We start from the raw sequence: 71,851 nt of genomic DNA, 5'->3' as shown, positions 1-71,851 counted from the left end.
TTGATTGTTGGCTGTTGATGGAGTGGAGCAGAGAGCGAAACATCACAGCCTGGGAAGTGCCCATTGACCTTCCCACTCTTACTACACAAGGAGACTTTGAACCCTGCTGGTGGCTACTGGGCCACGTTTGTCAGCCCAGGAAAGATCAGCAACCCAGGGGCTGAGGAGTGATTCATGGTCAGGCTACCGAGAGCCACCTGAATTGTCCACTGGACTGTAGAGAAGGGAGCCTCAAGACCATCCCTCTCAGGGTGAAGGCCTTGTAAGAATCCCCAATGTTTGCTGGTTTTTTTCTTGTGAACTTTAAGCCAGCCAACAAGTACAGTGCAGTACCACCCCATAGAGACCTGATACCAGGGCTTTGGACCACAGCCCGGAGCTGGAGCGCAGAGCAGCTCTGGAGCAGTGCAGCTGCAGGTATTTGCCTAGAGCTGGAGCAGAGCCAGAGCACAGCTCCAAAGCCCTGCCTGACACCCAACTCCCATTCTGCCTAGGCAGGGGCTGGGGAGAGCTGAGGGAGTTGGTTCCATGTAGGAGACTGTTCCCCAGACTGGGAGTTTCCTGGGGGCTAGACCTTGGACGAGGTGATAACCCGCAACCCCCATTGAAATCAATGGGAACCCGGGCACTCCACTCCCCAGGACTGGGACCTTCTGAATCTGAGCCAGGGAAGTTTCCCAGGAGAAGTCTGGACTCTTGGGTTCTCTTCCTTCTCAGGCAGGGGAGGCAGTGTGGCCTAGGGCTGCAGGAGGGAGCTGTTTGTCCAAGCTAACTGCAGGTCTCAGTCCCTGACTGCACTGCTCTGAATGCGTGAGAATCCCTGGTGTCCCAGTACCAGAGATGGCAGTGGAGCTTTGGGAGCAGCCTGTCCTATGAGCTCCTGCCGGTCTGTGCAGATCCCAGTTCAGGGGCCACTTGGTGGGCATGGGGAGAAGGGAAGTCGCCCAGTTGGGAAACAGAGAAGTCCATTGCTGAAAGATTGCATTGCAATTCATGTTGCTCCCTGCTTGGTTCTAGGATAGACATACTGAGAAGGATTCTAAAGGGAAGTTCCACAGGTGGCCCTGGAGCCAGAGTGAGGTAGCTGTCAGTGGCCACAGTTAGACAGTGGCCCCTCAGTCCCTGCTGGGTGGAAGCAGCACCCAGCCAGTGCAGGAAGTAGACCAGCTCCCAGAGTAAGTGCTGAGGGGGGAGAGGCGGCATCCAGGCTGAGATGGAGGTGGCCCAAGACAAGTTGCAGCTGGCCAAGCAGGAACCAGTGCATGATGGGAGTCGGGTAATACATCTCTGAGGCTTCTCTTGCTGGAAGGACAGCTCCAGGAACCCCACTCTGTGGGCCAGCATTACTCTGCCTACTCCCTGGAGACCTCCCCAGGCAGGAGATGGGGGAATCCCTGCCCAAGCAGCGGCACCAGCAGCTCCGCTTGCTCCCAAGGGGATAGCAACAGCTCCCTGGAGCTTGGAGGCTGAGTGCTCCTCTGCTGCAGGTGAAGAGATCCCTGGGCATGGGGAGGAGTAAAGAGATGTTCACATGTGCCCCCTGGCACTGTTCGAATTCCTGGGGGGATCCCAGCCCAGAGGTCTCATGTGAGCCCAATGATGCCAGCAGGAATTGCACAGCTGTCCCATGCAGCAGATATAGGGGGGAGCTTCTGGGAAGTGGGCCCCTGATGCTCTGGGGGTGGGCACCTACCACAGAGGCTGGGTCAGTGCTGGCCCTCTCTGCCATGGAGCCCTGGGGCAGAGGGGCTCTGTTGGAGGGGCACTGTGGGGCTTTTTCTACCATGGGCCTTTATGTGGGAAGGGGGAACATTTTAACCCTTCTCTCTCTGCTGTGCCTCTGTCCTTCTCTTTTCTCCCCCAGCAGCAGCAGGCATCACCCTCTCCCCTTCTCTCCCGGATGCAGTGACTCCCAGTGACCAGTTGCAGGAGGAGGAGGAGACAGATCTGTCCACGGAGGAAGCTGCCTGGAAGGTTGTCATGGAGCATTTCCAGGGTGAAGGCAAGGTACAAATATTGCCCCTCTGCTGACCCTGAACATCCACCATCCATCGTACCATCACCTAGAGCAATTGAGTGGCATTAGGGTTCCTCGGTGGCTTCCTCTGTCTGTCTGGAAAGAGGCAGAAAGAGGGGGAGAGAACATCTCCAAAGGGGGATTTCATTTGCAAACAGCCCCCAAGAGCTTTCACTCTCAGACTGGGCAGGGGCTTTTCTGGAGCCATCTCCAGTGTGTTTGGAAAGGTCTCAGCAATGGGGCTCCCAGCCCTTCCCTTGTGGGACACTGTTCCCCAGGCTGGGAGTCTCTGAGCTGGGCCAGACCCTATGAGCCGCTGAGCATGAAAATCAATGGGGAGTGAGGAGGGCCCTGGGCTTCCTGTGCCTAGGGTCTTTGTGACTGTGACGTGAGGAATGGTTTCCCAGGAGAAGTCCAGACTCCTGGGTTCTGTTCCTTCCCTAGCCTTGGTGGGGGACTGTGGCCTGGGATGACAGGAAGGAACTGCTTGTCCAGAGTACCTGATGGTCTTTGGGACTGATTCCAGGATTCCAGGATGGCCAGGCTCCTGTGGATGTTCAGGAGGAAGGCTCTGCAGGCGGCCCCAGAGCCTTTGGAAAACAGCGGCCATCTTCCCAAGGGGCAGAGCCACCTCTCCGCCCCCGCTGGCGGGGAAGCAGCTTCCATCCAGGCCAGAAGGCGGAAGTTCCCAGCCTTCTGGAGAAGAAAGCCAGCTCCCGGCGCAGGCGCCGAGCTGGGAGAGGCCCCGACCAAGCCCAGGTGGAGCTGGCTCAGGAAGAGGTTTGGCAGACAGGCCACAGCCCAGGAGGGGCACCGGGCAGGGAGGCTCTCGGGCCTGTTATGTGAGCATCAGAGGCCCCAGGAGCCCAGCCCTCATTCCCAGCAGGGGGCATCGCCCTGCCCGGGCACTGAGGATCTTTCAGCTCCCTCAGACCAGGAGTTAGAAGATCCCAGCACCAGGACCAGCAGCTCAGCACTGGACAGCAGCAGTGCCTGGGGCTCTAGCAGCAGCGACGCCGATGGACGCTGCTGCTTTGTTCCAGGTGAGGAGCCAGGCTGGGCTCAGGAAGGGGTGAGGACGAAAATCTGCAGGCTGCAAAGCCATTGCACACACCTGCAGCTTCAGAGACATTGCCTTTCTTCCCGTGCACCTTCTAATGAGGGTAAGAATCTGCACCCTGGATAGGAGTTTCTCCTGGGGTAACAGATAACCCATCCTACATGTAACCCCTCTGAAACTGCTGGCTCCTGACATATTGCACTAAGCCTGGAGGGGACTCGCCCCTGGACTGCAGCAATGATGGCTGCAGAGCTCAGGATCCCGCTTCCCAGAAGGCCTGGAATGCCGTGGGGAAGAGAGAACACTCTGGAAGCTACCACCAGAGCCAGTCAGAAGCCAGGACTTGGAGACAAAGGGGTTGTTTTACATTTGATTGTTGGCTGTTGATGGAGTGGAGCAGAGAGCGAAACATCACAGCCTGGGAGGTGCCCATTGACCTTCCCACTCTTACTACACAAGGAGACTTTGAACCCTGCTGGTGGCTACTGGGCCACGTTTGTCAGCCCAGAAAAGATCAGCAACCCAGGGGCTGAGGAGTGATTCATGGTCAGGCTACCGAGAGCCACCTGAATTGTCCACTGGACTGTAGAGCAGGGAGTCTCAAGACCATCCCTCTCAGGGTGAAGGCCTTGTAAGAATCCCCATGTTTGCTGGTTTTTTTCTTGTGAACTTTAAGCCAGCCAACAAGTACAGTGCAGTACCACCCCATAGAGACCTGATACCAGGGCTTTGGACCACAGCCCGGAGCTGGAGCGCAGAGCAGCTCTGGAGCAGTGCAGCTGCAGGTATTTGCCTAGAGCTGGAGCAGAGCCAGAGCACAGCTCCAAATCCCTGCCTGACACCCAACTCTCATTCTGCCTAGGCAGGGGCTGGGGAGAGCTGAGGGAGTTGGTTCCATGTAGGAGACTGTTCCCCAGACTGGGAGTTTCTTGGGGGCTAGACCCTGGACGAGGTGATAACCCGCAACCCCCATTGAAATCAATGGGAACCCGGGCACTCCACTCCCCAGGACTGGGACCTTCTGAATCTGAGCCAGGGAAGTTTCCCAGGAAAAGTCTGGACTCCTGGGTTCTTTTCCTTCTCAGGCAGGGGAGGCAGTGTGGCCTAGGGCTGCAGGAGGGAGCTGTTTGTCCAAGCTAACTGCAGGTCTCAGTCCCTGACTGCACTGCTCTGAATGGGTGAGACTCCCTGGTGTCCCAGTACCAGAGATGGCAGTGGAGCTTTGGGAGCAGCCTGTCCTATGAGCTCCTGCCGGTCTGTGCAGATCCCAGTTCAGGGGCCACTTGGTGGGCATGGGGAGAAGGGAAGTCGCCCAGTTGGGAAACAGAGAAGTCCATTGCTGAAAGATTGCATTGCAATTCATGTTGCTCCCTGCTTGGTTCTAGGATAGACATACTGAGAAGGATTCTAAAGGGAAGTTCCACAGGTGGCCCTGGAGCCAGAGTGAGGTAGCTGTCAGTGGCCACAGTTAGACAGTGGCCCCTCAGTCCCTGCTGGGTGGAAGCAGCACCCAGCCAGTGCAGGAAGTAGACCAGCTCCCAGAGTAAGTGCTGAGGGGGGAGTGGCGGCATCCAGGCTGAGATGGAGGTGGCCCAAGACAAGTTGCAGCTGGCCAAGCAGGAACCAGTGCATGATGGGAGTCGGGTAATACATCTCTGAGGCTTCTCTTGCTGGAAGGACAGCTCCAGGAACCCCACTCTGTGGGCCAGCATTACTCTGCCTACTCCCTGGAGACCTCCCCAGGCAGGAGATGGGGGAATCCCTGCCCAAGCAGCGGCACCAGCAGCTCCGCTTGCTCCCAAGGGGATAGCAACAGCTCCCTGGAGCTTGGAGGCTGAGTGCTCCTCTGCTGCAGGTGAGGAGATCCCTGGGCATGGGGAGGAGTAAAGAAATGTTCACATGTGCCCCCTGGCACTGTTCGAATTCCTGGGGGGATCCCAGCCCAGAGGTCTCATGTGAGCCCAATGATGCCAGCAGGAATTGCACAGCTGTCCCATGCAGCAGATATAGGGGGGAGCTTCTGGGAAGTGGGCCCCTGATGCTCTGGGGGTGGGCACCTACCACAGAGGCTGGGACAGTGCTGGCCCTCTCTGCCATGGAGCCCTGTGGCAGAGGGGCTCTGTTGGAGGGGCACTGTGGGGCTTTTTCTGTCATGGGCCTTTATGTGGGAAGGGGGAACATTTTAACCCTTCTCTCTCTGCTGTGCCTCTGTCCTTCCCTTTTCTCCCCCAGCAGCAGCAGGCATCACCCTCTCCCCTTCTCTCCCGGATGCAGTGACTCCCAGTGACCAGTTGCAGGAGGAGGAGGAGACAGATCTGTCCACGGAGGAAGCTGCCTGGAAGGTTGTCATGGAGCATTTCCAGGGTGAAGGCAAGGTACAAATATTGCCCATCTGCTGACCCTGAACATCCACCATCCATCGTACCATCACCTAGAGCAATTGAGTGGCATTAGGGTTCCTCAGTGGCTTCCTCTGTCTGTCTGGAAAGAGGCAGAAAGAGGGGGAGAGAACATCTCCAAAGGAGGATTTCATTTGCAAACAGCCCCCAAGAGCTTTCACTCTCAGACTGGGCAGGGGCTTCTCTGGAGCCATCTCCAGTGTGTTTGGAAAGGTCTCAGCAATGGGGCTCCCAGCCCTTCTCTTGTGGGACACTGTTCCCAAGGCTGGGAGTCTCTGAGCTGGGCCAGACCCTATGAGCCGCTGAGCATGAAAATCAATGGGGAGTGAGGAGGGCCCTGGGCTTCCTGTGCCTAGGGTCTTTGTGACTGTGACGTGAGGAATGGTTTCCCAGGAGAAGTCCAGACTCCTGGGTTCTGTTCCTTCCCTAGCCTTGGTGGGGGACTGTGGCCTGGGATGACAGGAAGGAACTGCTTGTCCAGAGTACCTGATGGTCTTTGGGACTGATTCCAGGATTCCAGGATGGCCAGGCTCCTGTGGATGTTCAGGAGGAAGGCTCTGCAGGCGGCCCCAGAGCCTTCGGAAAACAGCGGCCATCTTCCCAAGGGGCAGAGCCACCTCTCCGCCCCCGCTGGCGGGGAAGCAGCTTCCATCCAGGCCAGAAGGCGGAAGTTCCCAGCCTTCTGGAGAAGAAAGCCAGCTCCCGGCGCAGGCGCCGAGCTGGGAGAGGCCCCGACCAAGCCCAGGTGGAGCTGGCTCAGGAAGAGGTTTGGCAGACAGGCCACAGCCCAGGAGGGGCACCGGGCAGGGAGGCTCTGGGGCCTGTTATGTGAGCATCAGAGGCCCCAGGAGCGCAGCCCTCATTCCCAGCAGGGGGCCATCACCCTGCCCGGGCACTGAGGATCTTTCAGCTCCCTCAGACCAGGAGTTAGAAGATCCCAGCACCAGGACCAGCAGCTCAGCATGGGACAGCAGCAGTGCCTGGGGCTCTAGCAGCAGCGACGCCGATGGACGCTGCTGCTTTGTTCCAGGTGAGGAGCCAGGCTGGGCTCAGGAAGGGGTGAGGACGAAAATCTGCAGGCTGCAAAGCCATTGCACGCACCTGCAGCTTCAGAGACGTTGCCTTTCTTCCCGTGCACCTTCTAATGTGGGTAAGAATCTGCACCCTGGATAGGAGTTTCTCCTGGGGTCACAGATAACCCATCCTACATGTAACCCCTCTGAAACTGCTGGCTCCTGACATATTGCACTAAGCCTGGAGGGGACTCGCCCCTGGACTACAGCAGTGATGGCTGCAGAGCTCAGGATCCCACTTCCCAGAAGGCCTGGAATGCCGTGGGGAAGAGAGAACACTCTGGAAGCTACCACCAGAGCCAGTCAGAAGCCAGGACTCGGAGACAAAGGGGTTGTTTTACATTTGGTTGTTGGCTGTTGATGGAGTGGAGCAGAGAGCGAAACATCACAGCCTGGGAGGTGCCCATTGACCTTCCCACTCTTACCACACAAGGAGACTTTGAACCCTGCTGGTGGCTACTGGGCCACGTTTGTCAGCCCAGGAAAGATCAGCAACCCAGGGACTGAGGAGTGATTCATGGTCAGGCTACCGAGAGTGTCATAAACAGATAGCTAAGGGTTAATGTCTCTTTCACCTGAAGCACCTGACCAGAGGACCAATCAGGAAACCGGATTTTTTCAACTCTGGGTGGAGGGAATTTAGTGTCTGAGTCTTTTGTCTGCCTGCCTGCTTTCTCTGAGCTTTGGAGAAGCAGTTTCTACTTTCTAGTCTTCTGTTTCTAAGTGTAAGGACAAAGAGATCAGATAGTAAGTTATATGGTTTCTTTTCTTTGGTATTTGCATAAATATAAGTGCTGGAGTGCTTTGATTTGTATTCTTTTTGAATAAGGCTGTTTATTCAATATTCTTTTAAGCAATTGACCCTGTATTATATCATCTAAATACAGAGAGAACATTTGTATGTATTTTTCTTTCTTTTTATATAAAGCTTTCTTTTAAGACCTGTTGGAGTTTTTCTTTACTTCAGGGAAATTGAGTCTGTACTCACCAGGGAATTGGTGGGAGGAAGAAATCAAGGGGAGATCTGTGTGTTGGATTGCTAGCCTGATTTTGCATTCCCTCTGGGGGAATAGGAAAGTACTTTTTGTTTCCAGGACTGGGAACAGAGAGGGGGGAAGGGAAAAAGGATTATTTCCCTTTGTTGTGAGACTCAAGGGATTTGGGTCTTGGGGTCCCAGGGAAGGTTTTTCAGGGGGACCAGAGTGCCCCAAAACACTCTAATTTTTTGGGTGGTGGCAGCAGGTACCAGGTCCAAGCTGGTAACTAAGCTTGGAGGTTTTCATGCTAACCCTCATATTTTGGACGCTAAGGTCCAAATGTGGGACTAAGGTTATGATATGGTGTAGCAGCGGGTGGGATATAGACAGAATCCAGAAGCCAGTAGGAATATTATATTTTCTTTTCTCTGCTAAGGGCTTTTTAGCAGAGAGAAACAGTTGGTTTTAAAAGGGAACCAGAGAGAATTTTTTTTCTGCTCTCTCTGGCAGTTTGTGGCTTGCATGTTAAGCAAGAAGCCATTACCAGACTGTTAAGGGTCTTTTGTCATGCAATAGCCCTCCCATTAGGAGGCAAGTTCCAGCACTATATATATGCAAATAAAGTGGTTTTTCTAGTTTACGCTAGAGAGAGAAAAGGAAAAAAGCACTGTTGCTAGACAGACTCCAGGAGGCAACAGAGCCTGCAGTTCAGAAGATAAACACCAGAGGGCACCCCAACACAAGAAAACAGGAATCATGACTTCTAAGGCAAAAATTGAGGCCGAAGAACAAATCAAAGAAGCTGAACACAGGCGACAACTGGAGCTGAAAGAAAAGGAAGAAAGCATCAAACTGGCAGCCTACCAAAGAGAACAGGCAGCCAAAGAGGCAGCACACAAAAGAAAACTAGAAGAAGAAGAGGTGGTCTACCGAAGGAAACAAGCAGAAGAAGAGTTGGCCCACAGGAGGAAGCAAGAAGAAGAGTTGGCCCACCGCCGAGAAATGGAAAAACAACAAAAAGAGAATGAAGAGAAGGAAAAACAGAGAAAACATGAACTGGAGTTGGCAAAAGCTGGGCTGCCTGTGCCAGCCAACCCTAACAACCCGGCGCCCATTATTGCTCCACAGCACAGGAAATTTCCCACCTACAAGGCAGGTGATGACACCGAGGCCTTCTTGGAAAATTTTGAAAGAGCCTGTCTTGGGTACAGCATTCCCGAAGACCAGTACATGGTAGAATTGAGGTCACAGCTCAGTGGACCTTTAGCAGAGGTGGCAGCTGAAATGCCTAAGCAGCAAATGAATGACTATAAACTTTTTCAAACCAAGGCCAGATACAGGATGGGGATAACCCCAGATCATGCCCGTCGGCGCTTCAGAACCCAAAAGTGGAAACCAGAGGTGTCATTTCCCAAACACGCCTACTACACTGCAAAAAACTATGAGGCCTGGATAACAGGAAACAACGTTCAAACCTTGGAAGAACTGCACCTCCTCATACAAATGGAGCAGTTCTTGGATGGTGTTCCTGAAGACATCACACGGTACATACAAGATGGAAATCCCAAAGATATCGCTGAGGCGGGGGAGATTGGAGCCAAATGGATGGAACTGGCAGAAAGCAAAAAAGCTACTGTCAAGGGGAACGATTACCCCAGGGGGCACACAGACCATAAACCCTACAACCAAGGACAGCCAAAGACCCCACATACCACCCAAGTAAAGCCACAGATACCCTACCCTTCCACCTCACCAGTCTCCAGTAACTCACCTCGGCCCAGTGACCCATCAGATGGAAGATGCTTTAAGTGTAATGAACTGGGACATATCAAGGCCAACTGTCCCAAGAACACCATGCGAGTGCAATTCATTACACCACCATCACACCAAAGATCCCCAGGCCCGGATGCCTCTCAAATACCCTTGGAGCGAAGGGAAAATTTGAGAGTGGGCGGAAAGAAGGTTACTGCGTGGAGAGACACGGGGGCACAAGTGTCAGCTATCCACCAATCCTTCGTTGACCCCAAATTCATCAACCCAAAGGCCAAAGTTACAATTTACCCCTTCATGTCACAAGCGTAGACTTGCCTACAGCTCAACTGCCTGTCCAGTACAAAGGCTGGTCAGGAATGTGGACTTTTGCAGTCTATGACAATTATCCTATCCCCATGCTACTGGGGGAAGACTTGGCCAACCAGGTGAGGCGGGCCAAGAGAGTGGGAATGGTTACACGTAGCCAAACCAGGCAAGCTTCCAGACCCATTCCTGATCCTAAGCCGTCCACAGAGGCCCCGTCTGTGTTACCAGAGACCCAGACAGAGGTAGTGGACCCGGATTCCATGCCTACCACTAAAACAGCCACAGCATCTCCAGTCCCAGGCCCGGAACTGGAACAGCAACCAGCACCAGCAAGTGCAACCACATCTTCAAACTCAACGCCAGAGGGCACCAGCGAGCCAGAACTGGCAGAAGCACAAGACAGCCATACCCAAAAGGCTCAGCCAGAGCCTGAAATAACCTCAGGTGCACCAGCGGAGAGCGGTTCACCAGCAACGGAAACAACCCCATCACCTACATCGCTTCCAGAGGGACCAAGCCCAAGTCCACAGTCTGAGGAAGAACTAGTGACCCCAGCCTCAAGGGAACAGTTCCAGGCTGAGCAGGAAGCGGATGACAGCCTTCAGAAAGCTTGGGCGGCGGCACGGAGCACCCCACCGCCTCTCAGCTCTTCTAATCGATCCCGGTTTGTTATAGACCAAGGACTTTTATACAAGGAAATTCTTTCTGGTGGACACCGGGAAGAATGGCAGCCGCAAAAACAGTTGGTGGTTCCAACTAAGTACCGGGGGAAGCTCTTAAGCTTAGCCCATGATCATCCCAGTGGCCATGCTGGGGTGAACAGAACCAAGGACCGGTTGGGGAAGTCCTTCCACTGGGAGGGGATGGGCAAGGACGTTGCCAAGTATGTCCGGTCTTGTGAGGTATGCCAAAGAGTGGGAAAGCCTCAAGACCAGGTCAAGGCCCCTCTCCAGCCACTCCCCATAATTGAGGTCCCATTTCAGCAAGTAGCTGTGGATATTCTGGGCCCTTTCCCAAAAAAGACGCCCAGAGGAAAGCAGTACGTACTGACTTTAGTGGACTTTGCTACTCGATGGCCAGAAGCAGTAGCTCTAGGCAACACCAGGGCTAACACTGTGTGCCTGGCCCTAACAGACATCTTTGCCAGGGTAGGTTGGCCCTCTGACATCCTTACAGATTCAGGGTCTAATTTCCTGGCAGGGACCATGGAAAAACTGTGGGAAACTCATGGGGTGAATCACTTGGTTGTCACCCCGTACCACCATCAAACCAATGGCCTGGTGAAAAGGTTCAATGGAACTTTGGGGGCCATGATACGAAAATTCATCAACGAATTCTCCAATAATTGGGACCTAGTGTTGCAGCAGTTGCTGTTTGCCTACAGGGCTGTACCACATCCCAGTTTAGGGTTTTCACCGTTTGAACTTGTGTATGGTCACGAGGTTAAGGGGCCATTACAGTTGGTGAAGCAGCAATGGGAGGGGTTTACGCCTTCTCCAGGAACTAACATTCTGGACTTTGTAAGCAACCTACAAAGCACCCTCCGACACTCTTTAGCCCTTCCACCTGAATTGTCCACTGGACTGTAGAGCAGGGAGCCTCAAGACCATCCCTCTCAGGGTGAAGGCCTTGTAAGAATCCCCATGTTTGCTGGTTTTTTTCTTGTGAACTTTAAGCCAGCCAACAAGTACAGTGCAGTACCACCCCATAGAGACCTGATACCAGGGCTTTGGACCACAGCCCGGAGCTGGAGCGCAGAGCAGCTCTGGAGCAGTGCAGCTGCAGGTATTTGCCTAGAGCTGGAGCAGAGCCAGAGCACAGCTCCAAAGCCCTGCCTGACACCCAACTCTCATTCTGCCTAGGCAGGGGCTGGGGAGAGCTGAGGGAGTTGGTTCCATGTAGGAGACTGTTCCCCAGACTGGGAGTTTCTTGGGGGCTAGACCCTGGACGAGGTGATAACCCGCAACCCCCATTGAAATCAATGGGAACCTGGGCACTCCACTCCCCAGGACTGGGACCTTCTGAATCGGGGTAGTAGCAGTTCAGGCTCAGGCCTCCAGCAGGCTGAGCAAACACAGTATATCATATGTCCACACAGAAGACCTCCTCAGGCCAGGGACAGGGGGAGTCTGCCCCCCTTGGGAGGGTGGCAGGGGGAACACAGGCCCTCCCACTCAACTGCGTTCCAGCCCGGGGCCCTAGCAGCAGCAAAGGCACGCTGCTGTCAGTGGGGATCCTGGCCGAAACACACTGACATGGGTTCAGGCTCTTCAGGAGCCACTTCGGGGCCACTTCTGACCTCCCCCTCTCTGGGTACCTGTCTCTCACCAGCTTCGTCTGGGGGGTCCCAGACCATGGGATCCTCCGGGTACCGGTTGTAGGGAGGCTCAGGCAGCTCCTCGGGATACCGGTCGTGGGGAAGCTCAGGCCGCTCCTCAGGATACCAGTCGTAGGGAGGCTCAGGCAGCTCCTTGGGATACCGGTCGTAGGGAGGCTCAGGCCGCTCCTTGGGGTACCGGGCACAAGGCAGGTCAGGCCGACGTTCCTCCAGGTACCGGGTATGAGGCAAGTCCGGCCAGCGTTCCTCCGGGTAGTGAGCGCAGGGCAGGTCAGGCCAGCGCTCCTCCGTATACCAAGCACAAAGCAGGTCAGGCCAGCATTCCTCCGGATCGTGAGCACAGGGTAGGCTGGGCCCGGCAGGAGCTCAGGCTCTAGCGTCTGTCCTCTCCAGCAGCCGGCCACCAACTGAGCGCTTGGGCCGGGCTTTTATACTGCCTGTCCCGCCCCTTGACTTCCGGGGGGTGGGGACAGGTGGCGGTGGCTCCGCCCACTGAGGCACCTGCTCTGGCTCATCCCTCTCAGGCACGGCGGGGAGCCAGGGCGCCTCCTTACAAGAACATGGACTGGTCCAGCTGGAGTTAAAGCTCCCAAGCTATAGGCTGTGATCGTTCATGTCCTCTGTGGCTCAGGCCCCAACCTGTAACATACACTTGCCAGTGGTTGCATCTGCCTTGTCATTGCCTGTGGTGAGCAGGTGGTGTGGCCTTTGCTTATTTTAAAATGACAATGTCTTTTGCATAATAATGAAGGAGGGAAGGGGGTAGCCATACAGAGGAGGGACTGTGTGACTCAGGGCACTGGGAATGGGGTGCAACCCTCTTCCCCTATCTGGTTCCCGTTGTGCTGGGCCTATGGAGAAGCACAGGACTCCATTCTCCGGGGACTGCCATCCAGCCTCTTTCACAACCACAGGCACCCTGAGCCACGCAGTGCAAACAGGGCCCTGCTGGGGTGATGGGAACCAAGGGACACATTCTCGGCTTGGAGCAGATTCTCTGAAATCAGTGGGGCTCCGCTGATTCACAGCCGCTGAGGAACTTGCTCTGTTGTGACTCACTTGCTCACATGCGACCTGTGTGTCCTTGCAGCAGTTAGAACATGGGCTTTTGTGCTATGAGCATGTGGGGCCCCGTCATCCTGAGACTGCTGCCAGCATGGTGTGTTTATAGGCTGCCCCACCACCAGAGCACCAGGCAATTCCATTGGTCCAAGCTAATTCAGGTGGGCTGGGGAGTCAGGAGAGCTGGGTTCTAACCCTGCCTGTGACCTCGAGAAAGTCACCGCTCCTGTATCGTGTGTGTTTATATTGCAGATTCATTAAGGAAAGGCTGTTACTGCCAGGGCTGTGCCTGGCGCTTAGCACAGAGCTGGCCTGATCTCGTCGGGTGCCACTGGGTGCTGCCGTGACACACGTTGTAGGAAGAGATTTGCTGGACAGGATGATTAAAAACTGCAAGTTTTTAAGTTCTGCTGTTTAAAAAATTCCTCTAGCATTCTCCTGGCCCATTGAACCTGCAATGCGTCTGGGTCAGGAAACTGTCTGTAGGCCCTTTGTAGGCTTTGCTGGGAAGAATGGCCTTCGGGGTGGGTGGGAGGAAGGGGGTTAAAAGAGGTAAGAAATTGTTTTAGAGTGTCTAAAGTCCCTCAAAAGGACCATTTTGAAGCCCAGCTCCTGGACTGAGCCAGAACGGAGTGGCTGTGTGTGTGTGGGGATTGACTGGTTTGCAGAAGATGAGAGGGAAAATGCAGAGGCAGGAGGGGGATGCTATGCAGAGCAAGAGGGGGAGGCACAAGAACGAAGCCTAGATAATAAAAGGACAGAAAGCTCAGCCATCTCACACTGCAGCTTCTAGCCTTGTAGTAACCTGTAACGTTGCACGTTTACCGGCAGAGGGTGCTACTACACAGACCCGAGCACACAGTGGCTAGCAATGACAGCCTTAACCCAGAGGCCTTTTCAAAAACTTTTGCTGTATTTGAACAACTCCACATGTTTGGGGTCAGGTTGGGACAAGTCCTTACACAGGTGTGTGCATGTGTGCAAGGGGACCCCGCTTCTGCCATGCCAGGCCCACACCCAGCTGTGATCAGTGTGCACGGGGAGGTACGGGGACCATCCCAAAGGGAACCGGGAGGAGGGAGAGCGGCTTGAGCTGCTCTGAGTGCGGGCAGGCTTCATACGCGCACAGCGCTGCTCCTGCACCTTGGCACTACACGCTGTTCAACACCTGGATGCTTTGGAGACTCTCCACCCTGTGACTAAACCAGGCTCTGAACACAGGCTACCACGGGTGAGAGACAGAAGAAGCCTCTCTATTAAACATTTACCCTGCCATACCACCCACTGATACCATCACCAACCTCCTAGGCTCTTCTGTGCTGGATACAATTATCTGGCGGAGGGCAGAGATAACGGGGGTAGGGGAGCAGCATAGCCATTTGGGGTGGCTCTGCGCCAGTCTGCACCAGCTGAGGAGCTGGCCTGGCTGCTGCAGTTACAGGGACTTACTCCTGATTTCCATGGATCGCTCGTGGAGTCGGCATTTGGCTTTGGGTAGGGCCAGACAGATGAGCAGCAGGTACGTGAAGCAGGCAGCCAGCAGTTTAATTCCCTTCAGCTCGCCCAAGGCTTGTGGTTGGTGCCAGAATTTAGCAAGGTATGAGACCAGCCTGCAGAAACAGAGGCCAGGAGAGTTAATCAGACAGTCATCTTGGGTGGGGGTGGGGTGAGCAAATGAATCCACTCTCCGGAGAGACACCCACTGAATAACAGGAATTACAGCTGTTCTCAGGAAACTGGAGGAAACGGAAATGCCAACTTTTTGAAATGGGTTTTTGTTCCAAATTGGACTGAAAAGCTGAAATTTCCCGCAAAACAAAAAATTCCAAGATTTTTTAAAATTTGGAACCATCAAAATGTTTTGTTTAGTTAATGTCAAAACAATACACACTATTAAATCATCACTTTACATTAAAATTAATGGTTTAATATAAAAGTCAAAACTAAACGAATCAAAAAAGACGGTTACTCACCTTTGTAACTGTTGTTCTTAGAGATATGTTACTCATATCCATTCCAGTTAGGTGTGCGTGTGCTGCGTGCACGTTCGTCAGAAGACTTTTACCCTAGCAACACTCGGTGGGCCAGCAGGTCGCCCCCTGGAGTGGCACTGCCATGGCGCTTGATATATACCCCTGCCGGCCCATCCGCTCCTCAGTTCCTTCTTGCCGCCTACTCTGACAGTGGGGAAGGAGGATGGGTGTGGAATGGATATGAGCAACACATCTTGAAGAACAACAGTTACAAAGGTGAGTAACCATCTTTTCTTCTTCGAGTACTTGCTCATATCCATTCCAGTTAGGTGATTCCCAAGCCTTACCTAGGAGGAGGGGTCGGAGCGAGACGTTGCTGAATGTAAGACCGCTGAGCCAAAGGTGGCATCGTCTCTGGACTGCTGGACCAATGCGATGCAAAGTGTGATGCAAAGGTGTGGATGGAAGACCAGGTAGCCGCGTGGCATATTTCCTGGTTGGGAACATGGGCCAAGAATGTGGCAGATGAGGCTTGAGCCCGAGTAGAGTGGGCAGTGAGATGACCGGTTGGAACGTGAGCCAAGTCATAGCATGCCCGAATACAGGATGTCTCTCAAGATGAAATTCATTGGGAAGAGATTGGCATGCCCTTCATGCGCTCTGCCACCACTACAAATAGCTGAGGCGAACGTCGGAAGGGTTTGGTCCTCTTGATGTAAAAGGCGAGAGCCCTGCGGACATCCAGAGTATGCAGCTGTTGTTCCTGACGCGATGAATGTGGCTTCGGAAAAAAGACTCGCAGAAAGATGTCCTGATTAACGTGGAAGGCAGAGACCACCTTAGGGAGGAATGCTGGGTGCGGTTGCAGCTGTACCTTGTCCTTGTGGAATACCGTATACGGGGGATCCATAGTCAATGCTCGAAGTTCCGAGTGTCGGAGAAAAACTCAGTTCTCGCTTTTTGTTTGGATGCAGCAAAATCAAATACTTTATTCTAACTCCAGCAATTGCAATAGAGGGAGGGAGTGCCCTAGGACATTGGGTCGCCCCAGTCCCAGACAGGTTTCTCAACAGGTAAACAATTACAGCAAGCATTTATACCTTTGTTACAGACAATAACAAGCAATAATACAGACAATAATGAGCAACAGCTGCATTTTGTTTATACATAGGCTATCCTGCTATCTTATTTTCCTCACGCTGGGTGCCAGTCTACGTATTTAATTATCAGTGCAAGGTCGTGATAACTTCTCACACAGTTCTTTCCTACTCGCCTCACACTAACCTGGCTTCTACAAATCTCACGTCATTAGGGTTACAGCTGGCCTAACTCTTGCTAACAGACTGACATGCATCAAGATCCCCTACAAATCCTTGTCAATTCTTTCCCTACTTCCACACTCCCCCCTTTTGTACTTCTAGTACAACAGATATTTTCAAATCTCTATTTGCATTAAGCCATGGATTTCTGATTCTACATCAGATGTTTCAACCTTAGGGATTTTCACTGGATGTAATGACAATACATAATTAGCATGGTCATGAAAGATATTACTATTATTATGTCTTTTACAACAGCAATGACATAATTTTAAACTAACTAACAACAATGCAAACAATAATATCCCCATAGCAATATGATGAGGTTGTTGTACAGTTTTGGTTACAAAGCATAATATATCATACTTAGTACACAAAGTAGACACTCTATAAGCTGTATGAAAGGCATTCTTTTCAGCTTGATATATATTCTGAAGCATGTGAATTTGCCCTTGCAATTCAGAGATTCTTTGAACATCTGATAACAATGAAAGCAAATTTTGAAATCGATCAGGTACTAAGCTGGTCCAGTTAAACTAAGGGCTACTTGCACAATTCTATCTGCAGGCCAATAAACAATATGATTGTCTGCAGTGGTGATGAGATTAAAATGTATATCTTGCAATGTGGTGGTTTTAACATACATACAGCTATCATTAGCTTGAAAAGTAATTGTCTTGTCAGGATAGTTCCTTGTCCTCTACCCTCCCAGCAAACGTTATCATAAACAGTGACAACTTCCCTTGGCGTCAGTTTATGGATACACTGAAGCTGCAGGGATTCTAACAGCCAAATGTCCATTGACTCCCTATTCCTATACAAAATATCAGGTGTTATTTTAGAGGTACTGACTATAAATCAGTTAGGTATACCAGGTGGTCTAATTTCCCAGATGTCTCGGTGAATAATCCAGTCCCATATGCATCCTTCCCATGGACCCATCAGGATTTGGTATGTGGGAGCCCACACCTCCCCATCCGGTCCAAATGCTTGGAAGGAGCACTGTGAAAGTCCACACTTCCACTCAGAAAGTGTCCCGATATGTCTCCATGACCACAGATCAGATGGTACTCCTGATGTGTCTGTAAGGGCAGTGGGCCAAGTCTGGTGCTCAAGATCACTCCGAATGGCCATCAGCTGGTCATTCAGGAAATCCTGAATTTCCGAACGTGCTAGATCCCACTGCAATGCCTTCCCAGCCTCAGTGATATTCAATACCATCTCTGTTAGTAACTTCTGGGTCATAGAACTAAGGGTGGAAATAACATGTAACTCACCAACTCTAGCCTGTACTTGGGTTAGCTGAGCTCCAGAAATAAGGCTAGTGGCCTTTTCTAGTTGGCCTGATTTCTCATCATGTTCTTGGCTTTTAAAAATATTCCAAATGGCTGCTGTGCTATTGGCCCCATCCCACAGGGATCCGGTCAAGTCCCTCTTCTTCCAGAGGAAATAACCCAGGCCCTCTGTTGTGCTAATCTAATGGCAGCCCCTAGTATTGTATTAATCACAGTCCATTGATATCCTAATACATATCTCTTTGGTGTAGTACTATATCACATCTGTTGGTTATATACCTTTAACTAATCTCAGGTACTTTCAAGAGGCATTGACATTAATAGCATAGGAGGGGGTGTATTGCAATAAGGTACAGGTTACATTATTCGTCACTGGAATGGTTTCAATATAAGTAAAATTTCCAGTGGCAGAACAAACTCTTTGGGTATTCATTTGATTATTTACTAATTGGGTAACCAAATAACAATAAGGGCTTCTTTCATGTAACACCGTACAAATATATGGCATTGTCTGTATTTGGATGTATAACAGGGGTAATAGTGTAATGGAGGAGGTGGCAGAGGCAGTGACAACAAAGTGCCTTTGGTACTTGTCATTTAAAAATCCAATTAGAGAGAGCAATACATGCTCAAGTATTTATCCAAAACACAGGGCACAGCCTGTAGAATAAACCCCCAAATCCAATCAATACCACATTCCCAAGCAGGGTCCCACAAATTTCTTCCTGCCAGTGTATAATTCTTTGTTTCTTCACCAGGATCAGTTCTTAATGTCTTTTCTAGTCACTAATTCCTGGACTTTGGCAATTTCAGTGGAATGAGTGTTCCTTCTTCTTTCCCGAAACAGTCGGGGTTCAGCATCCTACAGGGGAGAGGTTATCAGCACATCACCCTGTAATGGTTTTGATTCTTCTAGAAAAATTCAAAGGCACAGTAGATCTGTCAGTGGACAAGGGAGAGGTTACTAGCACTTCACCTTGTACTTTTTACCTACTGTCCAGAAGGCACCGTGGAGCTAGAAGGAGAAATGGCTAATCATCAGTAGGAGAATTCTCTTTGCAGTGAGAATCATGGATCCAGGCAGTCAGTCTTTGGCACTTCACAGCGGTGTTGGTAGTCAGCAGGACTTAATAAGGTTCTTTTCAGTATGGAGCCAAAGCAGTCTTTCGTTGGCGGACCTTTACATAATCCAGTTTCCTGGTTCCAATGAGTGGCAGGGCTGCTAGGGTCTTTGGGTAGTGCTTCTTTACCTGTGAGAAAAGAAACCTAACACATTTCATTAGTGCCTGGCAGTGTTTTGCAGATCTCACAGCTGCTTGGGCACATTCAAGCCCCCTCCCTTTTCTTGGTTGTCAGCTAAGTCGTAGCTGTGAGCAGTGTCCTTGAATGGAGTCAGTGTCTTATCTTTAGCTTGAGCATACTAGCTATTTTTTCCCAGTTAACTCATTCTGCTCTTTTTCCTTCTCCCCTTCTTGGCTTCTTTTAACCTTCAAAGGAAACTTCTACTCTTCACTCATACACCTTTTTCCCAACCATGAGCACATAAACATTACCGTTATACAGTACATTCGTCTTAATATTCAACGTATGCCACATATACTCTTCCACTAAAATAACTTTATACAGAGCTTTGGAGCAACAAGCCAGGACAAGCACACCCGCTTTGAGGAGTTCACTCAATACAACCTCTAATCTAATAGCTTCCCACCCACCCCAGCCCTCTGGCTAGAAATCTGAGGTAGCCAGAAGGATCCCATGTACAATATGGGGAGTGGGTTAACTTTTCATGTCCTTGCTTCCAAAGACTGTTTGTAGGTAAATTTTAACAACAATTTTTTTAATTAACAATTTGGCCAATGAAGCTTCTTTTTCTTACTTAAGCAAATGTATTAGACTTTAGTATATCACATTCTCCTGATTTATCCAAACACCTTGTATTCCAAAATTGAATAAAACAAGTATCTGCATTTAACCCTTCTATTTGATTTTAACTAGACTATCCTATGAAAATATTAAACAACAATTTTGGCCACGAGACAAACACCACAAGACAGGACGTAGAACACAAAACATAATTCCTGTTGTGCCAGTAAATGCATGATACATTGAATGCTGTTCAGCTGGCATCAGTTTTCTCTGATTATCTGAAAGACAAAAAAACCCAGAGATCTACCCCTTCTGGGCAGTCAATCATCATTTAAAATATACAAATACTCTTGTTGATTTCAGGCAAAACAGAGGAATTACACCATATTTCCTTGTATTTGTTTCATAGGCAGCCCAGGTTTCAGTGGCTTCTACCTTATCAGTTAGATAATTTGCATTAATACAGATGCTTTCTGGCTTGCTTCTGGATCCAAAGCTATTCACAGCTTAAAGATTCTTACCTTAAAAGGGACATAATTAACTTTACCAGAACTTTGATGGCTTTTTACTACTAACTCCTGCTTTCAAACACTGAAAGAAAAGCACTTCTTATAGTGCCCCTTAGAGCCTAATAGGATTTCAATTACATAGCACTGTATACATTCTTTAGCTAATTTAACTAAATTGTTCATAGTCAAATTAAATGATTGCAATCTAATAATTTCTTTGCCTGAATTTATTTACAAACATTTCACAGACACCAAGAACTTTCTTCTTTAGCATTTTACAAAGTTCAACTGCTGTTCCCTCCAGCAACTACAGAGTTAACTTCTCACTCTCCCTTAAGTCACTTGCTTGTCTTCCAACAGCCACTTTTATCAATTTAACTCACCATTCCAAGTAAGTCCTGCGTATTTGAAATCCCCATGCTTACACTTACTTACTCCTTTCTTCCACTACACCCTCAAAATTCTCCAACCTGTTTTGCAATGTTTCTGTCTGTTGCCTGCCCACTTGGGCACGATCCTGCTTTCCTTGCTGAACCGTCCCTTCCATGGGCACCAACTTGTTCCACTACCAGTTTAGCTAGAAGGGTGGGCTTCTCAAAAGGCCCTCACCCTTCCTGGTCTCTTCCCTTAAACATTCTTACTCATAAGACTACCCGAGTCCTCCCTCGTGAGGCTTGCCACCTGGGCAGAAACGCATGGCCCATTGGCGTTTAACTATTCAATTTCCTCTTGTAGCAAACACACTGCTGTTATGGAGTATGCTGAGCACAAATTGTTACATTTTGACAAGTCCCTGAAGGACCGGTACTTGCTTAGCCAGGGCTTCCTTTTCTACCTGGAAGTCCTATCTCAAGGCCTGCAACTTGCCCTGGGCGTAGGTTTGAATTGCTGCCTGGTTCATGATCTATGCTCTTAATTGCTCAGTTCTAGTTATCAAGTACACATCTCTTCCCTTTTCTCCAACTTCTCTATTGCCCAATCCTGCTACAACTGGGGTAGATCCACCTGCCACCCTTCCCGGTCAACCAGGGTGGAGAGAGGAATGCTAAACCTCTCTCCAGTTCTCAGACTTACTGCGGCTGAGAGTGGGCACTCCTTTAATCATGCAATCCTTAACATATAACATCAACAATACCAAGCAAAGCAAACATAAAAATAACAAGGGTAAAACAAATAGATGGTGTACATTCTGCAGGGTTCCCCCTTTCTCAATTGCTCACCAAACTATGACAAATTTCTGTTACCAATCTATCCCTTGTGTCAGGTGATCAGGCTGACACTGTAGGACGTTGGGGGAAGATAAAGAAAACACACCATACAACTGAATTTTAAAGCCTCATTAATAAAATAATAAAACAACAATGGAGAGTGTTGGGAATGCTCCCACATCACTCAGGAAAAACATTAATGTCCCAAGCCCTATGCCATTTTCATACTCACACATGTCCAGACCAGCCACGTCTGTGTATAGCGTTCAGAGAAGGGAGAGAGGTGGATGGGAGATTATCCTGTATACAGCTTGTCCAGAATTTCCAATATGCTTTTGCTCTTGGGAGGGCTGTTCTTTTACACCCTGGAATCTCCTGCGGCGTCTCTTTCAGAGATTCCTGTCCAGGTCTACTGCCTGTGGCTTCTTCGGTGTCACCAAGCCACACCGGCTCCGGGGTCACAAAGGCACTCTGTTGGATCTCACTGGACAGTTAAGCTTTGCAAATGTAATCTCAGTTCTGTAACTTGCATTGCCTTTGGTTTGCCTCTGTCTATATTTTTTCACAGCCAGCTGGGGCCGAAAGCAGTTTTTCTTTGTACTTAGCATAATCTGTGTTCATTCTTGACCTTGAACGCAGAGCAACTTTCTCTTTATCTCTGGGCCAAGCTGAATTTCAAATTAACCCATTCCTTTCCTTGTTAGACAAATTGCTCACACTGTGTCAGAGGCTTTTTTTTTTTTTGGTGATTAAAAGCTCCTCTTAGATGTATGATCTTATCTAGATTGAAGGTACCTTCTAGTGGGCATTGTTTAAATGGATTTTCACGCGTGTAAAGATTCCAATTGTCTAAATACCTGCAGGTTTTAGGACCATAATATATGTACATGAAATAAGATGGGGTACCCTTAGGGGGTGAGGTGGAATGCTTAGACTGTCCCCCACCATTTTCCAATCACACACACAGAAGGGGGATGCCCTGTCCGCGCTAGCGGTACATAAACTAAGAATCTCTCCCTACAGGGTACTCACACAGGAGAGGCTAACGAGGATGGCCAAAACCCTCCTACATCTCCCTTCAGCAAAGAGCATTGGCTAGTCTCAGGGAGATGGCATCGCTCACTCTCATTGCATCCAGTGAGATGATCAGATTGTCAGTAGCCCACATGGAAAGGAAGGGGGAGGGAAGATGGGTTCACTCGCTCCTAGACCCAGGTAGCTTCCTTGCCGGACGATGCCAGGCCAAGTCAGCCACTGTGAGTCGGATCTTCTAGAGATCCTCTAGTTATCGGGCTTGCATTAGACTAGTTCTGGTCATGAGCCAAAAGACTTTGCAGAATACTCTGGGCTTCTTCCAGTAACAGTCATTCACACTGGTACACACCTCCCCCACCCCCCAAGGCCTCTATTTCTAAATACCATGATGCATCTCTACCTTACGTCCGGACTTAATACACATGAGACGGTAACAACCCCTCTTGAGGCGGTAACAGCCCCTCAGCACCGGTGCATTAACCTAATATGTTTCCTTTATGCATTAACCTTATTGGGGCGGCCAAACTAACAGTTCCCCAGTACCACTTCAAACTAACCTTATTGGGGCAGCAAAACAGTTCCCCAGCACTGCTCTGCATCTGATCTTGCTGCACAGTCAATAAGTTCAGATGGCATAAGCCCAACAGGGACAGATGGTCCCACGGACAGGCCTCCTCCGATACCCCAATAGAGATTTCAAAAGGTCTCATACCTCTCTTGTGGCTCCATGGGGTTCGAAGGGGAATGATCCGTAGCAGCTGCCTGTGTCTCAGTAGGCGTTGCCATCCTGGATGAGCCCCCAAATTGTCGGAGAAAAACTCAGTTCTCACTTTTTGTTTGGGTGCAGCAGAGTCAGATACTTTATTATGTTTAGCAGCTACAGCAGGGAGAGAGTACACTAGGACATAGGGTCTTCCCTTCCTAGACAGGTCTCTCAACAGGTAAACAATTACAGCAGCATTTATACTTTTGTTACAGACAATAATAAGCAACAGCTGCATTTTGTTTATACATAGGTCATCCTGATATCTTGTTTTTCTCACTTCTAGGAAGACGCCAGTCTACATTTCATATTATCTACACAAGGTCGCAACAACTTCTCGCACAGTTCTTTTCCACTCCCCTCACACAATCCTTGCTTCTACAAGTCTCGCGTTATTAGGGTTACAGCTAGCCTGACTCTTGCTAATAGAGACTGTCATGCATTAAGATCCCCTACAAATCCCTGTCAGTTCTTTCTCTAATTCCAAACCATCAAGCTGTCTTCCGACAGTGGCCAATGCCAGGTGCCTCAGAGGGCATGAACAGAACAGGTACTCATCAAGTGATTCATCCTCTGTCACCCATTTCCAGTTTCTGGCAAACAGAGGCTAGGGACACCATCCCTGCCCATCCCGCCTAATAGCCATTGATGGACCTATCCTCCATGAATTTATCTAGCTCTTTTTTGAACCCTGCTACACTCTTGGCCTTCAAAATATCCTCTGGCAAAGACTTCCACAGGTTGACTGTGAGTTGAGTGAAAAAATATTTTTATTTGTTTTAAACCTGCTGCCTATTAATTTCATTTGGTGGCCCCTAGTTCTTATGTTATGAGAAGAAATAAACACCACTTCCTTATTTACTTTCTCCACACAAGTCATGAATTTATAGACCCCTATTATATCCTCCCTTAGTCATTTTTTCCAAGCTGAAAAGTCCCAGTCTTATTAATCTCTCCTCATACGGCAGTCATTCCATACCCCTAATCATTTTTGTTGCCCTTTTCTGAAACTTTTCCAAGTTCAATATATTTTTTTTTAGATGAAGCGACCACATCTGCATGCAGTATTCAAGATGTGGGCATACCAGGAATTTATATAGAGGGAATATGATATTTTCTGTCTTATCTATCCCTTTCTCAATGATTCCCAAGATTCTGTTCGCTTTTTTGACTGGCGCTGCACATTGAGTGAATGTTTTCAGAGAACTATCCACAATGACTCCAAGATCTCTGTCTTGAGTGGTAACAGCTAATTTAGACCCCATCATGTTATATGTAGAGTTGGGATTATGTTTTCCAATGTGAATTACTTTGCATTTATCAACATTGAATTTCATCTGCCATTTTGTTGCCCAGTCACCCAGTTTTGAGAGAGGCTCTTGTAGGTCTTCACAGTCTGCCTTCCCTTTTATCTCATGACTGCTTACTTTGCTTAAGAGCCTTTGTTGAGGGACCTTGTCAAAGGCTTTCTGACCAAACTCTTAATGTCAGGAACCCCTTCCCAAAGTTCAACAGCTGTTTCTTTGTCCTAGGTGAGATGCTAGAGCCTGACAGAGAGGCAGGGGTGTCTCTTGGGGGTGTTTGCCCCTCTTTTTATAGTTTTAGTCCCCCTGTGAAAAAGATTTCCAGCTGGGAAGTAGGAGACAAAATCTGTGTGGAAGGATGTTCCCTACTGTTTCTTTTTAACCTGTTTGAGCTCCCCCACCCCCTTTCCTACTTGAAGTCTCTGTTTACTGCTTAAATGCAAATACACTCCTTTGCCCAGAACAGGTCTGTTTAACCAGTTTGGTGATGCATGTCATCAACTGAAATTAATAGGCAGTAGGTTTAAAACAAACAAAAGGAAGTATTTTTTTCACATAACACAGTCAACCTGTGGAACTCTTTGCCAGAAGATGCTGTGAAGGCCAAGGCTATAACAGGGTTCAAAAAAGAACAGGTGCAGCTGATCAGGTTAATTAGCATAATTTAACTGCCTGGGCTTTGTATGGGGGTGGACAAGCCATCATAGGCCCATCCTTCTCTAGGAACCATAACAACTGGTGATGCCCAAGAACTGAGTCCTTAATTATCCCCATTTCCAGCATACTTTGTATTGCCTTATAAATTTGCTGCTGCATTTTTCCCAGAGGTCTGATAGGCTCTGCCAGGGGTGGGCTGGGACCCTATTTTGTCAAACTTACTGGATAGTCTTAGGAGTCAAACCTGACTTGCTGAAAAATGCCTGCTGGTGAGACTGCAACACACTTGTAACTCTGCCTTTTCAGCTGGGGTTAACTCTTTACTTGGCTGAGTGCTCTCTAGTGTTGCTGGACGATCTGTGTTCAATTATACTAGGCCAATGACGTTGCCTAAGAACACTGCTTTAATTTAAAACCTTCTAGTCTATAAATAATCTAACCCAGCACCCAAGGCTGTGGCCCGCTCTAAAGGAATTGCCAGGGAAGCAAGCTGGCCTTGAAAGATACGGATACGGTCCTCCGATCAAGACTAGACAAGCAAGCAGTAAATCTTCAAAAACAAAAATAATATTTATTTAGAAGTGATGAGTTACAATAAAAGATAGATAAGACAGAAGCAGGAACAAATACAATTTAAGTTATAGTTACAGGAATGAAGCAGCACAACAAATAGAAGATGCAGACACTGTACCATATAACAATATAATCATTCACTTAATATTCTATAAGATATAACAATTAAACATTCAATACTAAACACTTAAAGCTAAACATCCAGTAAGTGCTGACTGGGCGGTTACAAGATGGACAGACCACAGGCACCCAGCTTTATTTCCAATCAAAACCCATAGGCTCTTGGATGGTAAATCAATGAAGATTAAACTTACAAAGGCTTTCTAAAAACCCCTCTGAGACCATCTTTGGTCCTTCTGCTCTGTTAAAATTTGTGACCGTTGACCAGTAAGCACTGGCCTTATGGTTACTGAGCAGGTAGGGAGAATCTCATTCAAACCACAGGCATTCAGCTTTATTTACCTTTGAAACCCATACGCCTCAGGATGTTAGAGGGAAAGAGATTTCCACTTACAGAAATGTCTTTAAATTCCCTCTGAATTGTCACAAATGATCCTTCTGCTCTGTCAAGTCTTTCTGAGAACGTTGACCGGGGAGTGTTGTTCAGAGGTTGGCTGTTGGGCTGCTCACTGCTGGCTCCTCAAGTCAGAGACAGAAGCCCGTTGGTTGCTGCTGCAGTGCTGTTGCAAAGGTCTCCTGCTGGCTAGGTGCCAGGAACAGCCATTGCCCAAGGCAACCCTGGAGCCTTGGGGTGGGCTGCTGCTGTTCCAGCTTTTAAGCAGCTCTTCGGTGCAGCTTCTCAGGTGGCTTCTCTTGCGCAGGTGTCTTCTGGTAGGTGTCTGGCAGCAATCCACTCTCCTACTGGTCCCTATCCCTAGAGAGACTGAGCCTGCTGGCTGCAGGTCTTATCTACTGTTTGGTCACTCAAGTTCAGCCAATCAGCTTTCAGCCCCTCCCCAGATGCTATCTTTAGAAAGTATTTTTAGCCTGCTAGCTCTGCCCTCATGATGCTATCTTTAAAAGGTATTTTTAGCACAGCAAGGCTCCTATTTTTAGATGCTATCTTTAGCCTATGGGTCTTTGCTCAGCTGATCTTTAGATGAACCCTAGTGGAATTTACCATTGCATCATAAAAAGTAAACTTATTACATAATTTGGAATTGACCCCTACAAGCCCTAGAGATGGAATCTCTCATTCTATGACATTATCCTATAACTGCCATTACAGGATTTTCTAATTTAAACTATTCTTAATTTGTATTTAATTAAAGCCTTATTATTAACGTTAATTACTGTTCTAAGCATATTAAAGGGTTCTGACACTACCACCACTCATTTTATGTTCAATTAAGAGAATTACAACTTTTGGCAATTTTAAATTCCTCCCAAGATTTTTCTGCAGATTTTCCCATTCAGAGCTTGATAAGACATTCCAGGCAACTGAGGCAAAATTCTCTCATCACAGCTTCTCTGCTGTGATTGGCTTTCAGCTTGTTCACATGCAAAGTCTGTGGAGGAACCTTGCTGCGGGACTGCTGCATACTTTAAGTAATATTATTAACTCTTTCCACTGCCTCCTATGACTCCTCCCATGAGTTCTGCATCTTGTGCCTTTCCCAGGGGATGACTTCAGCAAATAACTAGTCACAAGCATTGTGGTTATATTAAGCTTCCTGGGCAGCTTGAGTTTTCAGGAGGTTCAGCTGAACCATTTCCATCAGACTAAATCTTTCAAAAAATTTAATACATCTCCAGCCATTGGTTTCCCTTTAGGGACTTCTGGGAGTGTGACACTTAAGCTGATGAGATCCAGGGGACCTTGAACGTTTCTGCCATACAGGAGATCAATTGGGGCAAACCCTGTGGCCTCTCAGGATATCTCCCTATAAGCAAACAGATTCAGTAGCATTACATCCCAGGCACTTTGGTTGCATACATTCCCAACATAGATGTAAGGAGGGGCTCTAAAACCTGACAGACACTGGGAATAGAATTCTCTGGAGCCTCATGATGTCCAGGCTTGGAGGCATGTGTTCCTGCCTAGTTAACAGAACTCTGGAGGTGCTTCCCTATCAGAGGCAGTATTAAAAAACAACTCTGCGAGGTGACTTCATGCCTCTAAATCCTTGGCCTCAAGGATTGTATTCCTCTCTGGAAACCAGTACACTGAGAGGGTAAGAGCCTGTGGTGGCAGAGGGCAATTTCCTGCAATATCCTGGAGAAAGCTTACTGCATTCAATTTAAAATGCAGATGTTTATATCCTATTGTGGGATCGTATGCAGCGTTAGGAAGAAGACAGGATGCAGTATATGGGAAGTATTGTGACTTCAAGACTTCGTGGAACAATGTGGCCATTTAGGGAAGTGGTTGGGTGGCTCCCATGGTAGATGAGACCTACAAGTTAATAGGTATAGAGCTATAAACTCTTCTCCCCCATCTGAAATCATGGTATCTACACAAAAGCCCATGTGATGTGACCAGTTGGGAAATGGGCCAATCAATATGCAGATAGTCAGCCTGTGACAAGGGAGATGGTAGAAAGCTGACCACAAATCAGGATCCCTACCCCCCCTCAATGGGAGAAGAAGGACCTCCTTGGAAGGAGCACTGGGCTGAACCCAGAGGTGGATGGGAGGCAACAGTGGGGAGCTGGAAGGCTGAGAGCAAATGCCCTTGCTGGACCACTGAAAGGAAATCCAAGTGCAGTTGCCCTGAACTGTGACATACAGGACCAGGTCTCAATTTGCAGGTTTTGGGGTAAGAAAAGACATGTGAGAGCTCAGCTGCAGTGGATCTAAATTGAAATTATACAGGAAGGTTGATAATCACCTCTGCATGGATTTTTGAAGTATGTACGCTGGCTACTAGCAGAATGGTTGTTATCTGAACAGGTGAAATGTGACAATAAAAAAGGTAATGTAAGAACCACCATTTACAGAATAAACCTATCCAGGCAATAAGACAATGTGTTTCCCTCAGGTGCCAGTCAGCATCTGAGATATACCCAATATTTTAGGGGTATGTGGATGGAGAGGTGGCATCTCTCACCTAGTAGTTATGGCCCAAGGTAGCAATCACACCCAGTGGTTCATCTCTGGTGACAGCCTCATCTAGTGGGCACAGCTATTGAGCAGCAGCCCCACATGATGGGTACCGCTCCCAGGTAGGATGCAGGAATCCAGGCCCTCCCACTCCACCAGGTTCTGGCTTAGGTCCCTGGGAGCTGGTTTTGCTCACCCAGCGGTGCCTTGCATCAGCCGCAAGTCAGAGTCCCTGGGTCATTTCCTATCTCCTTCTGCATCTTAGCCGGCTGCCAGCTATCCCTGGAGAATGCTGCCTTCTGGGCTTCCAGCCATGGTCCCAATTTACAGGTACCAAGGCTCTCCCTGTTCTTGGGCTTGCTGTGGGTTCTGCACATGTTCTTCCCTGGAGCTCCCAGAACACATCCTTCTCTCTGGCCTGCCAATCCCTGAGTGAGGGGTCTGTCTGCCTTTTAAATCCCATCTCCAACCTGAGCATGCTCAGCATGGGCAGAGCTTCCTTACCCAGAGTTGCTCCTTAACCCCCTCCTGTCCAGTGAGTGGTTTATATACCTTCTCCCAGGGGGAGATGTGGCAGATGGCAATTTTCTGCAATATTCTGGATAAATGTCATTGAATTCATTTAAACCTAATGGCATCGTTTCAGTATTTTAGAAGCCCATTGTATTAAAAATGTAAATGTTTAGGTATTACTGTGGGACTGTATTCAACCTGTGTAGGAGGAAGCCAGGATTATTGCACTATCTGGGAAACACTGTGAATTTGAAAAGACTCTGTGGAACAATGTGGTAGACACGCCTAATCTTTTGGGACAGCATGTGGGAAGTGGAAGTACTGGGGAGGACAGGATTGCCACCCATGCACCTACGGACTCAGCCTTACAAGCTTCGCCTTGGCTGCTGATCCTCTCTTACAAGAGGACAGTTCAAAGATCCGAACTGGAAACACCAGAGACCAACAGACAAAGAAAGGACTTTGGAATCAATAGCCTGAGTTTACATTGACCACGTTGGGCCATCGTTCTGATCCAGTAAACAGAGAGTACCTCCAGTCCATGCAGGGCCCAAATCTGTAGGGAAGGAATGATACTGCCCAGAGCCCTTGTGGTGAGGGAAGCTTATTACCAGGCATGTAAGTTCTCTTATTATTTTTAGTATGTTCTCTGTAATGCTTTCCTGTTCAGAATGAACTAGGCTTGCTCAGGACGAGCTGCGTGGTAACTTAGAACTGTGGGCAGTTACACTGTCTCTGAAGAGGACTGATTAGGCAAGCTGTTTTGCTGAGAATAACACAGTGAAGACAGGGAACTGTTCAGCTTGAAAAAAAACCTGGTCAGGAGGGAGAGAGAGAGAGGGTTTGAGTCCCATCAGTTACACGCACCTGGTTTGGCCGGCCTGTCAAAGCCGTTGCCTGGGGTGTGGCCGCTGCATGCTGCAGCTACTTGGAGCAGACCAAAGTGGATAGATTACCCCCAAAGGGGTACGACAAGTCCCTCCATCAGAGGTACTAACCCTCCCTGGCCACCCCGAGCAGCATAGTTAAGCCAAGCTAAATCCCCATGTAGACATTGATCTAGCTACTGCCTCTTGGTAAAGTGGATTAACTATGTCAATGGGGTATCCTTTGTCGGCATAGGTGGTGTCTACACTGAAGTGCCACAGTGGCAGCGCTGTAGTGTTTTACATGTAGACACACCTTTAGTAATCCAACTGTTCGGTCATTTGAGCAAAGGATTCTCAAGCTACAACTCACAAAAAAAACAACATTTCATTAAATTCAGATTCTAGTGACCTTGAAGTTTGAAACCCACCCTGGACAGAAATCTGAGAATAAAGTGTAAACATTTGGGGAACATCTTAATTTGGGCAAATTTTCTTTTAAAGAAATGTAATCTAAGGCAGCACTGAAACTATTTTTCAAAAGGAAATACATTATACATGTAAATGCTCACTGGGAGAAGAAGTGATTGGCATGCAAGTGTAGGAAGGGGTTTGGATCTGAAGCTGGGATGGGAATATTATAGGGATGGGGAATGGGTAGTGGGGTGCAGAGGATTGGGGAGCTGTGTTACATGGGAGAGGTGGGGGTTAGGGGAAGTGAGAGGGAAGAAGACAGGAAGGATTGGAGAATGTGAGGGGCAGTCCTGGAAGCTGGGAGTCTGGGTTGGTGCTGTCAGCCCGGGGCTTGTGTGTGTGTACACACATGTGCACTTTGGGATCTAGGGGAGCCCTACCCCTCTGCATGAGTGAATAAGCATTATTAATAGAAGTGACTCAAGGCATAAACTTTGGCCATTGGGTAAATATTTTTGTTTTAACTGGTTTTAGCGAGTGTAGTAGGGGAATTTTTGGATGTTTTGTAATAATGGTAACTGGAGAATTTGCACTTACACAGATGGTAATTAGAATATTTATTAATAGCCAATTAAAAAGTAGAAGATATTTGGGTTTGGGGGTACAGATTTAATATGGCAGCAGAATAGATATGGTAAAAAACAGATGTTAATTATCTTATAATTTATTATAAATAGGGTAACTTCCAATTGAGGATCAGAGGGGTAGCCAACACTGGTTCGCCACTTGTAAGGTAACTTCCTTCTCTTCATGTGTCAGAATATAATGCCTGCATCTGTAATTTTCACTCCATGCATCTGAAGAAGTGGGGTTTTTACTCACAAAAGCTTATGCCCAAATAAATCTGTTAGTCTTTAAGGTGCCACCGGACTCCTCGTTGTTTTTCCCAGCTGAGGGAAAGTTCTATGCACCACCATACACAGCTTAAAAGAAGGATCCTTTACATTCTGTCATCAAGGGACTAATCATCCCTTGATATTATTTCATTTTAGGAATGCGAGTATGAATGTAGAGTTAAGTGGCTATACTCTGATTGTTTGATGCATGCTTGCTTTAGTGCTATCATATAATAAAATTTTGAATTTCACTACTCATTGTATCACTCAAGGTTCTTAGACAATTAAATAAAGTATCTGGAACCAAATCAAGGAACAAACCTCGGGCTCATTTTATTTTTAAATTTTGCATTTAAACATGTTAACGGGAATAGCTACATCAAAGATTACAAGGGGTCTGAGCCCCCCTTCCTGTGTGTTCTGGAATCTGGGGGACACTGCTTCTCTCGGGGTAACTGAGCCGCTAGCCCTGCTCCTCCATGTTAGCAGGGATCTGGGTTAGAGGAAATGAAGATAACACAAATGTAAACATCAGCAACCCAGAAAATGAAGTTACAATACATATCAGGTGTGTGTGGGGTTGGAATGTGTGTGGGTGGGGGGAGGAGTCTTGTTTGGAGAGGGAGGTTGACTGGAGTGAGGCATGGCTGGGAAAGCCCGGCTGAAGCAGGAACAGGAGTCCCAGCTGGAAGTGGGTAGTGGGAGGGGGCATAGCTCAGCATGCAGCTTGGGCTACATAAACAAAGCCATGTGTGGCCTTCCAGTTAACTCCTGCCTGTAATCTGTGTACACAGCAACATAGGGAAGGAGACATCAAGGAGCAACTTCTTACACGTTAATGGATTTTACAGTACCAAACAACAGCTTACTCAGCCAGGAAGGAGAGAGGAGCTGGAAATGTTGATGGGGGTAGGGAGTGAGGCTACATGTTCTGGGAAAGGGTGTGGCAGGGGGTGGAGAAGAAGAGAAACACCAGTCTTCTCTCACACACTTAAAGTTACTGTAACCACCATGTAATGCTGTCAAGGTTTTGGGACATAGACCATGGATGAGATGTTGCTCATTGGCCCTTAGCAACTACAATTGCAAACATTTCAAAGCACAGCCATTATCCACATCCACTAGACCAAAATGTAAGGGAGGGGAGAGGAGCTTTGAGGAATCATATAGGAAGCAGGTGTCCTAATGGAAAGGCAACTGGACAGGGACTATTTCTAGTTCTGCCACTGGCCTGCTGGGAGATGTTGGACAAGTCACTTCACTTATCTTTGTGCCTCAGTTTCCCATATGTAAAATGGGGATAATGATATGTTCTTTGAGCACTACTAATGAAAAGCACTATATCAAGAGCTAGGTATTTGGATTATTACCTAACCACAGTAGCACATCAATTGCAAACCTAGGTGAGATCGACAACTGCTTAAATGACTTAATTAACCACCACCACCAAATGTTTCTATTTTGTTTAAAAAAAAAACTAGAAAATTAAAAGGCAAAATGCTTCATAATGCACAGCTAAGGTTGTCTGCTGATAGTTGTGCCCTTCCAGAGCACTGAGTTCAGCAAAACTCAAACTTCAGAAAAGCAGGTACTGCTGAGTTCAGATAAACACCCATGCGAATGTAACTCTGCACTCTTTAAGTAATGTTCAACATGCCCATAACGCGCACACACTCCCACTAAGGTGCAACTGACCTGAAGTAAGTGACTGATCCTTTGGGACTGGGAGTAACTGGAATATTGCCATGATCCTAAGCGTAAGGCACCATCTATCACAAAGGTAAGCCCACCTGGGTGGCAAGACAGATTGCTGTACCAAAGGGGACAGTCTAATGACTCCAAGTTAAGGCTGGTATAGCCCTGAGGAGTTTACACATGATCATTTCAACCACCAGTGTATATATAAAACTCCAATTCATGGTTTGTGCCCTGGCTCATACCAGTCTGCCCTGAGGTTGGTATGTTCTTGAGCCATTGCAGGACAGCTTGATAGAGGTATCTCTAGTTGGTGAGAGACTGCACTCTTGCACGAGCTAGACTACTCATAAGGCATGGAGCAGGCCAGACACTATGAAGAAGAATGAAGAATAACATCTCACTAATTTAGTGCAATGCTTTAAACAGAATTCTAATTAAAAGCAATTCCCGAAAAATTCATATTCTTTATTAACAGCTGTATTCAAAAGAAATTTAGGAAAGGAAAACAGTAACTGACCCTTTGTATACATCACCTGTGATATTCTATAGCATTCATAAATACAAAATACTGGAGCAGGTTCACAATCTTGGATCATTTGCATTTTTACATGTTGTGCTACATTGCACTTATTTTAATGGAGAATTTACAAAGGTCATCAGCACTCTATTCTGAGTCTCTATGTACTGCTGCCTCCACTGCTTTTTCCAGACGTTCCAGTCTTCTGGAGCCTGCTAGTGCTTGGCTGCCGGGGCATTCTTTGGACAGATCCTTCCCGGCTGCAACGTTCTGCCAGACCTTGGGTCCCGCTGACTGAAGGATTGGTTTTATTTCTCCCTGGAAGGACAAATAAATATGTTAACTATAAAGTTTTAATCTGACATAACTGCACCCAAGCTGCTAGTGTTCCCCAAGAATTCAAGTTGTAGGTAAGGTTTTATTAGATGACAAAATTTTATTTATACAGATAAATTACAGTTCACGAATTTTGTAACAGATGTCAGGTAGCATAAGTCCTAAACAAACTGCAATAGGACTAATCATATTCATTACAATTTGTTCCTCAGATAAATCAAATAGCATAAATCACTGTTTTTAAACGTGTGAACACATTATGCAATTACTTTCATTTAGCATAGGAAAACCAACACTGCAAATTGCAACTAGAGAAGAATTTAAAGAGCATCTAACATGTTATGGCTAGGACAAGTGAACCAATGTTCAACAGTTGATTCCTCTCACAAGTAACAGTGACAGGGTCCAACCCTGCAGAGCCTCTCCTGTTTGTCACTTTGTCAGACTAACAGACCTCTCAACTCTCCTGGGTATTCTGGTCATGCTCTGGGGTTTTCTGGCAGCATTTGGATTCCACACAGGAGCTGCCATTCACAGATTGTCTTGCTGGGCTCAGAAGGGAGACAGAATACTCCTCCTGAGCCATCCTGCTCTTATCCTACCACTGCTAGCTGTGTCTATGATGCAACACAGCTGCAGAGCAAACCACTGGGTAAGCACTGTGCAAGCTGGAAGGGGAGAAGGCAGGAAGTGTGGTGCACACAGCTAGCAAGAGACCTGGAGGGGACCCCTTCCACATTCAGCAGGAGAAAGGGGACAAACTGAAACTTGCTGCAGGCAGGGCAGGTGAGGGGGAGAAAGAGACCAAGTGAGGTGTGGGGAGAGCAGGACCTGACACCTTCCTTCATCGGGAGAGGGCTGTCTTAGAGGAGGCACATCATGTAGGGTAAGGAGAAAATTACACTAGTGAAAGGTCAAAAAGAAACACGGGAGAACAATCTACCCTAGGAAAGGATGAGAAGGACGGAGTTAGCCAAACAAACAAACAAACGGCTCCAATGCTTCACAGAGTTTTAGAAAAACATATACCAGTAAAGAGATCAGAGCAAAGGGCAGGCATTTGATAAGCTAATTTAAATATTTTCTCTGCACAAATTAGTTACATTAGTTACCTGATTAGGATGTTGAGGTGTTTTGTAAGACAACTGACTGATAGCTATACAACAGGGGTTGGCAACCTTTCAGAAGTGGTGTGCTGAGTATTCATTTACTCACTCTAATTTAAGGTTTCGTGTGCCAGTAATACATTTTAATGTTTTTAGAAGGTCTTCTGTAAGTCTGTAATATAGAACTAAACTATTGTTGTATGTAAAGTAAATAAGATTTTTAAAACATTTAAGAAGCTTCATTTAAAATTAAATTAAAATGCAGAGCCCCCCGGACCAGTGGCCAGGACCCCGGGCAGTGTGAGTGCCACTGAAAATCAGCTCCCGTGCTGCCTTTGGCACCCGTGCCATAGGTTGCCTACCCCTGCTCTACAATATATAGTAGCAACTCACTTATGTTGTTTAGAATCATCTCTGCAATTTGCATGGCCAATAGAAGAGTGACCTGTAGAAACTTTATTCCATTACTTACCAAAAAGTCATTCCTATGTAGCACCTTTCCTCCCTCCGAAAGCCACTACTGCCAACAGCACAGATTTACACCTCAGCGCACTAGAGAAACATTCAAATGGCTTCCAAAGAATAAAAATGTAAGTGGCCCATTTGCCTCTGTAAATAGTTTAACACAATGAACAGCAAATGCATTAATTGGCCTCAGACATGTCAGCTGTTTTTTTAAGAAAAATCTACTACTGTTGACTTCTCATCTGTCAGCCCAAAGCCAGCCAGCCAGCTCTGCAATTCTCCTTTGCTGAAGCTCAGAAGCACTCAAGCAACGTTATTAATGCGAGTGCTGTCAATGAAAGCGCACAAATTGCAGAGGAGAAATTTAACTTTACTTCATCAAAGACGGCAACAAAATCATCCCCAAAAATTATGATTTTTTTTTTTAGTGAGCAAGTAGGTGCACATTTGTGCATGTAAATACCTTTCCTCCCTTGAATGCACATGTCCAGTTACAGTGCAAATCCCTCATTTGTGTGGGCACAAAGTACGTGTCTCTCTCACACAAAAAGGGGACGTGGGCCCACAGGACAGGCACACAAATGCCCAACTATCTGGCTACTGGAAATCTGGCCCTTTATCCTCTACATTATATTAAACTTCTCAGAATAAAAGAACGAGCCCTCTAAAGACCATTTTATGGATATATAAATAAAGGTATGATGTCAGTCCTCTCATTTTCATCAATGGCAAAGCTCCCGCTGATTTCAATAGAGTAGGGTCAGACCATGTGCGTGGAAGCACCACCACAAGGCCCAACAATCAGAGTTGGTGTGCTGTGTGCACTTCTGCCTCAACACTTGTATTAAACAATACTGAACATTAGGGAAATCAACGCACATTAGTGCAACCCATGAAAGGAAAGGATTTCAAGAGACTTCCCCCTACAGTAAAGAAATAAATACTGATGCTAATAAAAGGCTCCCCCATTTAAGTGAACTGACACATGATGTCCTGTACTTTGAGGTGCATACTTGGTTGTTTTTCAGAGACCCAGTGTTCTGTAAATATGCAGCATGATACAAATACAAGTGATACTCCACATGAGAGACTTCATTTGAGTACCTCAAAAGCTCAGAGAAGATGACTATAATAGGAGCAGTCAAGTGTGTCCTACAAATGGGCTGATGTAGGTTCATAAGACCAAGTGCATACAGCTACATGCAAGGACACATACATCGACTTGTAATGTTGGTTCTTCCGTCTGAACAATACTGCGATGGGTTTAAAACCTAGCTGGTTCAATAGATGGATGTATTCAGGAGGCAGGCTAGGCTGCATGGTGGCACTACGGAGGGCACACTGGCAGCAGACAGGACACTGCAGTGGTATAGAAGCAGTGTCACAAAGGTCAATCAGGCCCCAGGGAGCTTCCAGTATTCCTCAGGTGTTTTTAGGAGTAGCCACCTACATACAGCACTGTTCTCTTTGCCTGCTCTCTGCCCAGACTGATGTTGCTGCCCCCTTCATTCCTCAGTAGCAGAAAGGACTGCGGAGGTTCCCCATCCCCACTAGAGCAGTGTCTTCTTTCCACAGGGAGAGAACCAAGGCTCAGACCCTGCCTTTAAGGCTCCAACTGCTCTTCTAACTATTTCTGTTTGTAACACAGTGAGGGTGGTGCTTCAAACCAGCCTCCAGTCAGGAAGTGGACATGAGGACTAGGAGACACTGGTCAATTTGAAAACCAGAGTTAAAAGCTCATTGCTGCTGCCCAGTCCTGAGCCCCTGCAACAATCGGGGGGTTCACAATCACACACACCCTGGTTTTTTAAAAAAAATTCTCTCTCCCTTGTTGTGTGAGACCCAAATAACCAGGGAAAGCAACAGACTGGCCTTAGTGGGAGAACAGTAACATGGCCTCTACACACAGGCCTAGCAGAGAGACAGAAGCCATTTTTTTCAGCCCCTTCTTTCAGTTATATTAGTTGTCCCTGGTAACAATCAGAGGCAGTGGGATGATTTCAGAGACAGTGGGCCCTTTATGCAATCTACATGTTAATGCAAAAAGGTGCGCTCCAGTTAGTTCGAGGCTTCTTATAATTCATGCATAGAAAGGAAGTTTGCACAAACCTTGCTTGAATCATTGGCAGGTTTTTTTCTTTGGGGGGGGCGGGGCGGGGGAGAAGGGAATCAAATGTGTCCTAGGCAGAGAGTTTAATTCCTGTGGCCTGGCTGGAAAGCACGGAGGGCTGAGTTCCTCTCCTGTCCCTGGGCCCACAAGCAGATTACTAAGGCTCCCCTGGCTTTCTCTTCCAGCAGATGCTTTACAGCCCACTCCACCCACAGCTGTAACAGAACTCATCCTAGGCTCCTTAGCTGGAAACACATGCTCTAGCCCTGACCCTTGTGCAGTGCAATCCCAGGGGGAGTGCTTGTGCCTACGCAGAGAAGCCCTGAAAGGGAAGGTGCTGGGTAACAGAGGTAGCGGAGAGGGAAGGATCCAGCTCTCCCTTACCTCCTTTCCTTAACTCAATGACTCGTAAGAAGTCAGAGAGCAGTCCAACAAACCACCCTGTCAGCAGACACGGGGTGTTCGGACATGAGTGTTTAACAGCAGCATGGAAAGAATCATAGAATTGTAGGTCTGGAAGGGACCTCAGTGGGTCATCTAGCCCAGTCCTCTGCACTCATGGCAGAACTAAATATTACCTAGACCATCACTGATCTCCAGTGACGGAAATTACATAACCTCCCCAGGTAATTTGGTCCAGTGCTTAACTGCCCTTACCATTAGGAATTTTTTCCTCATGTCCAATCCAAGGGTATGACTACATTATCCACTGGATCGGTAGGTAGTGATCGATCTATCAGAGATCATCGTGTCTACACTAGACGTGATAAAATCAATCCCCGCTCGCTCTGCTGTCGACTCGGGAACTCCACTGCAGTGAGAAGCGGAAGCGGAGTCAATGGGGGAGCGGCAGCTATTCGCGTAGCTGAAGTTGCGTATCTTAGGTCTACTACCCACCCCCCCCCCTAGCGTAGACCTAGCCTTAATCTCCCATGGTATAACTTAAACCCATTACTTGTCTGGCCCTCAGTGGATAAGCAGAACAATTTATCACCCTTCTCTTCATGTGCTTTTTACATACTTGAAGGCAGTTACGTGACCCCAGTCTTCTCTCCTTCAGACTAAACAAACCCAATTTTTCCAAATTTTCATCATAGGTCATGTTTTCTAGACCTTTAATCATTTTTAATGCTCTCCTCTGGACTTCCTCCAATTTGTCCACATCTGTAACAAAGTGGGGGCCCAGAACGGGACACAGAACTCTCGCAGAGGCCTTATCAGCGCTGAGGAGAGTGGAATTATTTCTTGTCTTGCTTTCAACACTTCCACTAATACATCCCAGAACGAGGTTTCCTTTTTTTGCAACAGCACTATATTGTTGACACATACTGAGTTTGTGATCCACTATAACCCCCAGACTCTTTTCTGCAGTACTCCTTCCAGTCAGTCATTTCTCATTTTCTATTTGTGCAACTGATTATTCCTTCTGAAGCACAGTACTTTGCATTTGTTCTTATTGAAGTTAATCCTATTTAATTCAGACCATTTCTCGACTTTGTCAAAATCATTTTGAATTTTAATCCTGTCCTCCAGGGCTGGTACCACCCACAAACTTCATAAGTGTACTCTCCATGCCATTATCCAAACCATTTATGAAGACACTGAATAGAATCAGACCCAGGTCAGACCCGCTGTGTTGCTGAGGAGATATGCTGCAGCGTTCTGTAACCACTGGAGGTTCCTAAGCACTGAAGGTTTCATGCCCAGATGTATTGCATTGCTGCAATTCGACAGAGGTGACAAAGGCAAAGGCATCGATAACGGAGGCCAGGTCATTGGCTGTCAGGATGGAACAGTGTCTCCCAGACAACTGGAGGTGTTAGAAAGCATTACTTGTAACTGTTGCTATGTGAGAGATCAGCATCAGCTCTACCATTTGATAGGCTTCTGAAGCTGACCACTGGTTATGGCTCATATCGGCACTACTAACACTGCATCACTGGATAACTAACAACAGATGACTCCAGGGAACTCAGAAATGTGCTGAGGAAGAACGGCCACACAATCTTCTCTGAGATCTTTCCTGGTTTACGAGTGAACGAAGACAGAGGATTCTGAAAGTGAAGGACTGACTGGGTAAGTGGTGTAGGGCTTTGATTCTGTGGAACACTGGTCCACCTTCTAGGAGAAAAGAAGGCTGTATAGTTTGGACAGTCTCCAGTGCAGTAGAAGAGGAACCAATCTCCTTGGGGACAGACTGGCTAGAATTGTCAGGAGGGGGATAAACTACTTACAAAAGGGGAGGGGTAAAGGGAGGGAAGAAATAAGCATTCAGCACAAAAACTGAGAGATTGAGAACACAATTAATCAATGAATTAAAGGACATGAAGAGACAAAATTCCTGAACTGCCAATACAACAATGCTAGGAGCCTGGGTAACACCAAGAGGAATGGGAATTGCTCATTTATAAAATGTAAATTCAACCTAGTTGGTATTATTGAAACCTGGGAGAATTTGCACTACTGGAATACTAAAAATCAATGGTTATAACTAGGGCTGTCACGCGATTAAAAAATTTTAATCGCGATTCGTCGCAGTATTAAAAGTTAAACATGGTAAATCGCACTGTTAAACAACAATAGAATACCACTTATTTTAAATGTTTTGGATGTTTCCTACATTTTCAAATATATTTATTTCAATTACAACACAGAGTACAAATTGTACAGCGTTCACTTTGTACCTGTATTTGATTACAAATATTTGTACTGTAAAAAACAAAATAAATAGTATATTTCAATTCAGCTAATACTAGTACTTGTCTCACTTTCAGGTGACATTGTAAATAAGAAGCAGGCAGCATTATCTTCCGTAAATGTAAACAGACTTGTTTGTCTTAGCCACTGGCCAAACAAGCAGTAGGACTGAGTGGACTTTTAGGCTCTAAAGTTTTATATTGTCTTGTTTTTGAGTGCAGTTATGTAACCAAAAAAAAAAAGAAAAAAAATCTACATTTGTAAGTTACACTTTCACGATAAAGAGATTTCACTACAGTACTTGTATGAGGTGAACTGAAAAATGCTATTTCTTTTATCATTTCTACAGTGCAAATATTTGTAATAAAAATAATATAAAGAGAGCACTATATACTTTGTATTCTGTGTCGTAATAAATATATTTGAAAAAGCAGGAAAACATAAAAAAGGAAATAAATTTCAACTGGTGTTCTATTGTTTAACAGTGCAATTAATCACAATTTTTTAATTATGTCTTGTAGTGACATGCTCAAAGAGCTCAATCTATTTAGCTTAACAAAGAGAAGGCTAAGAGGTGACTTGATCACAGTCTACAAGTATCTACATGAGGAAAAAATTATTTAATAATGGGCTATTCAACGTAGCAGAGAAAGGTATAACACGATCCAATGGCTCAAAGATAAAGCTAGACAAATTCAGACTGGAAACAAGACAAGATTTATAACAATGAGAGTAATTAACCATTGGAACAATTCACCAAGGGTCACAGCAGACTGTCCATCACTGACCATTTTTAAAGCAAAACTAGTTTATTTCTAAAAGATCTGCTCTAGGAAGTATTTTGGGGCAGTTCTATGGCCTGTGTCACACAGGAGGTCAGACTAGATGATCACAATGGTCCCTTTTGGCCCTGGAATCTATGAACCTTTTCTAAATTGACTTTTACTTAAGTTAGACACACTTACCTTCTTTTATAATAAGTCAGTCCCTCCAATTCCCTAATAAATTTCTGCTATTTCAAACTCTCCCTCCAATATGTTAATATATTTCTGGTAATGGAGTGCCCAGAGCTGTACAGAAAAGCACCTCCCTTAACTCTGTATGCTGTGAGACAATTGTTTTGCATATGAAAAGAAATTATTTATCTTTAATAATATAATATTTTAAAAGGGCTCTAGAAGTGATCCCGGCAATTACAGACTGGTAAGTCTAACATCGGTACCGGGCAAATTAGTCGAAACAATAGTTAAGAATAAAATTGTCAGACACATAGAAAAACAAACTGTTGAGCAATAGTCAACATGGTTTCTGTAAAGGGAAATCGTGTCTTACTTATCTATTAGAGTTCTTTGAAGGGGTCAACAAACAGGTGGACAAGGGGGATCCAGTGGACATAGTGTACTTAGATTTCCAGAAAGCCTTTGACAAGGTCCCTCACCAAAGGCTCTTACGTAAATTAAGCTGTCATGGGATAAAAGGGAAGGTCCTTTCATGGATTGAGAACTGGCTAAAAGACAGGGAAGAAAGGGTAGGAATTAATGGTAAATTCTCAGAATGGAGAGGGGTTACTAGTGGTGTTCCCCAAGGGTCAGTCCTAGGACCAATCCTATTCAATTTATTCATAAATGATCTGGAGAAAGGGGTAAACAGTGAGGTGGCAAAGTTTGCAGATGATACTAAACTACTCAAGATAGTTAAGACCAAAGCAGATTGTGAAGAACTTCAAAAAGATCTCACAAAACTAAGTGATTGGGCAACAAAATGGCAAATGAAATTTAATGTGGATAAATGTAAAGTGATGCACATTGGAAAAAATAACCCCAACTATACATACAATATGATGGGGGCTAATTTAGCTACAATAAATCAGGAAAAAGATCTTGGCGTCATCGTGGATAGTTCTCTGAAGATGTCCACGCAGTGTGCAGAGGCAGTCAAAAAAGCAAACAAGATGTTAGGAATCTCTAAAAAAGGGATAGAGAATAAGACTGAGAGTATATTACTGCCCTTCTATAAATCCATGGTACGCTCACATCTTGAATACTGTGTACAGATGTGGTCTCCTCACCTCAAAAAAGATATTCTAGCACTAGAAAAGGTTCAGAAAAGGGCAACTAAAATGATTAGGGGTTTGGAGAGGATCCCATATGAGGAAAGATTAAAGAGGCCAGGCCTCTTCAGCTTGGAAAAGAGAAGACTAAGGGGGGATATGATAGAGGTATATAAAATCATGAGTGAGGTGGAGAAAGTGGATAAGGAAAAGTTATTTACTTATTCCCATAATACAAGAACTAGGGGTCACCAAATGAAAATAGGTAGCAGGTTTAAAACAAATAAAAGGAAGTTCTTCTTCACGCAGCACACAGTCAACTTGTGGAACTCCTTGCCTGAGGAGGTTGTGAAGGCTGGGACTATAACAATGTTTAAAAGGGAACTGGATAAATTCATGGTGGCTAAGTCTGTAAATGGCTATTAGCCAGGAAGGATAAAGAATGGTGTCCCTAGCCTCTGTTCATCAGAGGATGGAGATGGATGGCAGGAGAGAGATCATTTGATCATTCCTGTTAGCTTCACTCCCTCTGGGGCACCTGGCATTGGCCACTGTCGGTAGACAGATATTGGGCTAGATGGACCTTTGGTCTGACCCGGTACGGCCGTTCTTATAATAACTAGGAGTTCAAGATGTGTTGTTTTTGTGTGTTCTACTTCTAGTGTGAACGTGGCCCTGTAGCAGGGTGGATCCCTGCTCCTGCCCTGCAGGAGTTAAAGGCAGCCCTGAGAAGGGGGCTGTGCCTAGAGAAAGCAGCCTGTAGGCTGGGGCCCCAAGCCTGGGCTGACTGGGGAAAGTAGGCTCAGCTGGGGTCATGCTCCAATCAGGCCCAGCTGGCCCCTATAAGAGGCAGTGAAGCCAGAAGCCCAAGATAGTCTCTCTCTGGCTGTAGAGGGAGAAGGGCCTGGCTGTAGGGAGCTAGACAAGGTACCTAGGGTGAAGCAGGGCTGGGGAAAAGGCAGAGGAGCTGGGGAGCTCTAGCCTAGAAAGCCCCAGGCTGTGGCGTAGCATTAGGCCAAGAGGTACTGGGGGTTGCAGGGAGCAACCCAGGGGTAGGCAAAGGCAACAGGGCCAAATCCCTTTGCCTATGATGAGTGGCTGATACTGCAGCCTGCCCTAGTGAACAGGGGCTAGGTGGAGACTAGGCAGTAGCCTATACTGAGGCAAAGTGGGGAGAGGGTGGGGGTCCCCTGGGAAGGGGAAACCATCAGAGAAAGGGGTGACTACTTGGGGGCAGCACTCCATGTAAAAGGGCACCAGGTCCAGGAAGGGACACGGGGCCAGAGGACAGGTGGATCACCGGCCTGCAGAGGGCGCTCCGGAGCTGGAAACGAGCTAATTCCCAGAAGTAACCAGCAGGAGGCGCCGCGGGGGTTAGTCGGCCCGTCTACAGGCCCATGTGCTGGAGACTGCAACACGTTAGCCGACAGTGTATGTTGCTGCACCAAGTTCACTGGGGTGCAGAGTTCCTCCTCCCCGAGAGGCCATAAAAGAGGCAGAGTGGCCAACTGAACCTCAGTTCCTGCACCACTGTCAAGTCCAGGTCATTAGACTTGGCAATAGTGGGGAAGAGACGGTGAGGTACATAAAAACACCTATAGTAAATGAAGTTCTTTGAGGTGTAAGTAACTTTCCTTTCTTCTGTACATCAACAGAACCATTCTGCCCCAAGTCTATTAACCAGGCAGTTTCCATGCTGTGAGGTGTGTGACAAAACCCGGATGATACGTTGTCCCACTGCTCTGAGCACCTCTTCTACCAGACTTAGAGATATTGGAGAGGTCACTGAGAGTTCTGGTTTTTTCTCAGAACAAATTGATTCACAAAACACACTGCTTAGATTGTCTGCCAGAGTGTTGCGTAGGCAGGTGAACTGCATTTAGTGTTACATTGTGCTGGATATACCAATTCCATGCAAAGACTGCTTCCCTGCACAATTGCATTGATCTGGTTCCTCCCTGTTTATTTACATAAAACACTGTGTGGCACTGCTGGTTCTCATCTGTAGACTCTGATCTTTGAAGTGAGGTATGACAGAAAATTTCCTACTAATTTTCTTTCGTCTCACAGCATCTCCCACATTTCTCCACTCTGCTGCATGTGAGGCCAGATCAGTGTTTTGGCTCTACGTGGTCTGGCCATGTCCCCTCTGCTCTTGCTTGCTGCCTGAAACTATTCCCAAGCTGTAAAATTTGCATAACATCACTAACAAATATTCCAGAGATAACATAACTATGTATGTTAGACCAAAGAAGATCGACATATGGTAAAGATTCCATTTAATATCTGACCTTGACTCATGAGCCATCCAGGGTGGGTCGAACTATAGGAGATGGTGCCAGCAGAAAGGAAATTGTTAAGAAATTTTCTGTTCTGCAGTCCAGTGTCTCCCATAATTCTGGACATCTGGGAAGTAGCAAGCAGTGAACAGATGTAGGGAGGGTTATGAAACATAAGTTCTGTAGGAAAGTACTACCCGTCCCGTATTACTACTGGGCCATTGCCTGCAGCAACTTCCTTCCACAGGAGGCCTCTGCAGAAGATAGAAGGTCCATCTTGTAGTGCTTAAGGGGTTAGCTATAGACCAAGAGCCACTTTGCAAATTTCCAAAGTGGACACACTTGTTCTGCCCAAGAGATTGCTCAGGATCTCATGTGATGCACCTTAATCCCTTCTGGGACAGGAGGCTCTGATGATTTACAGTCTTCCATAATCCATCTACAGATGGAGGATTTTGAAAATCTGAGCCCCCTGGCATTTCGGGTGAAAGGATACAAATAGAGAGCCCAATCTTCTCATGGATTCTGTCTGCTTGAGATAGGTGTTAGGTGAGCGATGAAAATCTAAAGGTGTGGTGAGTTGGATATTGTTTTGGACAGAACAAAGGAAGTACAACTTCTCGGGAAGTGTAGAAGGACAAATATACCTTAGGAAGAAAGGATTCTAGTGTCCTGAGCATGACTTTGTCCTTGTGGAACAGGCAGCAAGGCTCCAGTACAGATAAGGCTGCCAGCTCTAAAACTCACCTGGTGGCCGTGACAGTGACTAAGAAACAAGCCTTAACAGATTAATGAAAGGCCAACACTGAAATCAAACTCTCAAAGGGATGGTTTTTCAGAGCTATGAAAACTAGCAGAAAGTCCCATTTTGGGAAGAATGGCTTGATCATCAGTCTGGCTAATCGGACTGCCCAAAGGAATCTGGCTACCTATGAACTAGTCTGTCAGGGAACCTGAGGTTCCTGAGAATAGCACACTACTAAGAGTGGACACCTGACATATAATGATATGGATTGAAGGCCTCTGTAAATGCCTTCTTGGAGAAAGTCCAAAATGATTAGAATGCCAGGATTTCTGGGATTTGCAGTGTGCTCTTGGTGCTGATTGAATCTGGACCAGATATAGAAGTATGCCTTTAGTGTCCATACTCTCCTAGATGAAAGCAATGTCTTAATCACTCTGGAAAACAGACTAAGACCTTCTAGTGCTTCCCTCTCAATAACCAGACTGTTAATTGGAGCTGTTTCAGGTCTGGACAAAAGATGTCCTATCTCCACAGAAGCTAGAGTGGTGCTTCAGCATCAGCTCTATCAGGGCTGAGAACCAAGGTCTTCTCAGACAATTAGTATCACCATTCTCTGTTCTAATTTTATTTTCAAGACCACCTTCCCCTGTAATGGAAATGCATAAAGTAGGCCCTGTGGCCAACAGTGTGATAAGACATCTGTCTGGACTTCTGGATCAGATAGCATTTTATGAGGTAACAGGAGCTGGGTGACTGGATGAAGAGTGGATGGGATGGAGCCCACAGCTCAAGCAAATATCCCTAGCTCACTATTTCCCTGGTCCACTTGTCTGTGGTTGATGAAATACCCTTCGCTGGTATCTCTGTGATGACAAGGAGTGAAAGGGGCACCTCTGTCTGATGGCCAGTCTATATTCTCTTCCAAGGGCACTCAGTGGAGAAGAGATAGACTGTTTGCATTTGCCACCTTGCCAGCCACCACCTTATCCAAGTTTTCTCCAAAAAAGAGGGTGCTTGTAAACTTGACCACGCTCAAGGGCTGCTTAGAATGAAGATCCACCTTCCAGAGTTGGAACCACATGTGATATCTGGCTACTGAGCTAGAAACTATGTCTCAGGCTGAGAATCTCATCACATCCATTAAAGCATCAGCTACAAACACTAACGCTAGGGAGACTCTTTAAAGTAGAGCCGAAGTCAGCATGATCTCTGTGCTTAAATGCTTTGAGATTGTCCAGACAAGAGAGAGATGCTCCTGCAATGCAGGCCGCTGCCAGGGATGATCAAAAGGTGCTGGAAGGGTCTTCAAAGATCTTTTTGAGAGTGGCCTCCATCTTTCCATCAAGTCCTTAGGATAGAACTCTACCATATTCCTGGCGAGGGATGCTAGAGTGGCATCAACCTTTGGTATCTCAGCAACAGAGCTTTTTGGTACCTGACTATTTACAGAGCCTGAGGTCGCTCGTTACAATGCTTGCCTTCACCAGGCTTGTTCCATTCAACAATAAATCATTTCTCGAAGGAGGCATGAAGGGGTATCAGAGCCTCAAGGGAGGATTTTAAGGGGAGAAACTTACTCCAAGGCTTATTCACAGGAGCCTGCTCAGGATTCAGAGCCAGATAGATTGCCTTCCTCGGTGGTGGAGAGAGAGGACGACAAGGAGTCAGAGGACGTCTATCTCCTGGATTTTTTGTGCTTTTTCTTTCCTTTTTTAGATTTTTTAACCTTTTTTGTGCACTTTGGGAGCACAGAAATTCTGCTGAGGCTTTTGCACCTTGTCTTCCTTAACGCCTGGAGCTCTCTCGAGCGATCTGTCTTAGATCTCTGGGTCCCGTTTCCTCCGGGAAGTGGGGGCTCATTGTCAGAGCCCTCCTGGTTGACTTGGGAGGAAGGGGATGTTGATTCGAAGCCCTGTTTCCTTCCCCAGGGCACTTGAGATCCACTTTAAGATTTAAGAGTGGAGGAAGAGAACCTGTTGCCCCACAATCCTTCTTTGTTCTGCAGTGGCCCTTGGAAACTTACCACTGGAGTTGAGTGGTCAGGGTCCACTTTGTTTCTGGAGCCTCTTCCTGCTCTGCACTGGGGCTCATGGTCCATTTTTCCTGCTGGAGTCACTGCTGCCTCGGTGGGTATTGTAATTGATTTACCAACACTAGCATGCTGTCGAATCTGATTTGTTGCAAGTATGCTCAAGCTGTGGAATCAACAGAGCCCCCCAAAAGTCACTTGTGTCGGGCTCAAAATTAGACTTTCATGTTCACTCAGTATGACGTACTTGTGACAGCCTGCCAATTTCCTGCAATACTGTGAAAGTTGTTTACTAAACAAAGGTTTGGGCTACACTAGCGGGGGGGTGGGGTTTGAACTAACATACGCAACTTCAGCTACACTATTTGCGTAGCTGAAGTCAAAGTATCTTAATTAGACTTATCTGGTCACCCTCACAGCGGTGAGTCAACTGCCGCGGCGCCCCCGTTGACTCCACTTACTCCTCCTGTCGAGGTGGAGTACAGGCGTCAATTATTAGATCGATTTTTCGTGTCCAGATGAGACGTGATAAATCGATCCAATACATCGAACACTACCCGCCGATCCAGTGGGTAGTATAGACGTACTCTAAGTTAAATCTTATTGAATTGGACTGAATCCTTTGGGGAGTGGGGATACGTGTGCCACTTGTATTGAAAATGAAATTGTGTATGTGTTATTGTGGAATTGCATGTACCTTCTCTAGTAGATGGGGGATACTAAGGTACTTCCTCCGTTACCACCCTTTGAAGCCATCCCCTGGAGAAGTGCCCATATACTAGTTCATACTGGATTCTGTAGGCACCACCAGACAAACAGATTTCTTGAATAAAGAGCCTGGTTTTAAACTGGTTGGAGCCTTCTTCCTGAATCAGCAAACAGACAGGAGCCATGGTCCATAGAAGGCCCCAATCTTTAGAGTAGCGTTGGAAGGACTGGACCTGCTGAAGCCTCACAAGACAATATTTTTCTTCTGAAGCTGTGATTAAATTGTAACCTCAAGGAACCCTCACAGGTGAGAATCTGAAGGACTGTTCCTGCAGAATCCATGTTGGGGTTGAGGTGAACCCTGGTAAGCTTATTACCATGCATATAGGTTCATCTATTACTTTAAAAAGTGATTTTTTTTCTGTAGTGTCTTAACCTAAAGAATAAAATTGGCTTGCATAGAAAGAAATGTTTAGTAGTTTACTTCTGTTGACAATTGCTCATCAGTTGCTGAAGAGAAAGCAAGCAGGTGCACTTGGGCAGCCTGTCTCTTCTGGGAAAAACACAAGAAAGGCAGGGAGCTGTGCAGCACGGAAATACCCGTCAGAAAGCAGAGAAACATGTCTGCACCCAAAAAGGCGATGGCTGGGGAGCTGGAAGCCTTAGAATAGGTGTTTTTGCTAGATCACTGAGAGCAAATACAGGGGCAGTTACCCTGACCCGTGACATTTATGGTGGCATCGGTGGGATTTGCAGCAGTGTGAACTGCATAAGTGTCAGCAACAGTGAAAGCAAGTTACCTAGAAGGGAAAACCACACAGCAAAAAGTCTCAATAGTCTTTTTGGGAAAAGGAATGATGAGAACTACAGAGTGACAAAAGAGACAGAGAAAAATGAATTACGAACAGCTGAAGAAAAATCAGTTGGTTAAGGAATGCAGAGAAAGGCAGCTTAACACTGAAGAACAGACAAAATGACAGCTAGTAGATCTGCAATAGTCTAAATGACCAGTCAAGGAATGACAGCCCAGGTTTGCAGAGAACCTCCAGCTTGCTGGCAAAAAGATCCACCATACTGGAGAGAAACAGGGAACAGACAGACTGACAGAGGAAGCACAGCACTGTAACAGGAGCAGCAGACAGCCCAACAAGAAAGGCAGAAAGGCACAGAGTGAATCTGGAAACCCAGCACCTCGGAGACCGGGAGCAAAAAAGAGGGCAGACCAAGAGCGTCAGAACAAGAGAGAAGGTCAAGAAGTGTCAGGTGCGGCTTCAGATGGAGAGACTGCACCAGCAGAACCAGGAACAGCAGGATCAGCTTAAGCTGAGAGAGAGTATGCCAGCAGAACTGTAGTCTGGCTGACCTTGCCTCCAGGAACGACCATAGCAAGAGGCCACTTGATCCCTGCAGGCTCTAGGAGCAAAAGCCCAACAGACGTCGCATGTGTCCAGCAGATGTGCTTCTCTCAAGCAGAGATGCTAGGCACATGACTTGAGACTACCCTGGGACAGAAGATACTGCTTCAGGGATGCAGCAGCACTGACCTGGATGGATCCAGAGAGCAATTTAACTAAGGCCCCAAAGGGCAAAAGAAAGATTCTGGAAGCTTGTGATGTAGATGCCCTGATTCCGCAAGTGGGATTATGCAAAGGTCATCTCAAAGACTAACTTAATACTTCGGGGCTTAAGCCAATCTTGGGGACAGCTTATCCTTGCCATGGGGTTTCTTACACCTCCCTTGTAGCATCTAGTGCGGGCCACTGATACCCTTGGGTCTGATCCAGTCCAGCAAGTCCTATGACTTGAGGTGAAATTGACAGACCAAAAGGGAAGACTGTGTGTACTGGCTATGCAGAATCTCAAATAGTTTTGATAGGAAACTCAGGTACTTACACGAAAATATGCACAACTCCAAAGCGGTCTAGAAGTGATAAGTAAGGGATACTTGAGACCAAAACTGGGGGAATGGGAAACAAATCATGTCTAAAACTGGGTTGTAGCTCTCGAGCATACCATCACATTGGATGCCCCAAAAATGAAGAGGTAGGATTACAGAAAGAGGTAAGAGTTTTCAGTGTCTCTCTCTTCTGCTATTGGTGTTGTGGCTAAGTTTCTGTTTAAAGCAGAATTTTGCTTCCTCTCTAAAACCTACCAAAAAAGTCGGCTCAGCATGCAAACAGGTAGGTCTGGGGCCCCACTGAAGTTTGCGGAGAAAATTTGAGCTATAAATGCATCTGAGATATGGGCAAGATGAGAACCCATCAACCATCTCCCCTGCCACCCGAAATTCTGTGTCTGGCCCCAAAGTATGAGGAGAGGATAAAAGGAGTATTGAACTGCCCCACTCACTATAATGCCGTCCATCTTGTGCACTGATGGAGGCAGGGGTCACAAGGGAAAAAAGATATGACTGCATGAAATTGGAGACTACTGTAACACAAACACAGAGGGGCAGAATTCAGGTTGAATGGGATATCTTCACTCCGGCAGTTCCTGACCTAAGTGCATTTTTAAAAAGTTAATATTCTTGTCATGTACTTTTAAAAAGGTGGAATTGGACAGTATCCCTGGGACCTGTAGCACTAGTGCTTCATTCAGGAAGTTTCTGCTTACATAACTTCAAGAACTATGGAAGACAGAAATCTCAGCCCTATGCTATTCTGTAGCAATTCTCAAGATGTGCATGTTTAAAACAAAATTGGTCTGAGAGTTTTAAGCTCTAAAGGTTGAGTGGTCATGTCCTTCCTCCAAGATATCCCAGCTCAAAAGCAAGCAGGCATCTCTCACCTATGCATGCACAGCAGCATATACTGAAATGGCTACACTACAACTTATTTGGAAATGGATTTTAAACATACAAAAAATCACAATGGCCATAGAGGCCATATTTAGGTGTGCTGGCTTCCTTACCTCAGCCACAATGTTTAGTTTTTAAGGCAGAGTGACAGAACTCACCCCATCCCCACTCAAAAAGAGCTAAAGGGATTTTACTCAAGCTTCCAAAGACAATTTACCAGAGACAAAAGAATGGAAGACTTCAACCCAAAAAGATAACTTTCTGAAACACACATGGAAATCAGAAAACACGGGCCTTAAATGGAAACAGGCTTGCAAGCCCTAAGCCTAATGGCCAATGCATATGACCGATATAAATTCAAGCATTATTTATCTTTATAGCAAGTCATCTCCACACAAGCTCTCCGGCAGAGCGCATGCACCAGTTTGCGTTGATAAAGTCACTGATAAAAACCTTGACAAAAATATCCATCATTCACAGGAAGTTCTTAGGTTCCAATCCTGCAATGCATTAAGAATGGACAGCCTTCAGGCAAGCTCTGAGTGGGCACAGCAGCCCACCCTCACACATTGGTCTGCAGATTCTGGGCCACAATATGCAATTCCTAAACTTCTCTTGGCTGTCTACGCATATGGCACTTTTTAGACTAAGATAGAGAGAATTTTTCACAATTGAATTCAGTCTCTTAATTCAACAGCAAAGTGAATCAGTTTTCATTTTTAAAATAAGATTTATGTTTTATTTTTAACCTGTAAATTTTAATTATTTTTAAAATTACCCATTCCTGACAGTTTGTTAACATTAGAACGTATTGTTTAGAGGGTACACTGTTTCTTTTAGTCTAAACTTAAAGGACTCACAATGCAAATGTGACTCAATGTCCTAACAGACTGCACCAACCCCCGTAGATAAACTAATAAACACAACCTGTAAAAGGAGAGAACAGGCAGCAAGAAAACTGGAAGGAACGAGGGGGACCTTGAGAGAGAGGCGAGCAAGCATCAGCAGGACTGTAGACCACAATCTTAGGGGCTGTTAGTCTTGGAGATCGAAGGGCAGAGGAAAAGGAGAGTGGTGCAGGGATTTTACTGTTCTTGGCAGAGAGAAATGAGACCTCTAATTCAAAGAGAGACATAGAAACACATTAAAAACACCATACGTCTATTGAGAAAAAGAACAGAGTCGTGAATGTAAATGAATGCTCAATACCCTTAAAGAAAAAGAAAAGCTGTCTCTTGAACAATGGTAACATAGCTCACATGCTTTCTTAAATACATCAATTTCACAATCTTGTCATTTTAACAGTCTACTTTTATGATGCTCCTCTAAAATTTTGAAGTCCCCAGATGAACAGCTTAGACTTGAATAGTTATTACATTAAAGTTCTGTTAAACAAAAATCATTTAGTAGTAATAAATGTACCAATATTTTTTTCAAATGTTTTCAAATATACTGTGTCAAATATAATTTCATAAATGCACTTTCCACATTGCTTGCCAGCCATTAATACAGTAAAACAAGTCTTAACCACACAGGGCATTTTCCTGAAGCACTTAATTGGTATTTTGAGTTAATAAGCCCCAACATTAAATGAATGTTGTAAATAAATGTACAAGGGTACACCATTTCCTAGGTGGAATCTAAAAGTAACTGTGATGCTTTTCTTTTAAGGAAGTATGCATCAAAGATGAAAAAAACAACAAGGAGTCCAGGGGCACCTTAAAGACTAAGATTTATTTGGGCATAAGCTTTCGTGGATAAAAAACCCACTTCTTCAGATGCATGGAGTGAAAGTTACAGATGCAGGCATTATATACTGACATATGAAGAGAAAGGAGTTCCCTCACAAGTGGAGGACCAGTGTTGACAGGTCCAATTCGATCAGGGCGGATGTAGTCCACTCCCAGTAATAGATGAGGTGGTGTCAATTCCAGAGAGGCAAAGCTGCTTTTGTGATGAGCCAGTCACTCCCAGCCCCTATTCAAGCCCAAATTAATGGTGTTAAATTTGCAAATGAGTTTTAGTTCTGCTGTTTCTCTTTGAAGTCTGTTTCTGAAGGTTTTTTGTTCAAGAATAGTTACTTTAAATCTGTTATAGAATGTCCAGGGAGATTGAAGTGTTCACCTACTAGCTTTTGTATGTTACCATTCCTGATGTCCGATTTTTGTTCATTTATTCTTTTACGTAGGGACTGTCCAGTTTGGCCAATGTACATGGCAGAGGGGCATTGGGTTGGGTCCTATGATGGTATCACTACAATAGATATGAAGACAGAGTAGGCAAAGAGGTTTGCTACAGGGATTGGTTCCAGGTTGGTGTTTCTGTGGTGTGATGTGTAGTTGCTGGTGAGTAATTGCTTCAGGTTGGGAGGCTGTCTGTAAGCGAGGACTGGCCTGTCTCCCAAGGTCTCTAAGAGTGAGGGATCGTTTTCAAGGATAGATTGTAGATCGTTGATGACGTGCAGGAGAGGTTTTAGCTGGAGGCTGTATGTGATGGCCAGTGGTGTTCTGTTATTTTCCTTGTTGGGCCTGTCCTGTAGGAGGTGATTTCTGGGTACCCATTTCGCTCTGTCAATCTGTTTCCTCACTTCCCCCTGTGGGTATTGTAGTTTTAAGAATGCTTGATAAAGATCTTGTAGGTGTTTGTCTCTGTCTGAGGGACTGGAACAAATTTGGTTGTATCTCAGAGCTTGGCTGTAGACAATGGATCACGTGATGTGTCCTGGATGGAAGCTGGAGGCATGTAGGTAAGTATAGAGGTCAGTATAGGAAACAGATTGACAGAGCGAGACCGGTACCCAGATATAACCTACTACAGGACTGGCCCAACAAGGAAAATAAAGAAATCACTCTAGCAACACCATCAGAGGACCCAACCACATCAGCCACACCATCAAGGGCTCATTCACCTGCACATCTACTATGTTATATATGCCATCATGTGCCAGCAATGCCCCTCTGCCATGTACATTGGTCAAACCAACAGTCTTTACATAAAAGAATGACATGGACAAAAATTAGACATCAGGAATTGAAACATACAAAAGCCAGTAGGTGAACACTTCAATCTCCCTGGACATTCTATAAACAGATTTAAAAGTAACTATTCTCGAACAAACAAACTTCAGAAACAGACTTCAAAGAGAAACCACAGAACTAAAATTCATTTGCAATTTTAACACCATTAATTTGGGCTTGAACAGGGGCTGGGAGTGGCTGGCTCATTACAAAAGCAGCTTTGCCTCTTGTGGAATTGACACCTCCTCATCTATTATTGGGAGCGGACTACATCCACCCTGATCAAATTGGACCTGTCAACACTGGTCCTCCATTTGTGAGGTAACTCCCTTCTCTTCATGTGTTGTTATATAATGCCTGTATCTGTAACTTTCACTCCACACATCTGAAGAGAGCTTTTTTAACCCACGAAAGCTTATGTCCAAATAAATCTGTTAGTCTTTAAGGTGCCACTGGACTCCTTGTTGTTTCTGTGCATACAGACTAACACGGCTACTCCCAATAGATGGAAAAAAGTTACTTTAAATACCAAAATGACTGTTTTAAATACCTAAAATGTGATTCTTTATTCTAGTACTGAGATCTCTTCATATTCATTTCCATTCTGGCCAAAGCCAAGCCATGTGGAATCCTGCAGAGCCACACTACAGTTGTGTCTCCCTTATACAATCACCCACAGCTGCTTACTGTAGCCAGGTGGGGTGAACTGGAATTGTATTTTGGCATCTTTTAGTTTTGATCAGGTGTTACTGATCCCAAGTTAAGCATGCCACTTACACAGCACTTTTAATGGCTAACAGTTCAGACTAAGAATAAAGGCATTGCCAGAAACATACAAGTCTGTATCAGTCACATGATAAACAGCTCTCATTTTGACTTTCAGCATCAACTGCAATTTTCTTTTCCTATGATTTAATATAATTTGTTTCCAATATTAAAGGCTCCCAGAGAGCTACTTCCAAACCTCTTTAATTTGGCATGCTCAGTTTTTGTAATCCTTCAGGAGCAATGCAAGGGAGACTCAGCTGGCCTTCCTTAGCAAGGCCAATAGAAGCAACAGACTGCTTTGCTAGTGATTCTGTGGGTATGATCAAGACGGATAAGACAGAAGGAAAACCAAGGAAAGAAGGGGAGAAACACTAAAAAGCAGAGGATGAAAATTGCACACCATAAGGCCCTGCCCCTAGAGTACAGTTTTTGGTCCCAGATAACCATAAACACGTACGAACATTTGCTTGCATTTACAGTGCAGTTAATCAACTAATAACTGATTAACCCAAAGGACCGTGGCAAGAACACATCAGAGAACAGACTAAAGCTAAGGGGCCCAGATGAACTAGTGCTGTGACAGTACATACTGGTTTGGTACAGACTCCTTGCTGGCCAATTACAGCTTTGAACTTTCAGTCCCAGGCTTCTGGTGGGGAACTCCTCTCTAACATGCTCCTTCTGTTTGTCACGGTATCTATAACACACCTATCCCTATAACATGAGTGCCTGCTGAAAGTCTGGTAGGACTAATGGAAAGAACATTCACTAGATACAGAGCAAGATGAACCCAGCCCTTCTCAGCAGGAAAGAGTGTCACTTTCACCTGAGACGGGAAACTGTGATACAATATACTGTACTTCCAAAAAAGAATGGAAAGGGAGAAAGAGCAGCAACAGAATGTACATATTTTTTTTAAAGAAAAATAGGTCTTGTGCCTTTTGCTTCTTTATTGTGAAAAACTAGAGCCTGATGCTTTTATCAAAAGAGGTCGCTTCCTACTTCTTACAGTGTTAGAAATTAGACTGTCTAGAAAGGAGATGATGAGAACTGGGGAGTTGGAGTAAGGCCTGGTCTATACTTAAAAGTTTTACTGGCATTGCGTTCTCAGATTTGTGATTTTTTGTTTGGCCAACAAAACTATACTAGTTACAGCCGTAACGTAGCTACAGTTTTACGAGTATATGAGCTCAGGCTACGGTTTAGGTTATTTGTTTTTGACATTTTCAGTATGGCTAAAGGGACTTAAGTGATGACATAAGCAGCAATAAGAGAGTGCGAGATGAGCTAGGAAGAGGGCGAGATTTTTATTCGCCTGGTGTAAAAATCCTCTTAGTTAACAGACATGAATGTCTAATTGGCATCTTGCCTAAATAAGACTCCCAGCCCTTTAATTACGGCAACAGAGCTCTCCTCCGTCCCGCGGTCGGGCAGCGGACCCAGCCGGGGCAGCCCAGAGGCTCCTGCGCGGGAGGGATTTGCCTGTTTGTGCCCAGACCGCCGTCTCTCGCGGGCCCAGGCCCGGGCCCCTCCCGCAGGGAAATGGACGTGAGCCGGGCCCGGGCTCCCCCAGGACCAGCCCGGCGGGAGGGGCCCCCAATAACCCGCCGCTCCTGACCTCTGGTCTCGGGGCCGGTCTCGGCGGGGCCGCTGGGGGCCGGTCTCTGCCCGGCGCACAAGGACTTCAGCATCTGGAACACGGCCAGGGGCGCCACGTTCATCCGCAGCAGGTCCAGCAGCAGCCTGCGGGGAGAGGGCGCGGGGTCAGCAGCTCGCCCAGCGCGCGCGGCCCCCCCCCGCCATCGCCCCCCCACCTGAACACTTCCGGGTCGAGGCCGATCCCGGCCGCCTGCGCCAGCTCGAACAGCTCCGCCTCCTCCGCCGTCGGCAGCTTCCGCCGGGACCGCACTTTGCCCAGAGCCGCATCCAGCCCCGAATCCGCCCCGCCACCGGCCGGGCCCTGGTCGGACATTCCGGGCACAGACCGGAAACGCGCTCACCCACAGCCGGCACCGAGCTCCTACTGAGCATGCGCCTAGGTAAGCGAGCGCCGGAAACTGCCGCGCGGGGACCAGATAATGCACACCGCGCTTCCTGTTCAACTGAGCATGCGCGCTGTTCTGGAGCATGCGCGCTTCTGCCTGTGCCTTCCCGAGGGCGTGGCCTCCGAATAGGGAGCCTCGCTATTGGCGCGTGGGCTGTGCCTGCCCTGGGGGAGGCAGCCCGTGCCGGGGCGGGTCTTCCCTGCGGCTTCAGGGGGTGTCCGTGGGGCCGGCTCGCTCGGTGCCGCACAGGCCAGTGCGGTCAGGACCAGCCTTAGGGGGAAACGGCCCCCAGGGCCCCCCCCTGCTCCTGGCCTCCAAGGGCCACGCTGCCAGCCCCCCCCCCCCCCCGGGCTTAGTGTGTGAAGGCTGCACTGCTGGCAGCAGGAGTAAGGGTGGCAATACACCTTCCAGCCACCCAGCCCTGAAGGCAAAATACAATCCCGAGAAGCATTAAGTTACAAGAAATTTGTCACAATACGCGAGTTGGGCCAAACAAAACCAAAAAACAAACAAACAAAAAAACCCCCACTCCCAACTATTACACTGAACAACATCTGTCTGTACACCATAAAAGATGACACTTCCTAGAGCTTGTCTCTTACCTGCTCGGTGTGGCTGGTTTAATACAATGCGATGAGAAAGGATCATTTATAGATCAGCTCTCCATGCTAGTTTGTTATTGCCAAATTAATATTTTCAAACAAACAGGATAAAGACTCAGTGTAATGTTTTTGTAATTTTCTTTTTTAAAGTAGGGGACAAGTAATCTTTCACACATTCCAGCAAAATAGGACTGACACTGCATCATCTACTACAGGATGTTCCATAATGCATAGCTGTGGAAATAAGAGGCTCGAGAGTTTAAGGCTTAAAAAAACATTTACAATAGCCAGTCAGATAGAATACAGAAGACACAGCGCTTGCTTTACCAGGATTCTGTAATTATAATTGCATAATTTAGCAACCAGGGTTGGATTTAGGGCCAAGTGACTGGGACGCGAGGCTTGGGATGTTGTTTTTATTGCCACAAATAGAATGTTTGAAGTAAAATGTTTCAGGTATTCCATATGTGGATTCATTTTTCATTAGCCTAGAATTTTCTGGACGTTTGTAGAATCTCATGAAAACTTGCAGACTTTCTGAGAACTACATTTTCCTTGAACCTCCTAGAATGTTGTGAGCTATGCCCTTGCAGGTTTATAATAAGGGGCGAGGCGTCACCAGACACTGAGAGATAAGAATGAAGTGAAGTGAGCCCAGCTGCAATATTGTGAACCTTGTTTTATTGTGTAATTGTGGAAGTGTACTTGTGCTTTAAGACTTGAGGACTGTAAGCATCAACTAATAAAGAACATATTTAATGAGAAACCAGTGGTATCTATTGAACGTCTATTTATGCAACAATATAAAAGAAATACTGTTTTTGTATTACCTTAGTAAGCTTCCAGCAGACAGGAAAACACTCTTCAACAATAGTATGGACCTTCATGGGCTGCTGACACAGGGGAATGTTTGGACATCAATGATAAAGACCTCAATTCAAATTCAAAGTCAGAAAAGCAGACTTTGACTCCCTCAGGGAGCTGATGGGCAGGATCCCCTGGGAAAACAACATGAGGGGGAAAGGAGTCCAGGAGAGCTGGCTGTATTTTAAAAGAATCCTTATTGAGGTTGCAGGAAAAAAATCATCCTGATGTTTAGGAAGAATAGTAAATATGGCAGGCGACCAGCTTGGCTTAACAGTGAAATCCTTGCTGATCTTAAATGCAAAAAAGAAACTTACAAGAAGTGGAAGAGTGGACAAATGACCAGGGAGGAGTATCAAAATATTGCTCAGGCATGCAGGCGTGAAATCAGGAAGGCCAAATCACACTTGGAGTTGCAGCTAGCAAGAGATGTTAAGAGTAACAAAAAGGGTTTCTTCAGGTATGTTAGCAACAAGAAGAAAGTCAAGGAAAGTGTGGGGCCCTTACTGAATGAGAGAGGCAACCTAGTGACAGAGGATGTGGAAAAAGCTAATGTACTCAATGATTTTTTTGCCTCTGTCTTCACAAACAAGGTAAGCTCCCAGACTGCTGCACTGGGCAGCACAGTATGAGGAGAAGATGACCAGTCCTCTGTGGAGAAAAAAGTGGTTCGGGACTATTTAGAAAAACTAGACGAGCACAAGTCCATGGGGCTGGATGCGCTGCATCCGAGGGTGCTAAAGGAGTTGGTGGATATGATTGCAGAGCGATTGGCCGTTATCTTTGAAAACTCATGGCGAACGCAGAGGGTCCTGGATGACTGGAAAAAGGCTAATGTAGTGCCCATCTTTAAAAAAGGGAAGGAGGAGGATCCAGGGAACTACAGGCCAATCAGCCTCACCTCAGTCCCTGGAAAAATCATGGAGCAGGTCCTCAAGGAATCATTTCTGAAGCACTTAGAGGAGAGGAAAGTGATCAGGAACAGTCAGCATGGATTCACCAAGGGCAAGTCATGTCTGACTAACCTAATTGCTTTCTATGAGGAGATAACTGGGTCTGTGGATGAGGGGAAAGCAGTGGATATGTTATTCCTTGACTTTAGCAAAGCTTTTAATATAGTCTCCCACAGTATTCTTGCCAGCAAGTTAAAGAAGTATGGGCTGGACGAATGTACTATAAGGTGGATAGAAAGCTGGCTAGATCGTTGGGCTCAACGAGTAGTGATCAATGGCTCCATGTCTAGTTGGCAGCCGGTTTCAAGTGGTGTGCCCCAAGGGTCAGTCCTGGGGCTGGTTTTGTTCAATATCTTCATTAATGATCTGGAGGATGGGTGAACTGCACTCTCAGCAAGTTTGCAGATGACACTAAACTGGGAGGAGTGGTAGATACGCTGGAGGGTAGGGATAGGATACAGAGGAACCTAGACAAATCAGACGACTGGGCCAGAAGAAATCTGATGAGGTTCAACAAGGACAAGTGCACAGTCTTGCACTTAGGACGGAAGAATCTCATTCACTGTTACAGACTAGGGACTGAATGGCTAGGAAGCAGTTCTGCAGAAAAGGGGTTACAGTGGATGAGAAGCTGGATATGAGTCAACAGTGTGCCCTTGTTGCCAAGAAAACTAATGGCATTTTGGGCTGTATAAGTAGGGGCATTGCCAGAAGATCGAGGGATGTGATCATTCCCCTCTATTCGACATTGGTGAGGCCTCATCTGGAGTACTGTGTCCAGTTTTGGGCCCAACACTACAAGAAGGATGTGGAAAAATTGGTAAGAGTCCAGCGGAGGGCAACAAAAATGATTAGGGGACTGGAGCAGATGACTTATGAGGAGAGGCTCAGGGAACTGGGATTGTTTAGTCTGCAGAAGAGAAGAATGAGGGGGGATTTGGTAGCTGCTTTCAACTACCTGAAAGGGGGTTTCAAAGAGGATGGATCTAGACTGTTCTCAGTGGTACCCGATGACAGAACAAGGAGTAATGGTCTCAAGTTGCAGTGGGGGAGGTTTAGGTTGGATATTAAGAAAAACTTTCACTCAGAGAGTGGTGAAACACTGGAATGGGTTACCTAGGGAGGTGGTGGAATCTCCTTCCTTAGAGGTTTTTAAGGTGAGCCTTGAGAAGGCCCTGGCTGGGATGATTTAGTTGGGAATTGGTCCTGCTTTGAGCAGGGGGTTGGACTAGATGACCTCCTGAGGTCCCTTCCAACCCTGATATTCTATGGTTCTATGACATCTGTCACATTTTGCAACACAGGAAGCACTCTCCACTCCAAGATCTCCATTCATGATGCAGAGCTGAAGGAGACTTTTCCAGTGTGTGGATATCTTTGAAGGTTCTGCTCACATTGCTGGTCAGAGTCGCAAGTGGCAAGTGCAGCTTTTTGGAGCTCGGGGTCATCAAAACATATTTTTGATCTACATGGCCAACAAGAGATGATATCACTTGCTGTTTTATCGCTTGAAAATGCCATTAGTCAGTCTTTGGATCTCTCTGATGCTGTGCTTCAGTTTGCGAGGTGAAAGGCAAGAAAATTGACCTTTTGAACTAAAGGACAAGGATTAACATGCTAAGGCTGCACCTACTGTAACACTGTTTAATACTAGTCCACTCAATGTTACTGCACAGTTCAATTTTCATGTTAGTACATTTCAGTTATTCTTAAAATTAAAAAGTTTCTATAAGCTTAGAGGAAATGATTTTTATTTGCTTATATATGGCATGAATAAATACAGATTCATGGATCCTAGCATGCAAATTTATTGTTTTATATGACAGGAATAAATCATGCATGCAAATTGTTCATCAAATTGTGAAATGGACTACAAATGTAATAATAAGGTATTCAAAAGTTTTAAGAAATGGAGGGGGTGGTGCCGAAAACAGTCCTTACGTGGGGTGCCATTTGCTTTAGGGATGGCCCTGTTAGCAACTTCTATGTTCACTAAAAATAAAAAGCAATATATAAACAAGTGCAAAAACTGTGGCATAAAGAGTATATGTGATGGGTTGGATCACAGAAGCCCCCTGGGGGCTACCGACTGATATGCCAAGACTACTTCTGCCCTATCATAGTATAATTCCCAATTCTGAACCTGTGTCTAAAATATGGGTACTAGCATGAATTCCCCTAAGCTTAATTACCATCTTAGATCTGATAAGCTGCCAACAATCAGGACTTAGGGTAGAGTGCCTGATAAACTCTGGTCTCCCCCACAACCTCCCCTGGGGACCCCCAAGACCCAAATTCCTTGAGTCTCACAACAAAGGGGAATAAACCATTTCCCTTCCCCTTCCTCCCCTCCAGGTGTTCCCTCCCTGGGCTCCTAGAGAAAGATACAGATTCAAACTCCGTGAATCTAAACAAAGGGATTTCCCCTTCTCCTTTCTTCCTCCCAGATCTTTCCCGCCCTGGGTACACTAGGAGATCACCGTGATTCAAACTTCTTGAATCACAACACAGAGAAATCAGGTGGGTTCCCCCCCCTTTCTCTCCCCCTCCCTTCTCCTTCCCTGTTAAGTACAGACTCAATTCCCTTGAGCCTCAAGAAGGGGGAAAATCAGACAGGTCTTAAAAGCAAAACTTTTAATAAAAGAATAAAGAAAATCACTGTAAATTCAGGATGGAATATTACAGGGTCTGTCAGCTTATAGAAATTGGAGAAAAAGCCTCCTCCAGTAAAAATACTATTTAAAATACTTTTAGCCAAATACACATTAGACCCCTACCAGCCAGATACACATTTGCACATAAAGCAAAACCAATCAAAAAGACTAAACCACCTTTCTACCTTTTGTACCTACTAAATTGGAATAGAAGATTAGAGAGCCTGTAGGTACGTGTGGTCACTCTTAGAGCCCAGAGAGAACAAAGCAAAACCCCCAAAACACAAACAAAAGCTTTCCTCCACCGAGATTTGAAAGTATCTTGTCTCCTGATTGGTCCCCTGGTCATGTGTTTGGTTCCCTGTTTGTTAACCCTTTACAGGTAAAAGAGACATTAACCCTTACCTGTTTATGACATGCCCCTGCTTTCTTGGCCTCGCAGCTTGGGACGTCAGTGCCCTGCCTGGTTTGATCCAGACCTGCTAGCCTGCTGCAAACCCAGACCCAGGTGCGTACCACATCCCCTAAGAGCTGAGGGCTTAAACTGAAAGCAGCTTAAGAAGTGTTCCTGTCTTTTCCACTCAGATGCACAACTCCCAATGGGGTCCAAACCCCAAATAAATCCATAAAGCATATTCAGGGTAAACTCATAAACTGTTTTCCCTCTATAACACTGATAGAGAGATATGTACAGCTGTTTCCCTCCCAGCCCAGGTACTTTGGGTTAATTAATAAGTAAAAAGTGATTTTATTAAATACAGAAACTAGGATTTAAATGGTTGCAAGTAATAGCAGACAGAACAAAGTGAATTACCAAGCAAAATAAAATGGAACACACAAGCCTATGTCTAATACAGTAAGAAAACCTAATGTAGATAAAAACCTCACCCTCAGAGGAATTGCAGTAAGCTTCCTTTTACAGACTAGTCTCCTAGTCTGGGTCAGGTAATCGCTCACACCCCCTGTAGTTACTGTCCTTTGTTCCAGTTTCTTTCAGGTATCCTTGTGGGGGAGGCTCTCTCTTTAGCCAGCTGAAGACAAAATGGAGGGGTCTCCCAGGGGTTTAAATAGATCGAGGTAGGCAACCTATGGCACGCAAGCTGATTTTCAGTGGCACTCACACTGCTCGGGTCCTGGCCACCGGTCCGGGGGGCTCTGCATTTTAATTTAATTTTAAATGAATCTTCTTACACTTTTTAAAAACCTTATTTACTTTACATACAACAATAGTTGAGTTATATATTATAGACTCATAGAAAGAGACCTTCTAAAAACGTTAAAATGTATTACTGGCTTGCGAAACCTTACATTAGAGTGACTAAATGAAGACTCGGCACACCACTTCTGAAAGGTTGCCGATCCCTGAAATAGACTCTCTCTTGGGGGTGGAGACCCCCCCACTTTCTCCTATGCAAAGATCAGCTCCAAGGTGGAGTTTTGGAGTCACATGGGCAAGTCACATGTCCATGCATGACTCAGAACTTACAGGTAGAAGCCATGGTTCACATGCTGCCTTGAACATCCTCAAGTAGACTTCTTATGTGGATTGGAGCCTTCCAAGATCCATTGTCCATAAGTGCTTCTTGATTGGACACTTAACTTGCACATTCCTTTCTCAAGACGCTGACCAAATGCTTTACTAACTAAGACTACTTAGAAATCAAGCAAGTACACAGCCAGTATTAATAACTTCAAACACAAAAATGATGCATGCATACAAATAGGAGAAATAGATTTGGTAGATCATAACCATGATATAGATATGTTACATGGCATATGTAGCATAAAACATATTCCAGTTATGTCATATATACATTCATAAGCATATTTCCATAAAGCCTTATGGGGTGCACCATCACAGTATACATTTTGGAGTTGGACATATGTTATCTGCTGTTAAACAGTCTTTACAAAAACTAATAATTTGATTAGGCTGATCAATATTGCAAAAGTTGATTCTAATTCTTATGCTGAAGAAATTCTCTGTTAGGAATTCATTTGTAGGGGAATTCCTCTTGTGCAAACCCCATACATTCTAGCTTTAACATTACCCTTCTGCAATGTCTGTCTCAGAATCAGCAAGAAAATATGCTCTCTCACACAACACGTGCTATATATAGCCAACAGGAGTCTGCCATATGTGATTTTACTTCAGGAAACAAAGACTGTATGGTAGAACCGAGAATCATTCTTTATTCTTCATGACAGCAGCAAAACATTAAAATGTTTGCAAACAGATCAACAGATATAGTGCTGCTCCAAAACTTTGAATTGCTAAGCTACAGCAGGACTTCGGGAAAGATTCTGCAGCCTTCATGAGTTCAATAGGATTAAGTGTCTGAGTAAGGACTCCTTGCTGAGAAAAGGTTTCAGAATCAAACTTTTGGCTCCTGCTGATAGGTTTCTGCATGCTCCCAAGAATAGAGTAAAGGAAGGCAAGAACCTAGTCAGATGGAGGGGTAGAGACCCATAAGATAGTGCAGAGAAGCTGAGAGATGGTGGGCACCATTGAGCATGATATCAGGCATGTAATCTGAGATGTAAGTGAAATTATTTGTAAAATACACAACAATAATAATAATGAATAACCCCTGCTGCACCTCTTCTCCACAACCCCTCCTGCTATTACCCCAAAATTCAGCCATAAGGCACCCCACAATGGCCTTCCTACCCTAATAACCTAATTGTACACATTTTTCTTCTTTTTGGTATGTAACAGGAGGTGGCCTGTCCTAGAGGAATTGCCTGACTTATACCAAGGAGTTTGTCTCTGACCTGCAGAGGACTCACCAGAACAGACTAGCTCTGTTAACCCTTGAGAGAACACAGCTACAGCCTTCCATTCAAAGGATTTACACACAGGCAGTAAATTTCTTTTAAAACAAAATAACTTGTTTAACACAAAATATTCCCTAATAAGTAAGTCTAATGCATATACTAAAAGAATAAACCATAAACCTTTTACCATAACAAGCATATATTAGAATACAAACAAATTCTAATAGCCTATATGCATATCCACATACCCAATATTCTGCTACTATACAATTAAACACAGTTTTAAGTTATTACACTCTGTATACAATGGCCATTCACGTGCAGAATGCTGACAGCAGTGCTTTCAAACATAATAAACAATGAACACACACACATATGCAGTCATCCAGCTTTATGAACTCTCATACAAATAAACACTTCAATTAAGTCTTCTACTAAAATCATCATACTTACTTTCTCTGATGTCTTCTTATCCTTTACTCTGTCTAGGTCTTTCTGTTTGGTCTCCTGCAGCTGGTATCAGATTTGCTTTTTCAAGTGTTTTGGCTCTTTTAGATCATCTTCTCCTTAATCTTCTTCTCCAACAACTCCTCTGCTGTTCTTCTCACTCACTCCAGAACCTTCTACTTGTGTAACACAGACTGACTGAAGCCCGTCAGCTTTGCCTTATATACAGTTAACCTACCAATCAGCTTCAAGCCTTTTAGACTCTGGACCTGATTGAAAACCTGAGCCTTTAGAGCAGGACCTATTTGAAGACCTGTGCTCCACCTGATTGACCCCTCCTTTCAGGTGTTGGAGTGACCTTTATTTCACTCCAGTCTACCCAATTGCCATTGGTCAAACCATTCTAAGGCCTCCATTTTGGTTTTCACAGTTCTGATTCTTTGCAGCCATCATTTTGTTTTCCTTAATTGTGACCGCATAAAACTATCATTATTAACTATTAAAATCTTTATAATTGCCAAATATATTACATATTTACATGCACCTCATCATGATGTTTTTCGGTCACCACTCCAATTTCACTAATTTACATATGCCCAAATCTCAATCTCTCTCTGCTTCAGCTAATGGTGACAGATCAGCACCATTGATACTGGACAGCACTTACTGCTGAACAGCCTTTTCAGCAGAGAGAGAGCTGCTGAAAAATCACTGCGCCCCATCTCCCAAACCCTTCCTGGTGCCCCTTCTCCACCAATCCCTTCTGCACCCCATTCTGCGCTCACATGGGGAAACTGAACTGGACACCCTGAGTACCCGACTTGGCATTGCTGCTCAGCTCCCCTAAAACATTCCTTTGTGCCCCTCAAGGGGGCTGGGAGGGAAGGAGCAAGCAGCAATGCCAGGCGCTCCTGTACATCCAGGTCAGTTTGTCCAGGTGGGCTGCATAAGGGGAGAGCAGGAGGGCAGCACAGCCCAGGTGGGGAAAGTGACTGGATACCCAAGCACCTGGTTCTTTGTGTTTTTAACCCTCACCTCCCCCTCGAACATTCTTCCATGAGCAGAAAGCAGGGAGAAATCTGGGTGTCCCCCCATGTTGTTGGGATAATTAAAAGTAAGAAATACAAAATGGAATCTGTGACATGTGACTTCAGGATTCAATCCTTGTTTACCTCAGCTAGCTCCAACTGGTTAGAAGTGGAGTTTCCCACCTTGGGCTCCGGACATTCCATCTGTTTTCCTGCCCAAATCCCTGAAGGTTCTATTACCTTAGACGTGTTTGGCATGGCCATCTGCAAGAGTCTACTTTTCCCCGCCTTGACATCTAAAAGGACTGACTCCTGTCACTGATACACACAACCATTCTATAAGATTCCTTATATTTAAAGGTACTTCCAGCTGCTTACTCTGATCACATTTCAGCAGGTCTGTGATGGGATGTTAGATGGGGTGGGATCTGAGTTACTACAGAGAATTCTTTCCTGGGTGCTGGCTGGTCAGTCTTGTCCACATGCTCAGGGTTTAACTGATCGCCATATTTGGGGTCAGGAACGAATTTTCCTCCAGGGCAGATTGGCAGAGGCCCTGGAGGTTTTTCGCCTTCCTCTGCACCATGGGGCACAGGTCACTTGCTGGAGGATTCTCTGCACCTTGAGATCTTCAAACCACAATTTGAGGACTTCAGTAGCTCAGACATAGGTTGGGGGTTAGTTACAGGAGTGGATGGGTGAGTTTCTGTGGCCTGCATTGTGCAGGAGGTCAGACTAGATGATCATAATGGTCTCTTCTGACCTTAAGTCTATGAATCTATGAATGAGGCTCTTCTCCATCTGAGTGGCAGCCTGTGCGCAGTACAGGTCTCATCGTGATTCCAATCAGATCGATGAGAGTAACATCTGTCCCGAAGGCATCGGAGAAGATCCTAACACCTACCCTTTCCTGCAGTTCCATCTCCAGAGGGCTTCTCTTCCACGGAGATCGCCATTCACCCCTTGGACGCCTCAGAGTTCCCCCTTGACGGCTTTCCACTAGCCCTATAGTAGGGGTCCTGAGCACACCGCACACAACCCAGCACCTAGACTGAGTAGGAAGGCATCTATTTTGTTATAGGGTGTTTGGCCAAGGAAGGGATTTATCTGGGTCCGGGCTTCATGCCCCCTGAAGTCACTGTCACTATTGTTATTGTCACTGGTTCTAGTACTGTTTGCATTTGTGGTTTTCTTCCCCTTCCCTATTAATTGTATTTTTCTCCCTAATACATCTCTCTTTGTTTTTCTCTTACTTACCCATCTCCTCTTCATTTTATACCACACCATACCTGGGGTACTGGCCCACTGGTGATCAAATACCAGAGGGGGTCGTATCTGCACTTCTCAGTAAAAGGGTATCCATTTTCTTCCCTCTACCACACCTGGTTTATTTTAAGGGTTACCCTTTTCCCCCTTTGAGGCAACAATGTGTTGCCTCTATGAGTTTAGGGGGGCAACGTCCCCATGTCCCCCAACTCTACCTATACGTGGTACTCACTGCTGTCACTCACTGTGCCAGCCCGTCCCCTGCCTGTCAGCAGTGCACACCTCTGCACTGCACATGACGCCACCCTCCTCCTCCCGGGCAGTTGCCCACATGCCCACCCCTAAAGCCAGCCCTGCCTATGGGGCAGTAATGGCACCCTTCTCAAACATCCACGTCAGTCATGGAGACTGCACAGGGACCCCAAGCCCCTAGAGATACAATCCTGCATTAACTCACCCTCCCAGGGATTCTCTTTACGCCTTGTAGCAGTGAACTCATGCACCACACAAACCTCAGCCATTAGCGAGACTCCAACCCGGCCCCTCAGTACCAGCCTCCCTCCAGAGCTGAAGGAGGAACTCCATAAGCTGGGAATAAGAAGCAGACTCTTGTCCTGGATCCAGGATGCAGCTGCTGCAGGGAGCTCCTGTGCTGAGCTCATGCAATTCCCTAGCTAAGAAGTGCCCTCACCTGCCCCACCCTGGCCGTGTTCACATAGGCCAGGAGCTGGCTCTCCTGGGGCCCGTCCTGACTCCATAGCTCTCTGTCTTTTTGGATGCTAAGATCTGGGGAACAGAGAGACATAGATCTGATTTGTCGTTCCAGTTTTGGTGCCTGTTTCCTTCTATTCCCGTTGGTGGGTGTACAGTGATCGGGTCCTTTAGAAGAGCAAGGCTCCTTCCAGAGGTGGAATATCCAGGGGATCTAGTCTATCTATCACAGGAAACATGTGACCCCTACAGTCTTTAGGCTCTGGGATTAGCTCCCTAGAATGATGGGGACAAATGATTAGCCCTCCCGCTCCCACTGGGATCAGGCTCTGGCCTTTAGTAACAATTGGCACCACCCCCAGCCTGGTGTCCCTACCCTTTGGCCTATGTTACTGCCCCCTCCGTTCACTTTGGCTCCTTTTTCTCCATGTCTCCCACCAGCTCCGCTCCTGCCCCCTGCCCAGCTGGCAGACCCGGGGGGGTGGTCATTTCTCCAGGGTGGGGGGACAGAGATGGGCTCTGGGGTAAAAGACATGGTTTCATTAGCACTTTTCCTCACATTCACCCCTAATGCAGAGGGAAGAGATGAACTCATCATCTAGCTGGAGTCAGTCTCAGATGAGGGGGCTCGTGTGTATAGGGTCCCAATGCACAACTGGGATTCCTTGCTGCTCCAGTGCAGCAGCAGCTGGTAGATCTCCTCCCTGGCCTGCCAGCTGATGTCCTTTGCTGGGTCTGTGATGTAGAGACCCAGCTGTGCCACGAGGTGCCACATCTGGGGGAACTTGGACCAGTTCTAGTGGAAGGAAGAGGAGAGGGGAATCCATGAGCATTTCACCTTCAGCTCCCAGTATCTCCTGGGCCAGGAGTCTCTCTCCTCCCAGGCCCTGTGTAGGGACACATGGGGAGAGGAGCTAGAGCACTAATTCCCTCTGCCTTCAAATGGAGCCTGGAGCAGGCACTAGGCAGGGCTCTACATGAGGACTCATTCTCCCAGAAGCTCCAGGATAAGAAGAGCCCAAAGCCAGGCACAAGCAGGCTGCAGCAGCTGTGGCGCACAGTCCTCTACAAACCCAAGGGGAACCATTTAGCCAGGAGAAGAGGAGCTTGCCTCAAGTGTATCTGATTCCCAGCTCTGACTGCATCCCCACAGGGCCCAGCACAGCCCACAGCCCCTGCAGCCACAGATCCCATAGCCTGTTGGAGCCAGCACTGCCTAAGCCTGGGGTCAAGAGACTGGGGGGTCAAAGGTCATATTTATATGTGAAATTACGATAACCTATGTTAAAGTCTAATTCTACTAAAATCATTTAAATTAATTACAAAAAATTACACTGTAAAGTGGTACTTTGTTGCAAAATTTCAAAGAAAGTCAAATCACTGAACTGGTGGAAATCATTGGCTAAGCACCTGGATCAGAGTTTTTGAAGTGCCAGAACAGTTTGACAGGCACAAAGAGAATATTTTCTTTATTTTGGTTTATTCAGCTAATTCAGTTCAATGACTGGTTATTCAAATAAAAACCTATCTGGGCGACGAAAAAGCAAGAAAGCTTGTTTTCCTCTTCCTATGAATGAATAAAAACTAGCTGTGAGAGGATGAGATCTACTAGATTTAAAAATCTCAAGCCACATGATGATCAGAAACAATCAGTTTAGATCATTAGCTACTAGGGCTGTCAAACGATTAAAAAAATTACAATTAATCATGAGATTAAAAAATAGGTATGATTAATTGCAGTTTTAACCGCAATCCAATAATAGAATACCAATGGGCTAGAGCTGTTGTTAAAGTTGAATCATATTTCTTAGATGAGAAAACATACACAAAAAGGGGAGAGAAAGAACAGCAACAATATAAAATGTAGCTTCTGTCCCTGATGCTGACATTCTCTTACAACAGAGAAACACAGGCACAGCACATGCTCTTATTAGCCACACCAAGACCTGGCAAACTAGTCCAATCATCAGACTGTTTAGGGCATTGCTTTTAGCTGACTCTTTCTGTTCATAGGCTTACAGCAGTGCTGCAAAATGTGCCATCTGCCTTAGCACGCCAAGACTTTTACTAGACAGAAGGAAAAGGGAGAGAGATAGGAAAGGGCTGACAGTGGGTTGTGGCAGTGTCCCCACCCAGGTGATGTTTTGGATTCAGCTGGAGCCATTGGAGGGGGCAGTGCCATGTGGGTTCCTCCAGATCTGGTCAGGCGATATCTCAGGATCAGGATGATGAAGGCCCAGTGTCCCAGGAGATGGTGAGGGTGGCAGCCATGATGGTGAACCTTCCTCTTTGTAACGCTGCAGTACCTGTTAAAATGGTTAATCCTGTTATGCACAAGTAATTTTCTTAGAATGTTTTTGTTTCTTTTACCACAGTTTTTTGAGGAGGTTTAAAGCCCTTTTTAGCATAACTGTTGGATCTGGAGTATCTATATTAACAATGATCTCAATACTAATAATTGCATTCATGTAACAATTTTTACAAGAATTCCACAGTGCTGTACATATGTTTATTAATGAAACCTCACAACACTCGGTAAAGTAAGTAGGAACATACGTGTTTTATAGCCAGGGAAACCGAGTCACAGAGATTCTGCTCCTGCAGTGAATCAGTGGCAGAATTAGGAATAGGCCCGCCCCTCCTAACTGTCCACTACCACCACTCGCACTAGAAAGTAAAGTGCAGAAGAACTATATTACAACAGGAATATTATCACCTGGACAAGGGCCACTTTCAGGCCCCTCCATGCCAGACACTGTACACAGTGAGATGTTTCCCATCTCCATGACAACTGAAGAAGGCCAGCCCTTGGCTCTGAGACTGGGCTTAGTGCCATCCCTCAGGAAGGACTCCCCAGACTTATCTGCCTCCAAGCATTGAGCACAGCAGACTCCAGAGCTTCACGGGATTTTCCTTTGGGGTTGAAGGACAGTGCATCTCCTCCCCTCCCCACTCAGAAGTGGCAGACAATCCGCCCACATACTCCCCAGGAAGGCTGCAGGGGCAAAGGCAAAGCAGCCCACCGGGGTGTGGGTGAGGTCCATGCTGAGATGGTTGAACAGGCTTGCAGTAAAGCTGCATTCTCAGATAGGATGTGAGCATCCTTTTGGTATGAAGCAAGCAGCAGACCATCCTAAGAAGGCAAGCAATTGTCATCAGTGACTCCATATTAAGGAGAATGGACAGCGAATTCAGTGAAGGACACAAGGGCAACAGAATGGTGTACTGTCTCCCTGGAGCAAAAATCAGGCGATTAGACGGAATTATGATTTGCTGAACATTAGCATATCTCTTCTAGGATAAAATCTCTGACTCAGCTTTTGGGACAGTGGATCTTATGTGTGGATACAAAGCAAGAATTGTGCTGGCTAAGGAGTATATGGGACCACTATGTTTTGAATGATTCCTTCTGGCCCTCAAAAATTAGAAAGCTGTCCACCTCTCTTTCACCCAAAATAGGATTCACCCATGAAAACAAGAAAATGGTTCACCTCTGGTGAGACACTTTGTCTAAGGACCCATAGGTCAGCCAAGACCAGGTGTTCCTCTTCCCAAGAATAGAAACTAAAATGGCTAAATGAAAATGTTGTTAATCACCTTGGCAAGAATCTCTTATTTTCCTTCCCGTCCTAGCTAAAAAGAACTTCAAGTTGCCAAGCCAGGGTCAGACCCTGCTTTCCTATGCAAATCGCACATTAAGTGGATCTAGAGATATGTGGGGAAGCTGAAAGTTAAGCAAATTAGAAACGTGGATGTAAGGTTGAAGGTCAAATTGGACTAACTGCCAGTTTTCCCAGGAAATCCAAACCATGTTTTCACCCCCAACAATAAATCGTTTTCCTTGTAAATCAAGTATACCATGGATAATCTTTCACTTCAAATTAGAAGTTTCACATTTCTTTGCCTTGAGTCAGACCTACATCCTTCTGTATGTGAATGATGT

The 71,851-nt window shown here is 46.2% G+C and overlaps 1 protein-coding gene across 2 annotated transcripts; it reads right to left on the bottom strand.

Moving 5' to 3' along the window:
• Positions 1-33,380: 33,380 nt before the first annotated feature.
• On the bottom strand, positions 33,381-56,610 carry LOC127030312 (mitotic-spindle organizing protein 2B-like). 2 transcript variants are annotated; one of them, XM_050916581.1, is made up of 4 exons: positions 56,375-56,610; positions 56,179-56,303; positions 51,703-51,891; positions 33,381-33,771 (listed from the first exon to the last, which is right to left on the bottom strand). In XM_050916581.1, the coding sequence occupies exons 1-4, from the start codon at positions 56,530-56,532 to the stop codon at positions 33,614-33,616; spliced, it is 630 nt and encodes a 209-aa protein (XP_050772538.1). In that variant the 5' UTR covers positions 56,533-56,610; the 3' UTR covers positions 33,381-33,613. The 2 variants fall into 2 exon arrangements, with proteins under 2 accessions (XP_050772538.1, XP_050772539.1); XM_050916582.1 differs by lacking the exon at positions 51,703-51,891 and having other exon boundaries at positions 56,375-56,603.
• Positions 56,611-71,851: the final 15,241 nt, after the last annotated feature.

Source organism: Gopherus flavomarginatus, chromosome 10, assembly GCF_025201925.1.
Source record: "Gopherus flavomarginatus isolate rGopFla2 chromosome 10, rGopFla2.mat.asm, whole genome shotgun sequence".
Lineage (NCBI taxonomy): Eukaryota > Metazoa > Chordata > Testudines > Testudinidae > Gopherus > Gopherus flavomarginatus.
This window is presented reverse-complemented; position numbering and strand designations above follow the sequence as displayed.

What these genes read in the sequence shown, in the direction of transcription:
- LOC127030312 (XM_050916581.1), bottom strand. Translation starts at nt 56,532, where the DNA reads ATGTCCGACCAGGGCCCGGCCGGTGGCGGGGCGGATTCGGGGCTGGAT. An exon ending in CTCGACCCGGAAGTGTTCAG is followed by an intron (nt 56,304 to 56,374) that starts GTGGGGGGGCGA and finishes CTCTCCCCGCAG; the next exon opens with GCTGCTGCTGGACCTGCTGC. An exon ending in CCTGTTCTCTCCTTTTACAG is followed by an intron (nt 33,772 to 51,702) that starts GTTGTGTTTATT and finishes TTGTCCTTCCAG; the next exon opens with GGAGAAATAAAACCAATCCT.